The sequence below is a fragment of the Rhipicephalus sanguineus genome, chromosome 4, assembly GCF_013339695.2.
Source record: "Rhipicephalus sanguineus isolate Rsan-2018 chromosome 4, BIME_Rsan_1.4, whole genome shotgun sequence".
Lineage (NCBI taxonomy): Eukaryota > Metazoa > Arthropoda > Arachnida > Ixodida > Ixodidae > Rhipicephalus > Rhipicephalus sanguineus.
Window position 1 is genome coordinate 42588635 of NC_051179.1, and position 72089 is coordinate 42660723.

At 47.2% G+C, this 72089-nt stretch overlaps 1 pseudogene; it reads right to left on the reverse strand.

Moving 5' to 3' along the window:
- Positions 1-5974: 5974 nt before the first annotated feature.
- Positions 5975-32642, reverse strand: LOC119389830 (uncharacterized; annotated as a pseudogene).
- Between the last annotated feature and the right edge of the window lie 39447 nt (positions 32643-72089).

Below are 72089 nucleotides of genomic sequence, written 5' to 3' on the forward strand. Positions count from 1 at the left end.
ATAACTTCTGTTAAAGCTACGCAATTTTTCGTGAGTGGCAGAGAAGTTACGTCCGCCTCTTTCTACATTAGTCTTGAAATTCTCGAACGGAATCCGATCGCTTTCCAGCCAATATAATTCTACACAGCTGCACGAGCGTGCATGTGAACCTTAATTGGAGTGCTAAGGTTCTTTTCGTTTTGTTATTTGTGGGCTGTTTTAGAAACAGCAACGTTGGAGTGAATGCCGGTGATACAATTTCTGCAGCTAAGCAGACGTGACTTTTTTGCTAATGCCTGGCGTTGACCTAGCGCCTTGTCAACGTAGACCGTACCGCGTATAATTAGATGCCTAACCAGTAAATAGCCTTTTAACAACCACTCGAACATTGAGATTTTTCATGATCGCGATGTCAACCCTTTTATTATTAAGAACAATGCCCGTACTCTTCTTTCGCAGATTTACCAAAACCTAATCTATTATTGTTGTTCTTCCGAGCGCTTATTTGTTTGTTCCGAGCGCTTATTATTTGTTCTTCCGAGTGCTTTTCTACTGCCGATGAAGGCTGATTCACCTTGATTGCATTTTTCTCTCTCTTTATGTGACGATATTCACAGTGTTACACAACAAGAACATGAACTGAGCCATATTTAACATAGGCTATAGTCGTGTACAACTTTAGAAGTGTGCGGCATATCCACCTGAAAGGCGAATGCACACAACCCTGAACCAATGGGCGCGCATTCTAGACATGGCGTCACGAGCCGTACGGCCGCTGATCCTGCCGACGGAGAACGTGCCTGGGTATGCATACATGAGCAGGACTATTTCTTTCGTCACGAAGGCAATCGGCTGTCGCGCTTCGGTCATCTGGGCGGGGCCTCTCCTGACTCCTAAAGTTTATTCGATATAGGAACAATCAGGGTGTGTCGATGGACACAGCGAATCCCGTCACATAGAGAAAAAGTGAGAGAGAGAGAGAGATAAAATGCAATCAAGCTACCTCTTTCTGCGTGTGAGAACACATAAAAATGTGTTCTCGTTCTGAGATTTAATACTGATGCTATTAGGTAGGGAACACTCACCAGGACAAGGCCGGGAAATTTTGTAAACAATTTTCTCGGTAGGCCCCGACCGTAAGTCTGGGCAAAATTGATGAACACTCACGGCGCCATGATTGTTGTTGTTCAACCATTACCTGTGGCTCACACCCACTGTGGGGGATTGGCCAAGAATTGAGAGGTTTCCTCAAATGTTTATTAAACTAATAAATAGGGTAGCTTATAAAATAGAAACGTTACAAAATTATGCAGCACATTTTGGTAATAATTGTTGGGGTTTAACGTCCCAAAACCACGATATGATTATGAGGGACGTTGTAGTAGAGGGCTCCGAAAATTTCTACCACTTGCGGTACTTTAACGTGCACCTAAATCTAAGTACGCGGGCCTCAAAGCATTTCTCCTCCATTGAAAATGCGGCCGCCGCGGCCGGCATTCAATACCGCGACCGTCGGGTCAGCAGTCGAGCAGCATAACCGCAAGACCACCGTGGCTGGTAAGAAAATTTTGGTGCTCGATGAAATCTATTAAAAAAAACCTTTTCCCCCGACAAATTAGTAATAAATAATACAATAAGTAAACCAATACCCTAATATTTTTTAGATATGTGAATGCACAGAAATATAAGAATGACTTTTAGCTAGTAAGTCGATTGGTTTCATTAAGATAATTCCGCTCAGACATTCCGCATTGGAGAAACCAGAAATTGAGGCTCTAAAAGACAAAATCACAAGCACAGATAAATCGATCCCAATAGCACGTAAAGGTGTTTCTAACGGGGTTTTTCGTGCTACAATTTCGTTTTCTTCTCTCTCGTCTTTTCAATCTCTGGGAGCCCCACTTCGCTTCAAGAGAAATATAGTTCATCGCGCCCGCTTCCATAAATTCTTATTCGGTTCCTCCTCTTCGGTTTCTTTACGCGGCTTACATTAATATTCTTCCATCTTTCTTTCTATTTTATCGTTCAGGTTTTTTATTCCGTCCCTTTTATCCCCATTTTTCTTTTTCGTGTTTGTTTCGCTTCGCACTCTTTAGGAAAGAAAATCGCTGCCGTGACTTTTACTGTTCTGAGCCTTTGAGAATAATAGTTCGGCGCAGGAACCATTACCAGAAGGCATCCGCCGTGCACTCACGGAGAATAATGACGTAATTTCGTGATCGAATATTCTTTCCCTATAGGAGGAATTGCGAGCAAACCTAGTTCTATATACATTCTTTTATTTATATATGCTGCATCCACTCGGCACGCGCAACACGATATTGCGGCTGGTTTTCCAGAGTACAACAGGCCTTAACAAAGCACTATAAATAACTCTTCTGTGTGTTTGTGTATGTGTGTCATGCAGACACACGTGTGCGTACCATGCACAAACACGTTTGCGAGACCACGCCTGTGTCTGTGCGTGTGTGTATGTGTGCATGTGCGTGCGTGCGTGCGTGTGTGTGTGTGTGTGTGTGTGTGTGTGTGTGTGTGTGTGTGTGTGTGTGTGTGTGTGTGTGTGTGTGTGTTGTGTGTGTGTGTGTGTGTGTGTGTCATGTTCCAAAGAAGAACTGCGCAGCACCATTCCTGATCGTAGCCACACTTCAACTCCACGCATGACGCAAAATTCACACGTGACAAACCACATAAACATAAATTGGCTGAGAGAAAGGAAGAGGGATTGGGAAGGATTGCCTCGATGCCTTGGAAGCGCCTCGGAAACGGAATCATCTGCAAAGCCTAGTAAGATTAAATGCGCGAAAAAATAAACATTAGAATGACAAGAGCGTTCCGAAGCACTGACAATGCAGTTTTACTTTCTACAACAAGGAAATAACAATGGCATTCTGCTGCTCGAAACGGGGTCGCGGGTGCAATTTCCGACAACTTTTGGAGCGTTCCGGTGACAGAGGAGTTCAAAAATGCTCGTAATTTTATAAATTTGGGTATGCACCTGGCACAACAAATAAAACAATAGCTAACGCCGATCCTTCCCGTAGCGATTACCCTATTAAAGCTCTATGCACTTCGGGTCTTTAAACGAAATCATTAATAACTTCAGTTAAGCTGTGACTAATTAATGGACGAACAAACGCATAGAATAAGAGGAAAGGGAGAGATAAATTAAGAGCAATGGCAAAGAGGTTAATCAGATACGAATTTCCAGTTTGCGATAACATTGCGATAATATGAGTGGGATAGAACAAAGGACAAACTTAAAGAAACATAGAAACGAGGAAGAGGGGAATGTACCTACACGGCCCCCTGCCAGCCATGATATAACTTGAACGCTAACGAGCGATATCTATCGGCTTTGTAATGAGCCATACAGTGCATCCAAGGCACGCCAACCCGATTAGTCCACATAATACCCTCCGCAGGAGAAACAAAAGGCAATTGAGCCGTGTTCCTGATAACAATGACGGAAGCTGTACATACGACCCTTCACCTCGATGATACATAACTCATTCCTGCCGACAAGGCCGAAAGAGCGTCACATGCTTCTGAAATACGTTGTGTATCTGCACATGTATAATCAAACCATAACGTCCTTTTTTTATATATTTTTGCGTTCTTGCTTACTCGCATTTGCTTTTAATTTTTTTTCTATTTCTTATGAACGAACGAGAAATAATTGTATATCGCTTGTACCGTGTTTGTCTTATACCGCTCTCATACGGATAGACGCATCCGGACCAGGGGCCGAATTCACAAAACGTCTCTTTCGTAAGTGCGTTTTCCTATTGGTCAGCCGGCTTCGCTAATGATATGTCTCGAATCGTGATTGGCTGAAATATTCTCTTACGAAAAATTTTAGCGTAAGATGTTTTTGTGAATACGGGCCCAGACCGGTATAACATCCAGATCAGGCATATGGACCAGACCTATTCCGATCGGGATCGGGTCTGATCCGGATCGAACTTCTGGATCATGATTGGCTCCTTTACTCAAGGCACAGAAGGCAGGCAATCGCTGTTGAGAATTTGATCCCGATCGAGCTTAATCGCGATTAGCAGTGCACCGTGCGGCATCGGTAATACCCGGTACGATCGAGACAAAACGGAGTACGAAGCACCAAACATAGGCAGCTTTATTTTATTTATTTTTTTTTTCGTCAGCTTTATCTGATGCCTTGAAATCACAACCCATGCAGAGTGAAAACACATTGACCCTGAAAGTTAGTCTAGCGCTCTCTTATTTCGGCGTTCCTGCCTGAAGCAGACACAACAAATGTCACGTGCTTGCCACACTATGGAAAAGAGAAATAATGTCTCGAATAACAACAGTTCTTTGTTCAGCATTTTCATTTTGCATAAAGCAATACTCTCAATGCGTGCAGAAACAAGCAGCATTGTTTTATGCGATTCAGACCTCAGTCGACAAGTGAATATATACATTGGAAGGGTGCGATAAACTTGGGCCTGATATCCTGCATATCACCTTTCTCGTTTCTTTCTTTTTTTTCTGTTTTAAACTGAGTAAGCATTGTATTGGATATAACCTCGGTTGGGTACCTGTTTTATCTTTGTCCACAACGAGCCCGATCATCAACCTAAATGGCACAAAAATACATTTCTCCAAGCAAGAGCGTCACATGCTCCGGAAATAGTACGTGGTGTCTATGCAGAGTACGTAACCATAACGCTGTTTTTAAAAATTTCTTTATTTAGGAAAGATGCGCGCGTTGTACGTTTAATCTCATTAATTAATTTTTTTTTATGTTTACTCAATCGCCCAAAAGCACACCTTTTTGAAGTTGAAAGAGGTAAATGAACTTGCTACTATTACAAAATTGATTCATTTTTTATGTTTTTCATTACCATTTGCGACCGTGGAAATGTAGACGGAGGCAGACAGAATGTAAGAACGTTCACGTAAGAACCAATCCTGGCTTTCCTGAGACAGCAGCAGTCCTGCGGTATATACTGCAGCGTAAAAAAAAAAAAGTAGGCTGACGGACCCGCGCGTGTGAGAAGAAAAGAAAAAAAGTGTTACAACACTCGCATCGCGCACCTTTACAAGACTACATCACCAGACGTGCTCAACAGCGGATGAACAAGGGAATACCTCAAAGGCCGAAATCACAAAGCGTTTTGTCAGTGTATTTTTACCCCAGACACTGGCCTACATGTCTTGGCTGATATGTCCAGCAGCCGGACAGGCTGATTTCTTTTCTTACGAAAAATTACCACGTCGTAAAAAGTCGTTTGTGACCTTGACAAAGGCTTCCGCAGTGGTGGTACTCGGTGTTGGACCAGTTGGTGCATGTTTTGTATCACTGGTGAACTTGGCGCCAAAAGCACGACCCCGCACGAACACAAAGCCATGTCCGTGTGTTCCTTTGTTTTCTTACGTGGTCATGTCTTTGGCGCCTAGTTTACTGTCGATACAAAACTACTTGTTTCGCTAGGGGCCTAAATTATAAACTCATCGTTGAAGCGCTGGCTCAAGAGGCATCCCTTGCGTTACCGCTGTCGACCGTTTCATGCCTCCGTGTCCCTTTTAAATAGGTATATTTGGGTGTACTGTTAGACAATAAGAGAGAAAAAGTATCCATTTATGAGCTAAAAGAGTTGCAGCACCTTGAAACCCAGCACAACCGGTAAATCAGTGTGTCATTATCAGGCAAACACAGTCATCAGTTCAACAACACATTCCTTGCAGCGCGACAATATATACTCAGCCTCTGATTAATGTATAGCGTCCATAATCCACCACAGTTCCGCAATTGCAGCGGCACCGACGCCGTCACAACGCACCGCGCAGTAAAGCCCGTATTTATACAGATTGCTCACTTTGTGACATGACAAAAAATTTTCAGCATCCTTGGCAGAAATATCATCGAGTTGTAAACCTATCGTCGTCCATATATGCGTGACTAGTTGTCATCATCGTGTCCTTAAAAAAACAAAACTATCCCCCCCCCCCCCACCCACAAACCCCCCTGCCCGCTCCCCCTATTTCATCATCTAGAAGCAACACTACAAGTTTTTTCTGCACGCGAAAGCTGGGCTGAAAGAGGCGTTCAGCATTACCTTGGCTTCCAATCTCGAGTCCATTGGCAGGCTGTTTTGATTTCGCATGAACGTAGCCTTCTTGCAGTATAACCAGCCTTGAAACTGTTTCTTCTCAGTACATAGTTCAGGCTGACTGACGACTACTCTTGGGCGGAAGGTATCACAGAAAATGCTTCGGCTAAAACGTCGAGCGAGCCTGGCTCGTTGAACGTATAAGCTTCGTGTAGTTAGAGCCAGCAGCTCGTAGTTACATTCCTTACTTCGCAAAAAAAAAGCAAGTGAATACGCAATAATACCTACAGGGTGACTTATGCACTCGCCTAAGGTGACTCGAAGGCGAGAGTTATCCTTTGTAATATGTGGGCAGCTTTGAACCACCAGCTCGTTACGAAACTTACATGGCGTGTCACCTGGCGCGGTTCTACGCTTCTGCCCCGCAATATTACATATTTAACGTGACTCCTCAACCGACATGACGCCTGTATACGGTCCTTGTCCGAATAAGTTTCAAGCGTTAGCGTGGCTCTGTGGTAGAATGTTTGACTGCCACGCAGAGTGCCCGGGTTCGATTCCGGCTCTAACCATGGTTTTTATTTCTCATCGTGTGCGAGGTCACGTGACTTTTCCTTACCACACGCCGCGCTTTTCAAGGCCAGCATCTCATGAGGCACTTCAGGCTATCGCCTTAATAAGCACCTAATCCCGCAGCCGTTGCAGTTTGCTCTAAGAACTCCATTAGATATATGCGAGGCTGTCAATCTTTGGTATCACTGAGTAGCGTAGAGCCCGATCAGGCCGTGAAACCAAGCAACATTGATTTTACTCCTTTACTCCCATCTACTCGGCGTTTGACCGATAAGAAAGACGCGTGCTGCTAAGACTTCGCGAAGGACGAAATGTGGTCTGAAGTGGCATGCGCTTAATATAAATAAAGAACGCGGCAGCAACGCATGCGCGTGCTTCTGCGCGGCTGCAGTGTTAAGAACAAGAGCTTATATAATGTGTGCGTTTGGTCAGCCCCGTCATAAAAGTGTAAAAAATCGAGCTCAGGCCAAGTTCGCAAAGCTCTTCGCTAGCAAGAGCTATCGGTCATTGGTCATCCGCTCTAGCTAATAATATATGCGCTTATCACTATCGACTACCACTTGCTCGTACAAACCATTTGAATATTACAACCCGCCCTGTAAATAAGAGCCTATGATCTGGTCATCTCAGCAATCATCTTCGAGTTAATTAGAACGAAACGTATTTAAATATCAGTCTTGACTAGGTCTTAGCAAACAAAACTGTGCCGCACTATGGAATGCAATCCACAGGTTCGCACTGCGCGTAACTTTAGCTAAAAACTCAACTAAGTAAACAAGTCTTATCTGGCATAAAGAAAACAGAGCCCGTTATCCTGCCATTCTGTACAAAAGCGTTCTCCAAAAGGCCCATCACGACTTACCGATGTATAGAAATGGTGCATCGAGAGGTTGCGAACGCTCGACCCCGTAATCACCGGCAAACATTGGGGACGTCCCGTACACACACGCGAGAAGCTCGCGCACTATTGGTGCTTGCAAAAGCAGTAAAGTTCGAGTAGGTGGTTCTTGACACACGACGATTGGCCGCCGTGCCAGTTGAGGCGACTCACGCGCTCCGTGGCAAGAGCTCCCGTTCCGTTCACGGCCTACGGTGGCTTCGAGAAGTCCCTCACCCGGAAACACTTTAGTGTCACCCAGAAGTAGCGCGTGTCACTGTTGGCGTCGACCGTCACCTCGTACACGTCCACGACACTGCGCAGCTGGAGGCGCACGCATTTTCCCGGCGCACCCTGGTGAAGCCAGCCGTTGACGGTCTCCAGGACGAAGTTGGCCATCTTCTTGGACAGCGGGTCGGTCACGGGGAACTGTCCGCTAGTCGTGGCAGCAGCACCAGTGAGGCGCGATGTAGGCGTCCCTGCAAGTCCGGTTTTCGGGAACTTCTCTTAACAGGCTGGTACCGTGCTCGGTCTTGAAGGACGGCAAGTCGTTGGGAAAGTCGGCGAGTTCCAGAAGCGTGGCGTGCAGGTCGTAATGAGTGGTGAGACGTCGCTGATTCGTCTTGAGGTTCTTGACGACGTGGGGATACTTGCGGACGAAACTCCCGGGGCAGCATCAGGAACACGAAGGGCATCCTGTCCTCGTACTTGCCGATGAGCGTCTGCCGGATGGGTCCGTATCGCATGCCGTGGTCGCTGAGGAACACCACGACGGACTTGTCATGACGCCGCTGGCGTTGAGTCGCTGGAAGGCCCGCAGGAACGGCTCGTCCGCGAACCCGGCGGAGTTGAAGTTGTCGTGCGTGACATCCGATATCCAGGTGTAAGTGAAGTAGCTGCGGTTGCCGAGAAAAGAGACGAGAGACGTGGTGTAGTCGAGGTACATGCTCGTCTGGACGTTCGATCCCACGCATCCCTTGCCGCCACCGATAAACTTCTTGAACTTGGAGTTGTCGATCGCGAATATCATGGGACGGCAGTAGTAGTCGGTCGGAATGTCTTTAAACCCTTTGAGGAGGTAATTGAATAGCCCGTACTTGGGACTTTCCTCGAGAAACAGCGTCCTGTAGCCGAGGCTGGCGTACTTATCCCAGACAAACTCTAGATTGTCGAAAAACTTCTCGGGGCACAGTGACATGGCTTCTTCGCCCGACCTTCCTGTCAGCAGAGGAACTTGATTAGGAAATGAATTGTCGCCTACCTTGTTGTAGCCGTAAAGTTCGATCGCTTCCATTTGTTCCAGCAAGAACTCTCGAGTCCTTTTCAGATGGCGAAGCGAGTTTAGGCGAGAGACGGAATCGAGGCCGACGATCACAACGTTTAGACGTTCTTTCGTGCGGTTGAAGCTGCGGGCTCGCAGCGTCCTCGGCGAGCTTTGCAGCGCTGCTCAACCTGTTCTTTCAGCACGGGCACCATGAGAAACTCTTCGTGGAACTTGGCGCCGTAACTGGAACACGTCACGAACACGAAATCACTGGACAGCGGATTGCCGAAGATGAGCCTAGAGCTGGGATGGTAGACCACCGCCGAATCCGGCTCGGTGCGGTTCTCGTCGCGAGTGATCTTCTGGTAGGTGCACAGCACGTCCCGAGGCTTGTACTTGTGGTGCTCCCAGAGAACCCTGGCGTCTATAGAAGGCACGTTAGCCGCGAGGCGTATGAAGCTGGGCTTTCCGGGGCACACGTACAGGGTCTGCTTGCGGTACAGGCCAGGCCACGGTCCAGTGGAACGGGTCGAAGGCGGGTATCTTGCAGCCGCTGGTGTAGATGGCGTATCCGGGCTGCGCCATTCGCACCAGCTCCTTGGCAACCACGACGGGCTTGAGCCAGAAAGATTCGTCTTGGCGGGAGTAGAAAAAGAAGAGCGACGCCACGCCGACTGTGCCGATGATCACGAGTAGCGTGTTTTTCTTGCGCACGGTCTTCGTAGGCACCTGTAACAGTGGAGAGACATAATACACGTTTTTATTTACAAGGTAGCTCGGCAGAGGCGCTCTTAGTGCAGGATACCTTGAGCTCGGGCAACGTCCCGGGCTCTCACGACCAGCCTCAGCTGATCGCCGACGTAGGAGCTGCCCAAGACTCTCTCCCATAGCTCTTCACTCAAAACCCCCAACCCTTACCACACCTGTAACAGTGGAAGCAAATCTGGGGCCTTACGGAAAATACAGCAGGTGTGATGTAAAGATCAAAACCAAGGCGGAAAGTTGGGCTAGTTGGTATCGAGAATAATAGGTCATGATTACTAGCGAAAAAGGAAACGGGGACGAGAAGAACACGGCACTCAGGCTCATGATGAAATGCGAAATGATTTAACACTGCGAGAGATTCGTTACATTATCTAGAAACAGAAAAAAATGTACACTGTCACAGAAACTGTCACTGGCACAGAAAAAAATGTACACTTCGAAACCAAGGCGTCTGTTTGTAATGACTCATTTTGTCATGCTCACTGTACCATGCCAAGTTGAACAGATAATTGAGTATTTAGTCTTCTTATCCAAAGACCTAACGAAAACAGGGACGCCTAGGGGCACGTTTCTTATATTGTTTATGTAAATTTGTATACGTGTTCTTTTCTTTCAATCGGCAACACTTAAGTTAATCAGTCGACATCACACGATTTTTGATATATGGTCTCAATCCTTCATCTACGGGCCACCTCTGTCGTATTTCGTAGTCTTCAACAATAGTCTCATAACAAAGCAATTTCTTATATTTACGTTTTTTTGTGAGAAAAGTGCATGAGAACATTCTCGCTTAGAAAGTGTGACAGCAGATTCAGCCTCTCCGGTTTACGAGACAGACCGCGTGAGAAAAGTTTCTTGGCTTACATTTTAGTAAATTGCTTTAGTCGCCATGCACCTATTGTACTCGAGAAATCTCCGTGCACGTCTCGCCTCGTATAAGTAGGGGATGAAAAGTATTTCGGGATATATCAGCACCGAAATAACGCGCAGGTTTCCGTTGCTAAAAGAAGTTATAGGCCTGCAGACGCGGACTCGGGAGACCGAGACGACACAAACGCCGAGAGAAGAAAGAGATCAAGACAACCCGTCTTCCAGGGCGTCGTTCGCAGTACAGCCAAGCCGGGGACGGGGGCCAGCGAATAGGCGAGAGTGAAAACCTAGCATAGCAGAGTTGGGAAATGGAAGCGAGGGCGAGGAGGAACGGAGAGAGTAAAGCACAGTAAAGCAATGAAGGGTCAATGCAAGTAATGAGTGAGGCGAGGGGGAAGGAGGAGGAGGGAGGTGAATGGGAAAGAGAAGTGAGTGGGAGGGTGAGAGGATAAGCGCACAGGACTTTTGTCGCTGAGGCTTTCCCTCAGCTCCGCTGTCCACTGGTGCTTGCGACAGTAAAGCCACGCCTAGAATTTTGGTTGTCTTGACCTCTTCTCTTGTGTCCGTGCCCGCACACCTACCTTCTTTTATCGTGAATCCGTGCCAACTGGCTCAACTTACTGCCGTTTTAAGTTTCCGTTGCTCTTCGCTGATGCGTGTTTCCGGTCGTCCAACCCGGATACCGGTGACATTGCGTTTTGCGGCAACTTTTACGTAAGTATAGGGTGCAGAAAGTGCTTACTGTACAAACAAGACCGTTGAATACGAGACCGGACGCTAGCATAAAGTTGCGCACGTGTGTACAGGTATACTCCTGCGTTACGTCGGAAAGACTGCCGCAGAATGGTTCTGGTCTGCTGACCCGTTCAAGCGCCTCATTCGATGAGGTCTCAGGACTGCGACCTTGTGTCGCACTCCTGAGACCTCATCGAAGACCTCATCCTAAGACCTCATCGACCTGAGTCAATCGACTTTTCGAGACGTTTTGTCGCGAAGACAGGAAATCGAAAGAAAGAAAAAGGAAATAAAAAAATGCCGTGCATCTCACCGTTGTCGATCGAGCCGCCTTTTGTAGTGGTGCGGAACCCATGTTGATTTCGTTATGCGAGGCACTTTGGGAAAGGACGTTTGCAGGCAACCACGTCGACCGTAATGCCGGTATCCCAGCATCTTCGCCATATAACTGTCCACGGTTCTGAAAGAAGTAAGAGTAAACGCTATTATCGATAACCTGTTCTAAATACACATCCCCCGAGAGTGTATCGGCAACTCCTTGTGGGGTGTTCAGCGAAGTTACGTTGTTGGCAGCAAAACTGGCAGCGCGAAGTGTCGGCCTCCGAGTCTAATCAAATCGATAAGGTTTCGGTTTTGTCCATGAAGTAATGTATATATGTTTGTTCGCAAAGCGGCCGTAACAAGGCGCGGACAGGGAACTTGGCAGCCAGGCGCGGATGTGTATCCGGTACAACCCCGCCGTCTCGAGTGAATACGTCGAAGAGAAGAAACGATAATTTCGAAACTGCGGAAACCGTTTTTCCAGAGTGACGGTGGCCAATTATAATTGAGTTTCACGTTGAAAGTGTCCCTGTATTCGTTGCTTTTAGAAAAAAAAAACAAAAAAAAAAAAACATTGGCGCTTACTGTCGAGCGCGGGAACGACAAACGTCAGCGATTTCTCAACGCCCGTTCCGAACGAGGACGTGTAGACATGCACGACGGGTGCTTGCGTATAGCCCGTGAGATCCGCAGAAGCCTCATAAGGTATCATCGCTAGCAGACGTGGGCGAGAAAGGTGCAACGGGACGAGCGCTAACTTTCAACTCAGTTTAAAGTTTGCGCTCGTCCCGTTGTGTCTTTCTCGTCCACGTCTGCTAGCGCTATATATACCTATATATATATGATACCTTTTGATGCATTCAACCAACTATAGCCCAAAAAGCCACTTTGCCACAGAAGCCATTTCTCAAAGCCTCACTTAAGTGCGCTTGCTGGCTACGTAGACTCCCTAAGGTCAGAATCAATATCGAGAAGATTATGGGTGCGGTGCCAGTGCGAAGCGTCGCTATTCACGCGTCGCATCTTTTTTAACGGGACATTACAGATAACATCGATTTCTCTTATGTTAGTAAATTACAATTTCACAATACGAAAGCACCACTCTTGTACCGCGAGAAGACGCTTGGTAAGCGAGAAAACGCGCGCAAAGAAAATGCAGGGGGCGAAGCCTTCTTGAAGTTCTCGCACCAGCCGTCCGTGACGTCATAAATCATGGCAGTATCTGCTAAGGTCTACCTAATAGTTCGTCGCTGAAAAAAAAAAAGATTTACATTGTGTTCTAAGTGGGGCAGAGTCTTAACACAGCAAGTTTCTCAAAAATTTAGTCGAACCGACGTGGCCGAAATACGCACAAAGACTTTGAAATTCATGACGTCACACTGACGTTCTCGTGCCTAGCAAAGTTTGGGGCGCGAAATTCAAACGCGCAACTTTGACCTTCGTTTCCTCTTTTAATAATCAATTTATGATGGCTAAATCAACGACAACGGAGTTCTGAAAGAATAATTTATCTTTATCAACTGATTTATTGTTTCATTTCAGTGTCCCTTTGATAGAAGATTTGCAACCGTGAAAGTCAAGACACACATCAGTATACTTCACGTGGACAACGCACAGGCTTTAAGCCGGGCCTGCGGTTTATAGGAGCCGAGGATAACCTAAATATTGCGCCCAATGTCATCGATCCTTCGACAGAACTTCTACTGCCGAAACACCACGAGCAGAGTCGCGTGGAGGTGGCGCGCCGGGCAGGAGTTGAGTTTGCCTGCCATTTCCAGAAACTTTATACAAAGGCCGAGACAATTACAGAAGGCCGGCCAAACGGTGTCGACTTCAATTGAGCCCGAGCGCGCATCTGACAACATATACGCTTCTTTTGGCAATGGCTGTAACGCTAAAGAAGAATGAGCGAAAGGAAAACGAGCGTCAATCAATCGATCGATCGAGTAATTAATCAAACAATCAAAAGTTTTCTCTGGGGGACACCTCAGGCGAAATGTTTCCATGAATACGCACCCACAGCACACACCGAAAAAAAAAAATAGCCGTTACACTTATAAGTGGGCCCTCACTTGTCACATATGTAACTCTCTCTAAGTATGCGTGTTGCCTCCCTTTCACAGGCGTGCGCAATGGGGGGGCAGGGGGGGGGGGCGCAAAATCTGCCCAGCACATTGATCCTTCTAGTCTCCTAGGATGGGGAGGGCGCAAAATCTGCCCCATACATTCACTTAGTGGGGGGGGGGGGGGCGAAGCGATGAACCTTTGCCCCCCCCCCCCCTGATGGGGAACCCTGCTCACGCCTATGCTCCCTTTGGAGATCTTTACACTCAATTCGGAGTGTCATCGGAGGGGAAACTCCCCGAAAGAGAGTTAACGCGTGTCTTTTAAGAGATTTATATACGTGGCTAGACAGGAATAATCAAAATGAGTAACAGGTAAGCTTTTTCTTTTTTTTTTCTTAGAGTGCATCAGTCTCGTATTCACGGAAACAGCCCGTCGCTCAAACGCTCACGACATCAACACAGGCGATCGGTACGTCGGGCATGCTGTTAGCGAAGGCGACCGGTCAACGTCGAACAGCCTTTAAGAACCAAAACATTCGTAAATTCGGTCTCCGGGCGGGCGCGCAACGTAAGAGGGGTCTTGTAAAGACTACGGACCTTGGCGAGTGTCATCTCTTACGAAATAGCCATTCAGGCCCCGTATACACGAAAACGTCTTACGCTAAAAATTTTCTTAAGAGAATACTTCAGCCAATGACGACGCCGGTCATATCGTTAGTAAAGCCGGCTGACCAATGCGGAAAGCGCACTCGCGAAAGAGGCATTTCGTGTAATTCGGCACGCGATTTGCTTCTTCCGGAATGACTCGTCGCGGTGGTCTAGCGGTCGCGGTGCTGGATTGCTGACCCGAAGTTCGCGGGATCGAATCCCGGCTGCGGCGGTCGCATTTCGATGGAGGCAAACCTGCTAGAGACCCGTGTACTTAGATTTAGGTGCACGTTAAGGAACCCCAGGTGGTCGAAATTTCGGGAGCCCTCCACTACGGCGTCCCTCATGATCATTACCGTGGTCTTGGGACGTAAAACCCCAACAATTATCATTATAATGCTTCTTCCGGAAAGACTGCAGTGCTCACCTTTCGTCGCACTTCAGCCGGCGCTCTCCAAGTGCACTGTCCTCAGGCCACAGCCGGACATCCCGTCTCCGAGCGTAAAGCTGGTCCGAGCTCTCGACCGCGCGGAAGCCATGTGGGACCGAGGCGAAAGTGAGGGTGTTGTTCTCGACGTCGAGGACGGCGCTCGCCGCGAACACCGTCCGCCGCTTAAGGCTGCAGCCGCAATCGCTCCAAGCCCGGGGGCCCGCACGGGAGGAAAGGAGACAATCAAATTGTCACGCCCTGTATAAATAACGAGCGAAGGGGGCAGCCCCTGTAGTAGCAGCCCCGACGGACAGACAGCTGTTGACTCGCCTCGGGCACTGCAACTGTCAAAGTAAAGACAGAAGCCGGTGGCGGCGGCGTACACCGACAAAAGAAACACTTGTATAGTAGTACACACGTCCAGACAGACAGGCAGTTATCCACCAAGCCGAGCCGCTAATGCAACGGCGACACAGCGCCTCTTAACGAGCGTGCCCGCGAGCGCGCTCCCACCCCTCGCTAATTCTGTACAGCGCCGTCGACGTTAGGGCTTGATTCGGCAACGGGAAGGGTGCGAATGGGATTAATGCACGCAACAGAACCTTCAATCCAGTCTATGTAGTCGAAAAATTTTGATCTGAAAGCCTCTACACCCGCACTTATCAAGCGTTCTTGCGATAGAAGAGTTCGCGAGTGAAAGGTGGCAAGTCGTCGAACAAGGAATGTTCAAGGAGGTGGCAAGTCGACGTTCTGACATGTAGACTTGCCCTACGTAAAAAAAGAAATGAGAAAGAAAGAAAGAAAGAAAGAAAGAAAGAAAGAAAGAAAGAAAGAAAGAAAGAAAGAAAGAAAGAAAGAAAGAAAGAAAGAAAGAAAGAAAGAAAGAAAGAAAGAAAGAAAGAAAGAAAGAAAGAAAGAAAGAAAGAAAGAAAGAAAGAAAGAAAGAAAGAAAGAAAGAAAGCATCGCTATTCTTACTGTGCGATTGGCCGACAAAAATCCAACAAAAAGAGATATCCGGCAGGTCCCACGCACTGTGGAAATAGATGTATAACGCAAAGCACTCAACGAGGAGCTGCAACGAGGAGCTGCATTTGCTTGTCTTCGAGACAAATTAGGGAATTCATGTCGTTGCACGACATTCACTATCGCATGTTGCCGAAGCATGCATCTACAATCTGGTATATATGCCATGCTAATGAAACGACCGCAACGGCTTCGCGACGTTTGTGTCATTCATTCTATGGTACAGACGGCATGAATTTCACGTCGTCACCTCTTGAGCATATCCGTCATACACGAACGTCAATAGCGACGTCACTAGCGATATCTGACATTGCGGAATATAATCAGAAACACTCAAGGCTAATGCTACAGCGGTTTACACGAATGAATCAATTTCCCGGATGACCCAGCGCTTCAGCAACACAGAAGCGCAGAGCCTCCTTCGTTACAGACGGTACGAACAAAAGCTAGCAAAATTAAAACGCTCTGGCATCGTTTTAGCTTCACGAAACATACCAAATATCATTCATTTTGTTTTTTGCATAATGTCAGCGAATGCCAACCATGACACTAAACGCTTAGACAAAGACTCAGGCTGTATCGGCGACCTTTCTCCACAAGACGTTTACCTGTCATCATAGTCATTCTTTTCACCACTCTCCTCTCCTTTCTATCTATCTTTTTTTTCTGTTTTGGCAAATCAGTTCTGTCGAAACCAGCAGTGATGGTGTGAGGTGTATGAGAGGAAAAATTGCCATCCATCCATCCGTACGTAGCACGAAGCTACAAAGTGAAATCCGTACGGATTTTTCAGAAAGTTTCAAAATTAGGGGTGTGCGAATATTCGAAAGTTTCGAATATTCGTCGAATATTACATTCGAAATATTCGTATTCGATTCGAAAATCGTGTATTCGAAAAGTTTCGAATATTCGATAACCGCGAATATTCGAAAAATTCGGATATGCGATTCGATTACCATGCATAAAATAACTCGTCTTCCACATTACTGCTGCGTTCGTGTAGCTAAAAACGTTGCCGAGAGGAGCGATAAGCATCGTAAGTACACGGAATCACGATATCTGCCTGCGACGAGCGCCCCAATACGTATGATTTATTTTCTTCGTTCAGCGAACTGGGAGCGCGGAAAAAACACAAAGGACGAAGCGAGGAACCACATAAGACCACATAAGTCTTATGTGGTTCCTCGCTTCGTCCTTTGTGTTTTTTCCGCGCTCCCAGTTCGCTGAACGAAGAAAATGAATGACCAACTGGCCCACCTTTCGATCCTCCAGTATGATTTATTGCTGGTGCATCTCCGACGTGCAGCGCTGTTGGCGATCATGTAACCATACATTTTCAATAGTATGCGGCCGTAACGTGCCACACTACCACTCGTTCACTATGCGGGACCACTTCTGAAGAAAGACAGTGACCCATGTGACTGGTGGCGGACTGTAAGCACCTTCAGATACCCCAGTCTGGCAAAGCTTTGCCCCATGTACCTCCCTATACCAGCCACTTCTGTTCCAAGCGAACGTGCCTCTTCAGTGGCAGGGGGGGGGGTGTCTCTGTTAGAAGGGAGCGCCTGCTGCCTGATCATGTGGAGCAACTCATATTTCTTCATGATAACGTCTAGTCATTACTTTCATCGTGCTGTGATATTTGCTTGTGTTGTGATGTGCATTGTGCTAGCCTGGACATTGTGTTCTGGAGGTAGCAGTGTATGTTGTGTTGCCAGTCAGGCTGTTAATGTTTTTTTTTTCAAATAGCTACATGTTAAATAAAATATTGTTACTGTGGCGGCATTTTTCCTTTGATATTCGATATTCGATTCGATATTCGAAGGTGGATATTCGTATTCGATTCGTATTCGAAAAATTTGATATTCGCACACCCCTATTCAAAATTCTTCCCAATCTCGGGTTCGAACCCGGAATCAGCCACTGTACACGGTGGTCGCTATAGCATTGGGGCTAACCAGGAGACTAGCAGATCACAGTGCGCTGGCGAACCAACTCGAAGCAGAGGGATGCTAAATACGAATGAACCTTACGAAACTAACCCCGCCTTGTGGGCTTCTGTTGAACTAACTTGGCATACCCAATGTGCCCGTGGCATATTCATCCTCCCGGTAAGCACAAAAGGTATAGCGACCACCTCGTAAAGGTGTTGATCACTGGCTCAAGTCTAAGACCAGGACATATTTTTCGTGAACCATGCAAGCTTTTTTTTTTTCTGAGAAATGCCCGTAGACTTCTTTTGTATATTCGTGATACAAACAGGTGGATTACAAATATCCTGTTCTGGCTGTTTCTTGTTGCCGCGTTCGGATGCCCATCTGCCCATTATTTTAGAACAACAGAGAGCTGAGCTAGTTGGTAAGTTTTCATTCTAAAAAGACAGGGCGTGCGAACACGGACACAAGAAAGCAGGCACGTAGGCAAGGGGGGGGGGGGTTTCCCCCCCCGAAATTCGTCCGGCCTTCTATATTCCCGGGCAACTTTTGTTTTATTTGTGCCATGGAAATACTTTCTTTCGAACAATTAGGCCTTGCCCCCCCCCCCCCCCCGAAAAAAAAATCCTGGCTACGTGCCTGCAAGAAAGAAGTCGGCGTTTGTGGTGTCCCGACTTCTTTCTTGAGTCCGTGTTTGCACGCCCTGTCTCTTTAGAATGCCCATTATTATTGTATTTGTCGACCCAGGAAAATTGAATCTTTCCCGAAATAGCACAGAAGACGCCACGAAGATTCACAGAGACCCTGAATTGTATTGCGTCCTCTTTTTCGTCCGGTCAGCTGTGCGCTATAGCTGTTCCGAGAGGCAATTGGCAGTTTCATTCAGCGAATGTTAAAGGGACACTAAAGGGAAAAAACAATTTTTCTCGTATTAGTAAATTCCTCTTTCACGATACGAAAAACACCATGCTTGCTGCGAGAAGACGCTCGGTAAGCGAGAAAACACGCAATATGAAAATGCTGGTGGCGACACCACTCTGAAGTTCCCGCGCCAGTCGCCGTGACGTCATAGTGTTTGACGGCGTCTACAAGGGCCTACGTAGTTCCTAATCGAAAAAAAAAATGGAGTACATTGTCTTCTGAGGGAGCCAGATATTAAACATAGAAAATTTCAGGCGGGAAATTTAAAAGGGAAACTATCGACATTGATTTTCTCATCTATTAGTAAACTTATGGCAGTGAAATTAACGACACAAGAATTTTCAAAGTATAGTTTATCAGGTTAAACTAATTTGTTGTTTCACTTTAGAGTCGCTTTAAGGCTTTATTCACCCTTCTCTTTCCTCATAACTGTTTCACTCACTCATTTTTCACCCTCACTCACCCTATAACAAACTTCCTAATTCACTTATTCACCCGCTCATTCACTTCACTGAAGCGCTGATTCACTTCCTCGCCCTATACACAATTACCCGACTCTCTCTCTCTCCCGTGCACTAGTGCACACTGCTGTGGACTTAGCCTTCCTTAGCTTAGCCCTCCTCCGCACTTCTTGGCGTTTGCAGATTATGCACTTGGTTACAGCAGTAGTAGTTTTGTGTTTTCCTAGTTGATCTCTGCGCCCCCAGCTGACGCATAGATCGACTAGGCAAGCACTGAACTACTACTGCAGTAACTAAGCGCATTCTACTTCACTGCTGGTGTGACTCCTTGGCAGCGCCTTAATTGCTTATGCGTTGCCTTCTAAAATATTTGATGGACGAGAACACTCACGAAACACGAAGACGAGTCGTCAAGGAAATGTGATTAGAAGAAGCGTCTCAAGATGTCTCTACCGTCGTCTGGTGGCCCGGTACTACGATGTTACGGAAAAGTAATTGCGTATACCTCAGTACCATGCACGCCAAAATTCTCTGCTCTCTGTTCGCAGCGCTGCATGGTACTAGCGAGGGTTTGCATGGCGCAAGGCCAAATGGAGTCGCACGCGTGTCTAGCTCCCAGCAGCGTGGACGGCTTTCACCTGCCGCTTTAGTATATAGCGTTGGGCTTGCGTGAGCCTATAGCTGCGCGCCCTGGGACCCCGCGGTGCATATGGCACGCGAGCGCAGCGGCACGGAACGTCGTGCGAAGGGACGTGTCGGGACCCCTTTTGTTCCTAGTCTCTTAATTGTGACGCTGTCGCAAATGCCTTTGGGATATTCCTCTTCCCATCTCTCTATCTCCCTCTTCGTCTAGGCATCTCATTTATGTGTATGTTATTCAATACCGTTTTCTTTGTTGTTCTGTCGTGGACCAGCTAGCTAGTGTACTGTAGTACGGACCCTATAGTACGGACCCTGTTAATCATTCGAATTCACTACCCGATACTATTCGGTCACTGTCCTTATCAGAATTTTGGAAATCACTAGCACAACGCAGCTGTTGTACAAATTTGGCATTTTATTAGGCACTGAAGGTGTTTTTCTGGCGTTCGATGTGTTTCTTTACTATTCTCATGCTCTACGCAGTTTGTATCCCCTCCTGTTATCCTCCGAATGGCCGCCGTATGTATAAATAAACAAAATAAAATTGTCACACGGTCCCACGTGCATTCACCTAAGACGACTCGAAGGCGATCGAAAGCCATCTTTTTCTTCTTAGTCGATTGCATTGCTCGGCACCGTCTTCTTAGCCGCTAGGCTAAGACGGAGGGAACACACGAAGAGGAAGATGTATACAGAGATAGAGATGATGATGATCGTGAAAGTCTGCATCGTCGTCATCATCATCTGCATGACAGTGAACAGCTGGTGCGATAAGGGGTGAGGTGGATGGAAGGCCTTAGAAGGGAGGATAGGGCTGTCTGTAGACCTGAATACCGTCATCACTTGCGTTCACAGTAAACCCTGCCTATCGCGACACCGATCCAAAATCGCGTGTATATCGCGACGCCGACGCGGCGGCGGCGTCGCTGAACAAAAAGCCTCGCGACAAACACAGCCCCGGAAGTAGATGCGTTCGCCGATACAGCTAGGCGGTGAAAGCGCCTCCGCGACGAAAATAACGTGCCACAGGAACTCAGCGCTTCGGGGCTCCGCTGCGTTGCAGCGCTGTTACGAGTGCTATGTATATATACTAACGTCCTACAGGCGTGTTATTATAGGAAGAGGCACGTGGCAGCGGCAACAACAGCGCTAACATCCCTTCAAGTATATCGCTCTTCTAAGCACCTCCGGTGGAGCACTTACTTCCGCTTCCCCGAATATTCAGAAAAAAGTCTTTTAACAGCACAGCTGTTTAAGCTTGTCAAAACTCCGGATGGCGTAGGCACAATCTCGGACGGGCATGCGCCACTGAAAGCGGGTATGTGCCAAACAGCTTCTAGCATTGCAGAGCCATGCATATAGTATAGCAAGGAGGTTGGAAAGTGAGGTAAGGGTGAGCAATGTTGTGAGGGTGATGAAAATAGAAATGATTAGGGGAGAGGGTAAAGCATAGCACAGACTTGTGTAGTATAGTATAGCAAGGGGCGTGAAAGGAAGTGCGGTTGAGGATGAAGGATAGGAGGAGGGGAAGGCCACCAGGCCCGCTGTTTTCTCAGTGTTCCCACCATTAGTGCGTGGCTACCCCAATTTTAGATGTGAAGCATCTTATAGCGGAGTTCAATCCGGTGGTGGTGGTGGTGTGCGGCGTGACCACCCTTACTGCGCATGCGCAGACCTTCTCCACTTCCCCTCTCCCCCTCCCACTACCCCCTCTCCACATCACCTCTCCCCTTCCCGTTCCAACTCCCCTTTCCATTTCCCTTCCCCCTCTCCTTTCCCCTCTCCACTTCCCTTACCAACTCCTCCTCTCTCCTCCCCTCCCTTTCCCACTCCCTCCTCCTCTCCACACCACCTCACCCCTTCCCTTTCCCCTCCCCTTTCCCCTCCCTTATCCTCCTCCTCTCAATTCCCTCTCTCCGCTTCCCCTCTCCCCTTTCCCCTCACCACTACACCTCTGAAACGCGGGCTCTACATGCCGAAACACTGCTTCGCATCACCTCATGGTCCCCTTTAGCGGGAGATGGTGTGATTTTTTAAATAATAAGATCGGTACGAAATCGATTGTTGCTGGTTCAAGTTAAGGGCTGTATTGAATACATATGATATCGAAGCATAAGTTTATTTAAGGGCCGATTGACTGCCACGATAATTAATGAAAATTAATTGAGTGAGTTAGTTAATTGAAAGAGCAGACGGTTTTCTTTTGAGCAGCTGGGATCGTTGAGGCACCTGGCGGAGCAGGTCTCAACCACGCGCTTCTTTCTACGTGGCCTCCGGGATCAGCTTCGGTGGCGCGACAACACACAATGTTGACACGAACGCCGACAGGCGAGTGCCACTACCAGACACCTAAGTAAAGGATTAGGGTCACCTCCAATCATTAATGTGCAAGCATTGTTAGACTACTTCCCCCAGATAACCTGTCCGTATGCCCATCAGTCTGTGACGTAACGCTTTTCACATAGGAATACATAGGGCGCCATTATAGGCATCTGCATGGGAAGCATAGTGGCATGCTATAGTGATTAACAACTGGAGCCACTGACTTACCATGTGTGTCGGGGCTCCAACCCTGGACCATCTGAGCATGTAGAGCTATTCTGTGCTAACACATGACAAACCCAACCGCCAAACACACCCTGCCAGTGTGTTGCGACGATTCTTCGTTGTCACATGAGAGAGAGAGAGAAATAACTTTATTTATCCCATCTTAAGGGAAAGGGGCTGCGAGATGAATGCGAGGGATCCTACTCGCGGTAGGCCTCCTCTACCACCTCAGCCCACCTCAGGATAGCCTCCTGAAGTGCTCGAATTCGCACATCGCTAATGTTATACAAGTGTCACACGGGCGCTATTGATCGCGACCGGGGCCGCTCCGGATTACACTCAATCCGGATCGGGTACTGCTATCCCGCCACTTTTGATCGCGATCAGGCCTGACAGTGATCAGGACGATCGCGATCTGCGCAACGCTATCGGGCTCCCAGATCGCGATTTGGCTGACGTCAGCGCCAATCTCGATCCGGATTAGTTTGGACCGTGTAGCAGCGACCACTATTGATCGCGATAAGAAATCTGATCCGGATCGACCCTGATTGCTCTCAACAGTGGACGCGCGACATCAGTATCACACTCACCTTAACGAACTGACTTGGGAAGGAATTCACGAGTGTAGAGTACGTAGCTCGCTCTGTGCCACAAGGCTTCTGCGCTAATGTGTATGTACATTTCAGCGGTTGAAAGTTCGCCTAGTAAAAGAGCGCTTTAGAAGGCATGAGTTACACTCTCTCCCGCGCTCTATACCATCCCGCAAATGACGACGCCGTGAGCTCCTCGTTAAAATGTCACGTTGCCACACATTTAGGTCCTGTCCAGCTGCCTAAAAAAAAAAAGAACGTTCCAGCGCGTCAGCATCATCAAGAAGCGAAGTTATAAACGTCAGTATCAGCTCTCGTAGACTCGCCAAGTTAAAGAGTGAGCGGAAATGTGGCCCTAGTTAGGGTTTTACAACCGACGCAAGATTTCTCGGAGACTTGCATACGGCTCAGCACAACTAGCAGCGACATCAACTTTGACAACTCCTGGTGGTGCGAGTAGTTACGTGCAACGCGTGCACATTCTTCTCGTGTCTTATTGTTTCGTTACTGCGTCCAAATCCTTTGTCACGAGTTCTGTATGCGTCTTTCTCTCTCTCGTTCTTTCTATTTCACTGCGCTAGAGAATGTTGCCTGACGTCATTGCTTTCGCGCGTCAATAGCGAAGGCTTTTTTTTTTATTCTGTTTTGTCTGGTCGCCTTTTGTTCGCGAGCAAACCGCCGTCGCGCACCACCTTTCGTGACTGTGGAACCGGTCGTCTGACTAAACTGGGTTAAGAAGAAAGCAAGATCAAAAAGAACTACGTACAAAGCACCTAAACCGTACTGTAGCCTCTACGTTTTGTCCAGCTCTTTTCTTCTTTTTTTTCTTTTTTGTTGCGTTCTGAAGGACTGGGCCTGCATAGTGACACAGCAAGGGGTGCAACACGTGTACAACGAATGCGAGCATGGTGTCCAATGAAATTATTTCCTTATGGCAAAGTTAGAACGAGCATAAGGAGAAAGCGAGACGTGTCACCCGAAATGCACCTAAAAGCACGCGTAGATATAAAAAGTCACGTGGTCTCTTATGCAATTGCCTAAGACGACTCGAAGACAAAAGCCATCTTCTTTTTCTTATCAATCGATTGTACTGGTCCTCCCCCCCTCCCTGAAGATTTCTGCACCCTGAGTGGTTTTCCATTGCCTCCGGGATCGCAGACATTGTAAGCTTTTCACCCCTCCCGTGGTTTTGCAGTGCCTCCGGGATCAGCCCACCTTTGACCAAGCGACGACGTCTTATGATCGCGTTATCATGTGTCGTCACTTTATGTGACATCATAGTTAAATCAGGATGACGTCATAATGACGTCAGAGATTTTGGAACCACTTACGTCATGATTACGTCACAGGGCGACCTCATCACGTGATATTTTTCGTCACTCGTGTTGACAACAACTCCGGCGGTCACTTTTCGCGTCTGACAAGGCAACTAAGGCTTTCGTCTTAATAAATGAGTCGTTCGACGACTTATGGTGGAGGATATCTGTGCCTTGAGTAGCCTTGCGAGTCTTGCATCGAATGTTAAGCAATTTTCTTTACGCCAATTTAGTGCACCGACAGCAAGTGATCTTTAAGTGTCGGGAACGAAGTGACAATAGAATAGTATTGCCTAGCTTGATCGTTCCGCCATCACCGACACAAGCTGTCAGTAATTGCACGTGCGTGCAATTTATAATGAAGCAAACATCATAGCGCAAAATATGAGTACAAAGACACGATTCATAGAAGAAGCACTAACCATGTTATTATTCATCTTTCAAAAATTAGGTTGAAGCGCACCGAAAAACGTGGACAGTAGAAGTGGACAGGTAAGCGCTGTCCTGGCCACTTCTACTGTCCACGTTTTTCGGTGCGCTTCAACCTAATTTTTGAAAGATGAACGTAAACCAACTAGCCCAACTCGCCCATCTTGCTGCATGTTATTATTATTTCTTTGTTGTTTTGAATTGCTTGTTTTTTTTTTCGCTGATCCTTACTTCTCTAGCTTCTCCCTTTAGCTGTTTCCTTTAAATACGCTGCTGGCTTATTTGAAAGCGCGACAGACCTAAGGTTTGAAGGCGACTCATGTGGTATGCACTGGACGTTTCGTTGTCAGTTCATTTTCCTTTAACGTTAACGTTTTCCCTGCCCCCATACAAAGTACAGTAATCCAGATAGTCGTCCTAGGGGACCGTCCCATATTTCATCTCACGTAATTACGTCTCTTCGCTAGAGGCCACAATTAAGGATAACGTCGCAAGGTCCTCCGTTTTCCTTTTACGAAGCCGGTTTTGAAGAGTTTAATGCCTTACGTTCTACCATCAAGGCGCAACGCCTCGCCCCGCTTTAGATATGTGCAGCCTAGATACGTCAAGACGGGGGAGCGTGGGGGAAATGCAAATTATCGCGAAAAGAAAAAAAAACTCATAGCTTTATCAAAGCCTCGTCATCGCGTATCATGTTGGCAAACGGAAAGTGTGGCTTCTATTCGCCGCGTCACTTTAAGAGCTCTTCCCGTCGCGAAGAGCTTGTTTACGGCTTAGAACCGTCTTCTCGCTCCTTTTCTATCCTGGCACTGTCTCACATTTCGTATACACATATCTTTTTTTTTCTTCGTTTTAATCAAGCGTACACTCTCGAGGGCTTACGAATTTCGAAGAAAAAGTGACGCGAAGGAAGAAAAGAAAAACGCCCTCGTTCGACCGTCGACGCCGCCAGCATGCCAACCAACCTCGGCAGGCCGTCTCATCTCCTCCCAGTCATAGAGAAAAAAAGAAAAAGTGGACCGCTGACCCAGTATAACGTATGTGCACGAGGTACGTCGCCTCCTAACGTCGCTGGCTCGCACAAACCGGTGCTTCGTCGATAAGACGGTGCGCGCAGGATATATAATATGAGACCACGCCCTCTTCTGCGTATAATGCCGCCACCGCCGCCCCGTCTAATGGGTGCGTGCATGAAAGGCGAACCTTCCTTCGCGTAGAAAAAGCAAGAATGAAGATAGCTTTCTTGTGTTTGGTGGTGGTGTTGTTGTGTTGTTGATGGATATATGAGGCCGTACTCATGGGCGTAGCCAGAAATTTTTTTCGGGGGGGGGGGGGTTCAACCACACTTTATGTATGTTCGTGCGTGCGTTTGTATGTGTGCGTGTATATATACGCCAGCAAAACTGAAAAATTTCGGAGGGGGTTTGAACCCCCAACCCCCCCCCCCCCCTTGGCTACGCCCCTGGCCATACTCGAGGATAAACCAGCCGGCCACTGCGGCACGGACATAGAATGAGGTTGTGTTGCCACTCCATACCACGAAGAGGAGGATGAACAGGTCGCGGGCTCGATTGCCGGCCGGCCACGATACGACAGAATGCCCTTTAAAGTAGGAATGATCTTAACAAGATAGCTGCGCAGCCTTGCGTTCTGCGTAACGTCCAAGCGCACCCTTCTTTCTGTATACCGCTCAGGGGCGTAGCCAGAAATGTTGCTATGTGTATATATACACGATCCCCCCCCCCCCCCCGCCCCAACCACTACCTCTTGGCTACGCCAATGATCAAACTTGACGGATAGTGAAAGACGGCACAGAAGCATGTAGCGGAAGCTAGAGAGGGCCCATGGCACGCGTGATTTGAGCAGCTGTTCTCGTTTGCAGCAGCTGCTTTTTAGGCCACTTGGAAGGTTTCTTTTCTATTTTATTTTGTGTTCTTTTTTTTTCGACAACCGCTGCCGAGTGGAATGAGGAGTAGGTAGGGAGGAGAGGGGGGTGGGGGGACCTGTCGACTATCGTGAAGAGGGCTCATTAACTTCACAGAAGATGTGAGCTCATTTACGCCCAAGTGTGGCCTATATGATATATAGCTCAGCTTCTTGGCCGCGGCAACGGCCATATAAATGCTTACGAAACGAGAAGGAAAGAATAAACCGCATTTTTAAGGGCATCAATGTAACGTGGAGATAGGCACTCGGCATTCCGCGCCGGATGGTGAGAGTGATACGCGAAACGGCTCGTCCATTCACAGCGCGTTCGCACACGACGTACACAGACACGCACCATGGTGACTGTTTAAGAGGAAAACTTAAAAGAAACACCTTCTTAGCATACAAAGTACTACCAAGCTCCAAAGTACATGTATGCTGAAGCACGCTCGCGGGAAGTGCTATATTAACCGGACTTCTGAAAGAAAATTTCTCGAGACCGCGAAGTGCTTACGAATGGTTAGTCCCCGTGGTTAATCATTTACAATTGTACAACGCTACGTAGACACAAAACGAAAAGGAGGAACTGCAACCTTGGATTTTTATTTGTATTCAAGCACGTAAGTTCAAAGCGCCTAGTTAAGAATTTTTTGATGCTTTTCGTCCTGCAGCAGTTAAGATTTCGAAAAGAACCGTTGTTCAATCAACGATTCCCATGAGTTACCTCCCGGTAATGTTCAGTTGTTGTCAATCAACGATGAGGACAATTGCGGAATCACTGAGATTACTCTTCCATTCTTTTGGGGATTTTCCTTTCGTTCCTTTCTCTTCTTTTTCATTCATTTATTCATTCTTTTCTTTCCTCCAAGCAATTAAACAAAGCTGGCGTGGAATCGGTTGCTTCTTCGGGAGATTGCTATCCATAAAAAGTCCCATGCCGCCTCTCGTCTGCGTTTCACAGTCTTCCTCTGATGCGGGGTTAAAGAGGCGGTGAATCCAAACATTGCACGCCGGCTTTAGATCGAAAGCGCACGCGACCACAAGGCACACTTTCGCAATGTTGACGGTACCGTTAGAGTTGGCCGAAGCGTAAACCACTTCGCTTGTACAGTCCGGTCCATTATAAAAGGGAACGCACTGCTTTGTGTCTGCTGTCGGTTATCCCTAAGGTATAGCGCAACAACCTGAAGACAAATTCTTTTTCTGTAAACGTTTGTCGAATTCATTGTATCAGTAGCATTCTTGCAGATAGATACACACAAGTTGTTTCATTTGTTCTTTGTTTATTAATAATTGACTGTTCGTTTTAACAGTGGGCCCTACTGAGTTTACAGTCAACGAGTGTTGAAGAAAGGCTGTTTGGTAGTATTGCATTTTCAAACTCCTTCCGGTACGGTAAAGGATAGGAACAAATAGATCAAATGAGCAACAATCTTGCTTTTAACGGCGAAGCTCTTGTAGTGTCATCACGAAACATCCAGACACAGCGGAAGAGGTTGCGATTGCGCTTGCGCTTACCGATCCCTTCTGTGAGGCAGTTCTTGGCGACTTACAATCCGCAGTTCGTAACTATACGCGCGAGGGCGCATTTCCCCCGAAGCTCTCCAGAAACTAAGGAAGGCTGGTCGACAGCAGCTCAATAGCGCCGCGATCCTGTAGTTCCCAGCACACGTCGCAACCCCCACCGACTAGGGTCCCCCCCAAATAAAACGAAGTGGCACACCGCTATGCGCGAGAAATGACCCGCCGCGCAGAGTCGGGGACCGCCTTGTCGAGTTCGGACCTCCCGGTTCAAAACTTGCGAGAACGCTTAATCAGGTACAACGACATCACCAGGCACTACCAGTTAGACAGACCGATATTGCCCCCTACTCATCCCAAGCTAAAACGGCGCCAGGCAGTCGTCTGGCGACGGCTGCAGACACATACCTTCCCCAGTCCGGTGCGATTGCGGCACATTTTCCCCGCGCAATACCCGAGTGCTATTTGCAAATTATGTCAGGCAACCCGACGCTCTCGCACTTGTCGTGGGAGTGCCCTGTTACAGTAGCTAAAGTGACAGTAGCTCTGGAGGGTCTTGCGCCGAAGTGGGCAGCCGCTCTGCGCAGCTACAACTTCAAGACACGAGAGTGGGCAGTCCAGCGGGCCCGAGAGGCGGCCACGAGGCAAGGCCTTGACGTTCCGTCATGGGAGGCCTGAGCCCGGGTTGTTAAACATCGCCGGACTTTCAATAAAGTTGTTTCCATCCATCCTTGTAGCTCGCCGTAGTTTGTTCGTCATTGTCGTCTTCATCTTCTGCTTCGCTCCCGAAACACAAGCGCCGATTTCTCCGGCGCGGGATGCAATAACTCTGATGGGGGAGAGAGAGAGTACAGAAAGAGAGAAATAAAGAAAGTGAATGAGAGAGAAAAAGAAAGCGAAATAAAGAAACTGTATGCGAAAGAATTTCTTCGTGAGGCGATATTCTACCCCGCGTACACACCATCCAAAGGCGAGCGTCTTAACCACCCGGCTATCCAGGCACGCCAGCAGAGCACAGCATAACCTTGTATAGTACAGCATAGCAAGGGGGTGGGAAAGGAAAGTGAGGGAGAGGAGGACAGATGTGGAGGGAAATGAGGAGGAGCGAGAGTAAAACATACCACAGAAAGAAAGAAAAAGGAACAGAGAGAACGAAAGGCAAGGAGAAAACGATGGAGAGAAAGAGCGAGAATCAAAGAAAGAGGAGAAAGAGATAGAAAGAGGAAGCGAGAAATACAGAGATAGAGAGAAAGAAATGGAAGATAGAGAAAGAAAGAAAGACCGAAAAAGAGAAAGAAATTGAAAGATAGAGAGAGAGAGAGAAAAAAAGAAATAGGGAGGTGAGGGTGAGGAGCAGGGGAATGCCACCAGCTCCGCTACTGCCGCAGCCTTCACACCACTGGTGCGGAGCTTCCCTAATTTCTTTCTTTTTTTTATTTTTTTGTTGGGGGGGGGGGAGGGTTTCCTTGACTGTTTTTGCCTATTCTTCACAGTACCGTAACAAGCTTGAAAGCGCTCCCAGCCGTTCTTACGGTCAAGTCGGCAATCTCTACGTTACGGGCGAGTGTGTGTAGCGCCGAAACAAACTTAGACGTAACAAATATCAGCCTTTCAGAGCAAATCATTACACTATCGCAATGAAACAACGTAAATCGCAGCCCGCCGCCGGCATGCCCCACTACGGAAACCTCTTCATATACAACTTCGACCGGGTGATCAATCTTGTGCCTGGGCAAGAATGATCGAAATAGCTCTCTCGTGCCCCTTACATGAGCAAGATGAAACCGAATGCCGTTCTGACATTTCGTCAGAGACGATGCCTCATATTACATTGTTCTTTCTTTCTTTCTTTCTTTCTTTCTTTCTTTCTTTCTTTCTTTCTTTCTTTCTTTCTTTCTTTCTTTCTTTCTTTCTTTCTTTCTTTCTTTCTTCTTTCTTTCTTTCTTTCTTTCTTTCTTTCTTTCTTTCTTTCTTTCTTTCTTTCTTTCTTTCTTTCTTTCTTTTTGGACGTAACTAAAGACAGGGCCCATTGCATTGCATCTGTCAGTGCAGATGCCTGACGACGAGGGATCAAAGAGTCTAGGACAGTCACCCCCAAGGCATGGAAATTGCACGTCTTCGCGCCTTTCGGACCGAAATGCCGCATGGGATGTCACGTGTGTTCGCAGGGCAATGTCTGCCGCCGCTGGCCGTGACAGTTATTGGTCCCCTGAAGGTGGCCACTTGGCAAAATTTATTCGCCCATACATCACCTTCCTCGGACGCACCTACATTCACGAACGCTTGCGACGGAATAGACACTGAATGCTTCTTTGTGTTCGTGCGTTAGTGCCAAGCAAGAACTTCCCTCCTCCTCCTCCTTTTTCTCCTCCTCATCATCATCATAACCACCACAATCATCACCTTGCAGTCCTGTCTTGTTTTTCTCCAGTGCAGGGTAGCCAACCGGGCCAAACTCCTATTGAAATATTCCGTATGCCACTGCAATGATTCCATATACTATATGTTTCCGTAAAATTCTTACGGAAATATATGGCAAAGATATGGCACGTATATGGATTCCGTAAGGAAACATGTGGAATTATTGGAATTGTATACAGAACATTTCAGTGGGGATCTGGTTAACCTTCACGTCTCTCCCTTAGCTCCTTCTCTCCCCCCATCGACCCATCCGTCCACTAACTGGTGTGCGCATTGATGGATTAGCAGGCAGATTAATGCTGTTCCGATTGCACTGAGAGAAGAAAAAAAATGTGTTCGTGATGAAAACGTTAAGAGAAAGAGCAATTATGGTTAATTAGGAATATGCTTCCGCGAACCGACTACTGAAAAGAAATATGCACCTAGAGTGGACACGTTCTGTTCTATACTCTTCTTTGTTGTGCTTGTTTGGCTCAGCCAAGAATAATCTGTCAAACATATAGACTAGCAACATATGCTCTTCAAACTCTACAAGCTGTTCTCATAGTTAAGAAGGCGACAGCTGTACAGTTCTGCGTTTCCTGAGCTTCAATAAAAAAAAGTTCTTGATGGTGCTATGTAGGACTATGTATCACGCCGTACTGTTATATGCAGTCGCCTGTTGCATCGCGATTTTTTTTTATTCTTCTTCTTTCCATGTGTTTCTTGTGCACGTTTCAGGAGCCTTGCAGCAAGGTACAGCGCATGTCCTTTATTTCGAAATAAATTTTAATTGTCAGTAATCTAACTTTGTTTCATTGCGTTCTTTTCCGCTTTGCGCCACGCTACCACTACTCCTTTTAATTACGCATGTGCCAACTGAGCAAGCTCATTACGTTGCTACTGTCCCGTTAACGCATTCTCGAAGTTACGAAGACATTGCAGTTTCCTCTGCGTTTAACGACCAGTTAGGAGATTCCTAAAGCAACTAAGTTAAGGCGCAGATGTGATAACCAGGTTACTTAGTTTGGCGTTATCAAAAATAGGCTTGTAATTGGTATTGCCTAGTTATTTATTAAGCAAAGACTACACTTTCTTCTTTCACAAGAAAGAATACTTAAATTAATAAAAGAAATGCTTTCCGCCGAAACTTCCGTATTCATATCACTGTCATTATCGCAGTCTGTTAAAGCGTTCCAGCGGTTCGTCAAGCATCGCCTAATATGTGTCGGTGTACGGCACGCAATACTAAAAAAAGCACTTCACTCAGGAGAATATATTAGAACACACACGCACACACATAAGTGATTCCGTTATATGATCCTGACAAAAGTTCATTGACGTTTCGGCTCAACGCTGTTAAACCTGTTAGGTCGAGTGTTCGGTCGGGCAGAACTCTTGCCTTCAAATGCCTGACGTAGAAGTTTTAAATATGCGCTGATTGAAACAATTACAACGAAGAAGATACACAGACGGACTGTCATTCTTTCAGTCAACGTATACTCAAAACTTCGACACGAACCAACTATAGCCCCGGTCATCGCTTTACTGGCCTGAAATACACGAACTGAGAACTATGCATGAGAAGGGTGAGCCTTAAGCTTGCCGAAAGTGTAACAACTACATTTCACTCACAAGCGTTATCTTTGGACTCACTCACTCACTCACTCACTCACTCACTCACTCACTCACTCACTCACTCACTCACTCACTCACTCACTCACTCACTCACTCACTCACTCACTCACTCACTCACTCACTCACTCACTCACTCACTCACTCACTCACTCACTCACTCACTCACTCACTCACTCACTCTTTCTACCTCTTTCTCTCCATTCACAGATTCCAGCCCGAAGCGAAAACACGTGCGACGCTCGTCACTTAGTAGTCCGAACTCACCTCTTTCCTGCTGTAACGCAGCTTGACCGGGAACGGGGAAAAGGCCAACTCTCCAATCGACGTAGAAAATTTGTCTCCAGAGCCAATCTCACACATCACGGACTTTTCTCTTTCTTCCTACGCGTCGGACCTGACGACGGTATCAAAGACAACACCCCCCGTCCACGACAACGTCTTCATCTATCCAGCCTCTCCTCCTCCTTGTCCAACTTCCGTATATGTATAAACAGTCTGCTGTAAAGATATCCACCGGCAGCGGCGACGGCGTATCCGATACACGTGAAGCGCCGGCTGGGAGGGTGGACCGGGACCGCAGAGGAGAAACAGCGACGCGTATACGCAAACCACGCGGACGACTCCGATACCGGCGCGCGAAACAGCAGCGGCGCGCTACCGCGCCGACCACGACTCGGGGCGTCTATGAGAAGCGCGCGAGAGCGCGCCGCGTTTGTGTTGGCGCTCACCCGCGCCCGAGAGAGGCCGACCGAATCGGCGGCGCGCAACGTTGTAGAATAGAAAGAAGGTTATAGAAGACGGCGGCGGGAGGGTTGGAAGTTTGCGTGTGTTTGTGGTGCGTGTTGGAGGAAGGAAGGGGGGGGGGGCGAGGGGGTAGCAACTGGATTGTCTCAGCTCCCTCCCCTCGTCCCTCTCGCCTCCGCCAAACGCGCGCAACGTTGTCGGCGGGTCGACCGAACCGGCCCAGCGCCTCCGACGCCGACGACGGCGTAGTAGGATCGATCTCACCCGCCGCAAAAGAAAGATGGGGCACGAGAAAGAGCGAGAGAGGAAAGAGTGAAAGGGAAAGCCGCCGGCTAGGGCACGAGGCGTGGATGAGGGGCGACGGGTGTTGTCCTCGGGAGAGGGGAAATATCGTGGAGAGAATAACAAACCGAAACACAAAAGGAGTTGACCAGCGTTACGCCGCGCCAAGGACCCCAGCCAAGCGTGTCTCTTCATCCCAGTTCAGCCAGACATCAAGAAAACAGTATACAGGATGCATGCTATCTAGTAGTATAGTCACTCATCCGCTCGTGTTTTGAAACATGAGGCGCGTGCGAGGTGCGTCGTTGGCGGGGAGCACTTGCTTGTAAGCTCCCCCGGCCGTAATGAAGGCCACGCTCGTTCAATCTGCGTGAGTGCTCGATCTGCGAAACGCTTCTGGGGTGATGCTCGCGATTTCTCCCTTACTTGACGCTGAGAAGTGTCGGGGAAGTGTCTCTCGGGGAACAAGTGTTGCCAGATGAGACGACGCTGCGTGAGGATTTACGAGGCCTGGCTTCTCGCAAGTACGGTATATAAAAGATGGGTGGAAGGGGTGTGAGGAAAAAAACTCGAAGAATCTTAATTTCTGATTAACCATGCGGGGCTTGTAGGCGTATTGTTCCTTCCAGTTTCGTCTGTCGGGGCGTCAGATTAAGAAAGTTGTGAGACACCGAATGCATCCGCATAAGTTTTGTAGATAGAAGTCGATTGTATATATCTTGCGTTTAATTGAACGAAAGAGGGGAATTGATCAAATGCTCATTTTCTTTGTTAGGCAGAACCTAATGAAACTAACAAACAACGAAGCCAAGGAAGCTATAGAGAACATTATATATGTAGTCTTTAGCTGTATAGTGTAGTAATTCTGACATACATGTAAAGAAATTGAAGAGCGAGAAAAGACAACTTGCCGCCGGTAGGGATCGAACCTACAACCTTCGGATAACGCGTCCGATGCAGTACCATGTGAGCTACTGCGGCGGTCGTCCTCCCGTCCACTTGATTGGGTGTTTCTGCGCGTGTAAACCTTGGAATGTTAGCGCTAGCTGTCTAACACTCCCAGGTTGTAAAGTACAAATAGTGGCACCTTTAACGCAATAACACGGGAAGGTTTAGTTAGTGCTTCGCAGCGTTTTTTGATGAATCGCACAGATACAGACCCTAAATCTCTGTGATTCATGACGCCAGCGTGTAAAGAAATTCACCAGCCAAGACTAGTTACGTAAGTTTTCATTCAAAAGCTTACCGTTGTAACGCAACGGTAAGAATGTTTGCAGATGACTGTATTATCTACAAGGAAATAACCTGCCGTGAAGATCAGATAATCCTAAACAGAGCCCTTGAACATATAACACAATGGTGTCAAACGTGGCAGATGGTGACTAACGCAGAAAAAACGGTTTGCATGACAGTAACGAATAAAAAAACGCCCATGAACTTCCCATATTATTTAGAAGGACAGATGTTAAAGAAAGTGAAAGAGTACAAATATCTAGGCCTCATAATTTCATCAGATCTTAAATGGGACAAGCAGGTAACTTATGTTGTTAACAAAGCACTGGCAGTTCTGTACTCGTTAAAACGCTCGCTTAGGTGCGCATCCGTAGATACTAAACGCCTAGCATACGTGACACTCATTCGATCTATACTTGAATATGCAATAATATGTTGGTTTCCCTTTCGTAAGCAGTACATAGCAAAATTGGAGAGCGTACAAAGAAAAGCACTTAGGTTTATCTTTAATAGGTATCGCCGACGTGACTCCCCTACAGAACTATTAAAGCAAGCCGATCTTCCCACTATACAAAATCGAGCCAGACTACTTCGTCTTAAGTTGCTTTTCCTTCTTCTCAATGGCAGCATGAAGATCAATGTGAGCAACTATTTACTTCCCTCAAATACAACCAGTTCCCGAACTAAACACACCAAGCACTTAGCTGAATACAGATTTCACAACGACATTTTCAGGTACTCTTTTTTTCCGCAAGCAATCCGAGATTGGAATAGTTTGCCTAACGATGCTGTCGAGTGCACAACACTCGAAGCTTTTATTGCTAAGATTTCAAATAATGCTGCTTAGTTACTATCGGCATGCAGGCTCGCTGCGTTGGGCAATGACAATCTGTTTCCCTTCACAGTATGTCTTTTTTTTCTTGCCTTGATTTTATACTGTTCATGATTTCGTCAGCATTTGCCGAGCCTTGTCTCTAGTGCAATAAAATGTCTAATTTATCTATAGTTTCTTTTGAATATTTTTTTCGTGCGCTAAGCTTGTAACACGCTGTTCATCGCTGTTTTTCTCATTCTTGTAGATTTGTAAATTAATGCAATGTATGTACCGACAGTTCAATTCGACTGATGTGCGCCCCTACTTGAACGGTGTTCTTTTGCATATGTGTATTACCTTGTAACATTCCGTTTATTATTGTTCTCATTTTGTAGCGTTGTACAATTAAGGCGGAGAGCATATGTACTGTCCAGTTTAATTCAAAATATGTATGCGCCTACCCTAAATTGCTTCTTTTGATTATGTATTTTACCCCCTTTCCTGCAACAGCCTCAAATGTGAGGCTAGCAGTATGTTCAAATAAATAAATAAAATAAAATAAACGCACGCCTTCGCGTCGGGAATTTTACAGAGCGCGTTGGTTAACTTAATGCTTCGAAACGTGCGCGCGTTACGAATTTCAGACAGCGTGCTTAGCTGTGTAAGCATTTGTCAGCAATTACGAAACCCGAGATTTGGTTAATTTCGAAACCTCGCAATGTGAACGGTAATAAGAATTACCGGGAAACCAGATCAAGGTTGCGCTAGGAAAAGATGTAAAAGAACGTACCATCGATTTTCCTTTCTGAAGACGTTATACTCTTTATAAACTCTCATTTGTTTTACTTTCAGTATCATCATTCTCAAAGTACCGTCTCCGCATCCATCGAACCCCAACGTGACGAGATTCCGTTAACGAGTTAGAACTAACGTGCCACGGATGTCAAGGGTGAGGCTCTGGCAAACGGTAGGTGCAGCTACCGAAACGTTGGCCAGAATGCACAAGGGACATATTACTTAGTCCTGATGGGACATGCCAGCGCACATTGAAACGTGGACAGCACTCAAAGAATAGACAAACAGAAGCATTGTATTTACTTGTATTTTTTGCTTAATTGGTCCATCCCCCAGTCCGGGGGCCTCAAACTCATATCAGCTAGCAGTGAAAAAGATTGCAGCGTGGGGGGGGGGGGGGGGGGGGGGGGGAGTGAACAAAATATTAGCTAACGTTTCCATTTGAAGGAGGCCTTTCCCATACATACATAGGTCATTTCTGAAGGGGAATTAACGCGAGACACATATCGACACAGATCTTCCGAATGATAGAAATCTGAACGCCGATTCTGAAATATAGAGTTTCTGTTCCACGGTTATGTTTAAACAAATGGTAACCGCATAGGGCCCTTAACAAAAAAGATACGCTTGAGACCAGTCCCGTCTGTGTAGGTATGGTGTAGGTCGCAATTAAACTTACGAAGAAAATTTCTTGAGATATATAGGAAAAAGACAGCGATGTGCTGACCGGGCCGCTAGTGGAATGTCCGTGGGCCACGTGTTTGATGAGATCCCTGCCCTAATCAGTCTCAGTTTGCTTATGTCCCGATCCACACTGGGAACGTCTTGTGTGACCTTCTCAGGCCAACGAACATGACGGTTTTGCCATGTTCTTTATATCGAGAGAGAAAGAAAGATGAAAAAAAGAAAGCATGCAAAGGCAAAGAAGGCGTAAGGAACGTCCCGTCGGTCAGCTGCGGGACTTGTGTGAAGCAGTTCCTAAAGTGATTACCGAGAAAGGCTTGACCATGGGCTGAAATATATTGAAAGAAATGTACGAAACCCGCTAAGGAAAAACACGGAAATAAAATTGTCTTAAGCCGATAATGTGCCCGTACGGCAACCATATACATAGAATCGCTGAATTCTTCATGAGATCGCAGGACACACGTGGACCTTCCGTTTCTCGCTGAAATCCAATTTCCCCGTCCTTTGCTGCCGCAGCTCGAGCCCGCTTTAAACAAAATCGAGTCGACGACTGAAGGGCTCAGATATAAATTGCGTTGAATTCGGTCGAGATCCCAACAGCTGGCCTCTAAAAAAAAATAGAACAAACAAAGTCACCAAGTGAGGCTGTGATACAATATTCAAGCTATTCGAATCGTTATACACGCCTTCATTTGGCCCTTCACTGGTCACGTTTTGTTAGACAAGTTTTATTGTTGTTTGTTTTAGAACAGGGATTCAGCTGCTCTCCTTTGAAACGCGGGTGAACGGCGAACTTCAGAACGATGAACTGCCACATTTATAGAGCATACTTGAGTGACATAACGTTTGAGGCAAGTCCTAATAACCCGAGCCATGAATACAGATTCGGGGGCTTCTTTTATCACTCTTGTGAGGAGTGTCGTGACGTAACGAACCATTGACGTAGCCAGTGGGCGGGGCTTCAAAGCCAATCCCTCTCCTCCCCTCCCCGAAAGGTTTAGATTTTGCATGTGTATATGTATATACACAGGCATAGAAACACACGCAAGAACACGCATAGTGGGTGGTTCGACCGCCCCCTCCCCCCAAAATAAAAATAAAAAAACTTCTGGGTACGCCCTTGTAACGAACACTATAGTCGAGCGAGGGGGTAAAATGCATACGCCAGAGCAAAAACATCGTTGTTGACCTATCTGACGAAATCCTTCGTTCTTTTGCTCGACGTCACTGTTGCCCTAACGAATAGATGTCTTATGATTCAAACCTTGGTTCCAGTGGCGTTATTTGACAGATTGGCGAAATGATTACATCGAACCTTGGTCTTCCTGTGAACCCTTCGACTTGTTTGGATGTAGAGATAGTTACGGGGCTTCATAGGTAAAATTTCGATAATGCCTTCCAGACGAAGTTGGTCAATAAATAGGTAGCCGGGCGTGCTGTAATGAATAATATGCAACTTGCATATGGAGGCTGGCACCTGTCTCGTGTCGGCGTCAAAAGTGTCTATTTGATCCACTCGTTGTATGACTTTTGTGGCTGATGGAAACATACGGTAGCAAAGTAGCCGAGTGGAATGAGTTAAGAAATCAACATAAGCATCGGAGGTAAACGTTTGCTTGCAAGCAGATTGTAGAACTCCCCTGGTAAAATGAGAGAACAGCGTCTTCTCTGGACCAAAATAAAGTTTATTCATCAATATCATCATAATCATCATACAGCGTAATACGACTTGATATTCTCCGAACGGATTTCCTTGGAACAATGACACACACTGCGCACTCTTAAATACTTATCATCACCAACCTCCACAAATGAAGCCGTGCTCCTCCGTAATTACTTAACTGCAATATATGCGACGTTCTTGTTTGACAATTGGTTCATACTTTGAGAAAGGTTAAAACTGCGCGAAAAAATGAGGACTGGTGGGAGGAAAGGCACCCGTTCCTTCCCCCTGTCCGCGTTTTTTCGCGCAAGTCTAACCTAATAATAATAATAATATAATAATAATAATAATAATAATAATAATAATAATAATAATAATAATAATAATAATAATAATAATAATAGGGGCTCAACGTCCCAAAACCACGATGCGATTATGAGGGACGCCAGTTTTAACTTCACTCATTCATTATCATATCGAGGTTTTCGGCACGTAATACACTATAATTTTTAGTATTCTGCTCATCGCGTTTGTTAGCACGAACAATAGCCAGCATCTTTCCTCCACGACTTTAGTTTAGGTAAGGCCAGGTTAAGTTACGTCGGGTTTATGTTATGTTAGGTTAGGTTAGGTTAGGTTAGGTTAAATTAGGTTAGGTTAGGTTGAGCAGCATTGATGACATACCTGTGTCTAGCACTTTGCTCCCATCAATGGTGTTCCTCGTAGTTAAAAGCGCTGACTAACACTCCCAGGTCTGCATGCGCATAAATACCCGATAAGTGGACGAGGGGACGACCGCCGCCGTAACTGAATGGGTAAGACCGAAGGTTGCAGGTTCGGTCCCTGCCGGCAGGAAGTTGTCTTTTCGTCCACTTTACTTTCTTCACATCTACATCCCAATTACTACAATACCCTTAAAATAGTGCGATTAACGGCCCCTATACATTCCTTCGCTTGATTATCTGCCGGTTTTCATTAAGGTTGTGTGCCCCGTAGTCCTATCTTACGCCAAAGTCAGGCCCATCTTGTATTACAGCCAACGTTCCGAAGAGCGTACACGCAATGCCTGCTTTCATCTTGACAATGCACCCCGGCTGGTCACGCCATGCGTCGTACACGTACGGCCCACCCTCGTATGTGTAGCGTTTATGTAGGAACGTGTTTTGCAACCAGATTTCCTCTCGAAGCGAGAAGCGTCGAGGCGGAAAGTCCGAGCCCGCAGCCTATACACACTATATACGTACGTCGCATGGCAAACCGGCCACCGCGGCGGTTATACGACGGTCACCGCGTGTACGAAGCCACGAATGAAGAAGGAAAAAAAAAAAAGGGGGGGGGGGTGGAACAGCGACGGGATGGAACGCTTCTCGGTAATGATCGAACGACGAAACCCCGCATTATCTACCTGTCCGGCTGCTCGGACGCCCGACCGCCGAACAACGCCATCAGCCATATAGTAAACCAATGGCGTCTCGTGCTCTCCAATTTCGTGATAGTTACGCCATTTAAGCAGGGTTGTTCAGGTAATATATACTGCAACATACGAAGTAATATCAGGTTTAATGAGCCGTCCACAGGCCTTGACTGTAACGAACAGGCTATAGGATAACTAATTCTAACGAACAGCTCTGTAGGATGGATACCTGACTATGACGAACAGGCCATAGGATACTTGACTATTGAACAGGCTATAGGATAGCTCATTCTAACGAGCAGGCTATAGGATGCATGTCTGTGACGAACAGGATAAAGGCGAGCACTGGTGGCCACCCCGTTTCAAGGAGGATGTGATTATCATCATCATTATTATCATTATCATCACCATTATCATCATCTCCACCATAAGTATATGCACACAAGCCCCGTGAAAGGCTTCGATCTTTCATAGGTTCTGGGATTGAACGTGGACGCAAGTGTTGTCAACGGTTTGTTCAAGTCAAGGAGTACGGTTAACTGGGCTAGTTGGTTCTGGTTCATTATGTTGCAGCGCGAAAAGAACGAGGGAAAAAAAAAAGCTAAGGCACACATACGACAGGACACAGCGCTGACTATCAACTGCATTTTTTTTTATTCAAGAAACGTGTTTATATACGGTGTTTATTCAAGCAAAAAGAGACGTTTAGAGAGAGAATAAACGTCATTATTCGAGAAGAATACTGGTGGAGAAAAAGCACAGGCTTGGTTTATGACAGAATCCCAGTCCTTGTAGGCGTAGGCGTAGTCCTCCCTAAAGAAAGGAAGGATAAGAAGAAAGAGATATTCATGAAGTGCTGCATTTCCATAGGCGCAATAAAAGCACGATTGTAACGAACAGGCTAAGGGGCTATTGGTTGCCCTCACATATCCATTACAAAGTGGATCTCAATAAGGATTATCGCTGGCAGCAGCCATGACCATTAACTAAGCGGTCCCACAGCTTCTTGCCGAAATTACTAAAGGAAAAAGTGACGCTGCGATTGTACATCTAAATTTCATTCATTCCAACATTCCATCATTCGAGACGCTATCACAAGACGGACAGTGCATGGATTTCTGTAAGCGCCATTTCTGTGGGGCTTCCGGGCGTTATTGTGTTGTTATTTCAGTTTCGGTTTCTTTTTCTTTTTTCTTAATTTCAAAGTGTTGATATGAATGATTGAAAACGACTTTGGCATTAGACTGATGTATCGCCTAAGCAGTAACAAACAAAACAAGCTTCATTTCGAAGCTGTGTCGGAACAAGAGAGGCAAGTCTGCAGTTCGCCCTGCATGTGTCGTCACCATGACGGCAAGTTCCATAGAGCCATTCGCACGGCGCGGACGTAATGTATACCCTTCGGGCTACATTTGCAATCTAGCGATGCAGCGACGGCGCGGTCCACTTCTCTTTCGCTCTCTTTATTTTTTTTGTTTCTTGAAACCTTATACATACGCTTCTCGATTCATAGCTGTTTTGCAATCGGCTTGTGTTGAAAGCGCTAGCACCGAGTCGGGCCCAGAGTTGACTGCATCTGTGTTTACGGCTTGGGACCTCTGAGCCGCCGCTTTGCGCGTATACGTGTACTACATCAATGGAAATTGACTTCGTTCGTTGGGACGCTGGGAAGCCGTTAGATGCGGACAGAATTATGCACAGTCTTGTGAAGCCGTTAGAATTTGCCCCCACAGTCTGCGCTCGATGCACTACTGGTAGTGGCAGTCTCGGCCTGTCGCTTCAAGGACGTCCACGGGTTTGTAGGCGATGGCGGCGCCGCTTGACGCGACACGTTCAGTGGAGGGTGGAGGGGGAGAGGGGGGCAGTCGCCTGTGTCGCGTGCCGTCCTAATCGACCGACAGATCTGTTCGCTTTACGTGTATATAGGAATGTTTTGTTGTTGCACGAGCGAAGGACGAAAGGGTAAAAAAACAAAAAAATGAAGTCAGCCTTTATGCATGAGCGCTTGGCCGAGCAGGAACGTAGTTGCATGGATGACGCCTTGATTCTGTCTTATTTTAGTATGCACCCTTATGCGTTTGTGTATACAGCTGTTACTGAAATGATTGCTTGCTTGATTTCTTTTTCATGCGATACTCGTTATGAATTACAGATTTCGGCGGCGTTGTCGTACGCGAAAACCCCGGAGTTAGCGAGCGTACAGAAGCGCGGTACAGAAATGCGTGTTTTTATTCGCAATTTTCCAATAACTTATGCTCTCTCGATCGCTGACTTGTCGGCGATCAGCCGTTACCGATAAGGCAATATGATCTTTTATCGAGATTGCTTGTCATTTCACGTCGCCGTATTTCATTGTTGCCTGGATATGTACGCATGACCACACGTTCCGGCGCCGGCGCCGGAACGTGAGGTTACTTCGTTTGCCCTGCCGTTAAAAACGTAGGTGATGCGAGTCACTTCCCTACCTCATTTTTTTTTTCGTATGCCTACGCGGTGCTTTGCTTACACATTCTGCGTAATCAATCGATGAAATGTAGTTTAAATGACTATATCCTGTTCACCCGCTTTCGGCTCAAAGGGTCATATGGTGTAGAATTAGCAGCGTGATGCGAATTAAAGAGTCGAATTTAGCATTTCAAAGCGACCATTCCAGCTATGACAATCGTTTTGATGTAAGGCTGTTGATTAATTTTGGCAACTTGTTCTTTACAGTTATATGCCACGAAAAATCATGCATGGGCTGAGAATTCTTGAGCTATTATCTTTGTTTTTTTTTTAATTAGTTCGAACATGAGGTTGCTCCTTCTCCTTTACTTCCCTCATTCTTTTCGGAATCCCACTGGCCTCCTTGCTGGTTGTGAAGAGGTGAACCAAGGGACAGAAGGTGTGCGCGAATATGCATCAACGCTAACACTCCCAAGCAGTCTAGCCAATTCCACACCGTGAAAGCCGCCGAACAACGAAGTTGTTGCCCCTTTCAGCTGGTCCCTTCAAGTCTCTTCTTTCGTTTTGCCCAGCTACTTGCAAGTCATTTGCTTGCTGTGTCTTTATCTAAGCTAAATCAGTTCTTTAGTTCCAGTCGACGGCTCCCGTCGGCGTGGGTTACCCTAGACTCTTCTCGCTTTCTGCTAACTCTTTTCCTGTCACCCCCAGTTTACCATCTGCCATTTCAGGGGCTACAGCTCCCTTCTCAATCCACTGTTTGAATCACCCGCCTTACACTTGCTTCATCGCGTGACCCCCCTTTCAGTCCACTACGAATCGGCCGCCTTACGTAGCGTCATCACGTGATCCCATTTCCCTCTCCTCCGCTCATCAGACCCCTCCTCTCCACCCTGGTCACGTGTCCTTCTGTTGGCGGGGCCACACCAACGATGCCGACGACACAGGGTTCACACAAACAGCTTCGCTGTAATAAGCATTCGTGAACAGCGTCACGCTATAACAAAGGCGCACTCGCACCAACGGGACACAAAGATTCGGTAGCATGGCGCAGAAGTGCGAAGAGCTGCGGTGGGATCAATGTTCCGAGCGAGTTCGAGCACTTCCCCAGCCGAACAATGGTCGTACGGACGGAGGGAGGATCTTTACAGAAAGAGAAACGGCTATGCCGCTGTGGGACAGAAGAACCATGGAGTTTAGCGCAAATAACCTCCATCTGCACAAAGCCCGCTCGATGCTCCTATTCTAAGCTCCCACATACACGGGCTTGTCCCGTTCATTCAGGCCTACTGTTTTCTTGTTTTCAGTCCCTAAAGACACAAAGGGAGCTGGGGAAGCGTGGTGCACCGATCGCGAACGAGAAATGAATGGGTGAGGAAACAACGAAGCAACGACAACCACAACAGCGACATCTACTGCTACCGTCACGACGACAGCAACAGCAGCAATGAGGTCAGCGGTGTCCAGAGGGAAATAGGGAAGCAACATGGCGGGTAAAGCGTGCAGTTAATCAGCAGAACGCGAAAACCTATTCGTCTCGTCGTGATTTCGCTGCTGTAGGTCGGTGGCTGCGTTTCGTATGTAGCGCTGCACTTAATGAGCCTGGTGCGGAGCCAAGGACGGGAAAACAAGAATGGGAAAAATGGGAAAGGCGTCGAAAAAAAAAAGAGAAGAGAGGAATGAGGCCGGGAGGAAAAAACAACGGGCATTGCGCGTCGTGGCCAAATGCCGCTGCTCCGTTTCGGCCGAGCGAACTGTGCACGGCGTCGGCAATGGCCGAGACGGCCAACGCCCGCTGTGGCTGATGAGGGTCCCTATTTTTCCCTCGGGACTCCCCAACCCCCCGCATTCCTCTTTCTTTCTTTCTTTCTTTCTTTCTTTCTTTCTTTCTTTCTTTCTTTCTTTCTTTCTTTCTTTCTTTCTTTCTTTCTTTCTTTCTTTCTTTCTTTCTTTCTTTCTTTCTTTCTTTCTTATGTTCCGTTTCTCCCTTATTTTTCTCGTTGCCGCACGACGTACTGCATAGGCCGAAGCTCTCCCTCGGGTCCGCCTCGTTGGCTCCTTGAATGTTTTCCAAGACGATCCCAGACTCGCTCTGTACGTAAGCAATGTCATCGAAAGCCGACAGAACCGTGGCGAAATTGTAATTACGTTGTTTTTCACCGTTCCCGATAGTGACTAACAGTCGCTGTTCTGCATCTTATACGCAAAGCTAATGTCTGAATGAATGAATGAATGAATGAATGAATGAATGAATGAATGAATGAATGAATGAATGAATGAATGAATGAATGAATGAATCATTTTCACACTTTAAGTGAGGAGTGAGACGTCCCAAGGCACCAGAACACCTACGAATGTATAAAAGTGAGTTATGCCCAGCTCTTTTGGCTAATATTCGATACCCGCGCTTATAATAAAGCAATAAGGCGATAGATGCGCACTACTGTGCCACTGTCTAAATCCACGAAGTGCATTGCATTCCTCGAGAGTTCCACTTACGAAAATATGCTGCAACATCCCTCTCTCTCTGTTTTCATTCTACGTGCTGAAATTACTTTTTATGGGTACCCTTAAATTCACGCGCTCCTACTCTTAACGCGATGTCATGCGGTGTTATGGGCATTGCTGAACATTACTCCATCATGAATGACCTCCCCAATCCTCTTCGAGGACTACGGGATATCTTCTTTTTTAAGGCGAAAGCCTTAGGTGCATCATCAAACGCAGAAAGGGACCGCCGGCGTTGGCGGCTTCAACACGAGTGATGCAAAAATCATCGTCATATAATCGTCATACCTCACCGTATGACGTCGCACAACATGACGTCACATGATGACGTCATCACATGAAATCGTCGCTTGGTCAAGCGAGGGCCCGATACCGCGTTGGGTGGAAAAAGCTTTCGGAGGGGATGGGGGAGGGTGGGGGGGAATCAGTACAATCAACTGCAAAGAAAAAGAAGATGGCTTTCACCTACGAGTCGTCTTGGGCACGTGCATAAGGGACCATGGCGTCTTTTTTATTATTACTGGCGTCGTGACATCGTGGAGTATATACGCGTCCGGAACCACCGCTATTTGTTTACGAGTCATGCGATTCACTGGCAGCAACGGGTAAAATTTGAACTCGAATAAAGTATAAGGTTTTTGGCGAATCGGCCTTGATGTGTCAAGGACACCAGTAAAGGTTTAATGTTGTGTTTTCGTGGTACAGCGATGACTTGCAGCTTGGGGCGAGTTCCTGTCGAAATGATGTTTACACATAACTTTAGTGCTGACGCCCCCGCCCCCCCTTTTATATTCCTGAGGAGCGCCATAAAGATGTTTGTCCCGGCTGCGAGCCATAAACAATGCTCGGCCCGGAAATCAGGTTCTTATCTCTAAGCAATTTTAACATTGTGGATAATAAATGACGTCGAGCAATCGCAAGGAAGTGTGTAAAGGAGATCAGCGCGTGTTTTCTTTCTGCAGCAAAATGTATTGATGTTGTCGAGCTTCCGCGATGTATTTATTGTGCACGTAAAGTTTATCACCGTGTTTTCATGGCTTGAAAAGACGTTAGAATATAGAAAAAAAAGTCATGCGACCACAAAATATATATATATATATATATATATATATATATATATATATATATATATATATATATATATATATATATATATATATAATATATATATATATATATATATATATACATGGTTAGAGTGTAACGTGGTTAAATACGTGTGCGAAGAGGAGGTTTCATGAATCGGTTAATGTCGTCTAACTTCTTTCTTGCCCAACTGTCGTACCAAGTCTCGGGGAAGAAAGCACAGAAAGGTTCGCTTCAGCAAAACTTGCTTTTAAAGTATGTGGTTTCACCTAGAACATGTAATTCAAGACGATTACCTCCTGAGCACGTGCGTCGATGCCGAGTACTTCGTCTCCGTTCCGTGGTGTTTTGTATATTTCCTGCTTTTTATCTGTTCTTTACTGATAATTTATACCATGACATGTTTCTCGGCATACGTATTTTTTGCAATCGCTTGTATGTTTAGTTCGCTTCAATAAATGTTCAGTTGTGAGTAGGCACTCGTCCTGTCTTAGATAGATAGATAGATAGATAGATAGATAGATAGATAGATAGATAGATAGATAGATAGATAGATAGATAGATAGATAGATAGATAGATAGATAGATAGATAGATAGATAGATAGATAGATAGATAGATAGATAGATAGATAGATAGATAGATAGATAGAATAGATAGATAGAGTAGATAGATAGATAGATAGATAGATAGATAGATAGATAGATAGATAGATAGATAGATAGATAGAATAGATAGATTAGATAGATAGATAGATAGATAGATAGATAGATAGATAGATAGATAGATAGATAGATAGATAGATAGATAGATAGACGGATGGATGGATGGATGGATGGATGGATGGATGGATGGATGGATGGATGGATCCTGTCACCCTCCTCGCACTAATTCAAATCTCCCAGCATAACTGCGATGTTGAGCTCCCGGTCCGCTCGATATACCGCGCTCGATTGTCCACTTCGTGGGTTCTGTGCAGACGCACGGCATGCGAGCATTACGTCCATACAGTTCAGCGGAGACTGCAAACTGCCGTGGCAGCTATAGCAGGCGTATTGACGTCCTGACCCCGCGTACCAAACCATATAACATAAAGCCATAGCTCCTTCGTTTAGGTATTTTTCTATGTATGTGAGTAAATTACGCACTTCGAACATGTCGATGACTCTTATCGCCGCGTCCAACCAGATTGCCGCATGCACATAGTACGTGAATACGCTGCAGCTTGAACACCACGCACTCCGGCGTGTGCGGACTGAAGTATGACGGCCAAATCCCGTTAGACGAAAACGAGCTGGGGAGTTGTCGAACGTGGGGGAGCTGTCGATATTCTCTCTGCACCGTTTACAAGCCGGGCGGCCGTCCGTTTTATACGAATCTATGATATATAAAACTCCTCGCCTCGACAGACATCGACGGTCCGGTCGCTATGATGAACCCGTTTAAGTTGTTTGTCTCATTAAACGCCAGGCACTAAACCTGTGTTTGGCGCTCTTTGGCCGAAGTTACTCTTGAGCTATAAAAATCGACTATCATCTTCATCATCAACGCCATGCATACGATTTATTTATTTATTTATTTATTTATTTATTTATTTATTTATTTATTTATTTATTTATTTATTTATTTATTTATTTATTTATTTATTTATTTATTTATTTAATGTGCACCCGAAACAATAAAGCGAATGTATATAACATGGAAAGGAAGGGGACGCCTTCAATCAGGTGGTGCGACAAGTTCATAGGTAACGTATTACATACTCAGATGGTAACTATACTTTTTTTTTAATGTTTGCATCCGTGTTAATGATGCGTGTTGTAGTTATGCCGACGCAGTATATGCGTTTTATATACGCGAAACGAGTATTTATATATTTCATGCGTGAGATGGGGCGTGAGTGTACAAGTTGGACCCGAAGGGGTTATCTGGCGTCGCACGAAAATTTCTTGACCGACTCGCCAAATAGTGCAATCAATATAAAAAAAGTGCAGGTCTACCACTATAAAATAAAGGGCGGGAGATAGCAAGTAACGCCTGCACATTCATTAAGTATAAAGCATTTCAACGAAAGTCGTTCAACTTTTTTTTCTGAAGCGCTGAGCACACCAGCTTTTTTTTTTTTTTTGCTTCCCTCTTTTTCTCACTGTTCAACCAAATTACTTCTGGGCAATCTGAAAAACAAAAAAAAAGATTCAAGGAGTGACGAAACAACTTTCGTATCATCACACTATCTCCGTTCATTTCGTTGAAAAAACAAGGGTAGTTCATGTGAACGATCTTAAGAATATTACTTGCCTTAAATAGTTGGTTGCACACAGTGAGGAGGATTCACAGTCAACAGAAAGAAAGACGACATACTGTGTCTGCGTCCTCGTCAGCGAGATTGTCTGGAAAACCCTCCTCACTATGTCATTAATCTTCCCAGTCACAGCAGTGTTATGCCTTTCAATAGCAAGCCAGCATCGACAGCCGGAGAAGCTGCGGCAGCAGTCAATGACAGAATGACGGTGGCTCCAAACTGAAAGCTGAACTTTCCACGAAGTTAGTTTTCATTGCGCGAAACTTGCTCTACGAAACTTTCAGCAGACTCTCCTTAAGACTATAGCAGTGGCCAAACACACCACCCCAAAAATTTTGCATCTGTATATATGCGAGCACACATGCAAACGAATGCACGAACATATATATAAAGGGTAAATGGACCCCCCCTCCCCCGCGAAAAAGATTTCTGGCTACGCCCCTGCATGCAAGTGACACGCACACACATACACACACGCACGCAGCCAGCACTAAGCACACAAATAGCAAAGATGGCCGGAGGGGCCCAGCATTACAGTGCAGTTTTTTCGACACGCCGATTCATCACTGCACTGTCAAAAAATCAAACAATAAAGCACGATTCTTCTGGAGATATTCTTTCATTGTTACGAAGGGCTGCTCCGAGGCCAGCACTTCCAAACGGCCGATCCTCCACCGCCCCCTTTTTCGTCTTTAGTGCGCGGCTGGTGCTAGGTTTCTTCCGGTCCACCCCTTGGCGCGGGTCGGCGTTCTTCCGCACTGCCAACCAAAGCGTCCAGCAGCAGCTCTGTGAAAAGGGGGCGGACGCGATGGCGAGTGTCAAATGCCTCCGCGACGAGACGCAAGGCGCCGCTTAGGCGCCACGAGTACGTAGACGCGATCGATGTTGTTGCTATAGGACCCTGTACCCCGGCGACAGTTGCCTGTGTAGTCAACCACCCCCCTCCCTCCCTCCCTCGCTACCATCCCTTCCCCCACACACAGATACACGTACACTCGATATTTATGACAGTTCTTTTCATTTTCCCCTCCATAAGCCGGCTCGGTCTCCAGCAGAACGCTTTCGCAAGAAGCAGAAAAGAAAGACTTAAACTGCCGCTCTTTTTTTTTTCCTTCTAAAGTCGACCATGCCATACGATCACAGAAGCCATAGAGCCTGGCACTCTCAATCTCACTCTTCTTCTTCCTGGTTTTTTGCTTTTTCTTTCTCTTGTTGAGTTTTCTAGAAATATTTGTTTCGGCTGCTGCTTTATATGAAATCCGTGAGCAACAGAGGAAACCTAAGACGGTAGGGGGAAAAAAAGGGGGGGGGGGGAGGTTTCTATGGGCTTTCCTGACAATCTAGAAGTTGGCGCACCCATCTGGTTGAGGAGAGAAGAAATTTAATTATTGCTGGAAGACGCGAAGCAAGATGACGAGGAGACGTGCGAGCGCTGGGTTTGCGAGCGTAATATAAACATACAAGTTAATATAATCGTGGTCGATTCGAGGCCAATGAAATGGTCGACTCTTACGGGGATGTGCTCCCACGTTTGGCCTCGAAACCCTTTATTTAAGAGACTTGTTGACGCATTTAGCTGGCGTAGTTGCTACTGACTCGATGAATCCATTACTATGGCGAACGCACACTACAGACTACACAGAACGACACGGGAAGACCATATCAACTCTTTAGAGACGTTCGGCGAGGGAAGGGGGGGGGGGGAGTGATACGGGTCGAGATGATTAATTTATCCTAGCATCGTACACATCTGCGCATAAATTACAAAGCCGCTGAATGCGTCACTTCACATGTTGATATACACGCATGACTGAAATACACGACTTGCACATGGACCTACGCGGCTCTCTGTGCATATCATTCAAATGTGATGAATGCGTTACATTACGTGATAAGAACAAAGGAAAGACTGTAAAGCACGATTTACAGTAGAAAGTACAGTTCGCTGTGTGCTTATTCAATGTACTACATCCAAGTGGCGAAGATTGTGAAATCAACGCACTGTTTATTGCAGCGATGGTGGAATAAGCATCGCACCTGCAATTGCAATGCCGAAGTACCGCGGAAATTGCAGCATTTCGTTTCATTTATTGTACCCTCATGGCCGAAGCATTGCAGAGGGGAATGTTATCAAACACTAATAAAATATAGGTAAACATATTAAAACAAAACACAAGAACGAAAAATACATAAGGTAAACTAATTAGTTACTGCTGGTTAAAGTGGTCCGGAAACGTTGATGATCGGCAATGTCTGCAATGAAAGCAGCAAGGTGGTTTCAATCCTCACAAGTTCTAGGAATAAAGTGTTATGAAAAGTAGCTAGATGTCCTACTAAAAAGGAACGGCAACCTTATGTCGGGGATCAATGATGCGTGACGATGCATACTGGGAATGAGAGATGAAGTCATCCTGTAATAAGCGTACTTCGCTCTTTTCTTTCTTTATTTTTTTTTGGGGGGGGGAGGGGGGCAATAAAAGGTGCAAGAGGTATTCCATGCCGGCAATTTTGTTACTTTACTTATTGCAGTTATTGCAGTTATCAACCAAGCTAGGAATGTTCAGACACAAGCTCGGAAACTTCAGACCATCCATCTTCGAAACTGCCGAAGTCTCACACACCCACCCATGCGCATAGGCATGCGCACGGGAGGGAGGAGAGGTGGGGGAGGCATGAGGCGCCCCGCCCCTTGTCATCTAAAGGGGGGAGCGAATTCGGCCCCCTACCTTGTGCGGCTCTGGCGACGGCCAGAGAAAGAAGTCAATGAAGAGGCGCTCGGGCTTGGAGCGTTTGGTGGAGCACTGGGCAGTCAGGGCCAGGGTCTTGGCCATTAAGGATAGTTTCTTCTTTGGCTCCTTGCTGCCCCTTCCACAACCTTCATTCACTCGGACCTTTCACTTCATCTTTTATTCCGCAGGGTTATGGCTATACGCAAGCTTTTTGACGATAATGGCGACCGAGGACCCCTGATTCGAAGAACTGTTTACCTCGCACCTTTACCCCGGAAAGCCGGGGACCAATGGCAGGCCGTTGTGAGAACAAGTACGTCATCGCTTCATTTTCATTTCTGCATCCAATGCGGAGCTTGTTTTCTTTCGGACTAGACCAACGAGAGCGGGGAAGGCGCTGGGGTAAAACTTACCCCCCCCCCCTTTCTCCCTTACGAAGAATCATGCACAAGCCTATGCCCGTACGCCTTTCGCGCCACGGTGCCAGCTGGCGCGTTGTTTTCTCCGAGCAGCGATGTTCGGGGCTTTCACTCGCGCGTAGACCACTCGCACAGACCTCGTACGCTTTCACTCGCGCACAGACCATGCGACCCGCGGGACGATGTTGTCGATTTGGGCTTTATGCGGTATCCTATATATACAGCGACGCCGACGGTGATGCCGAAAATGCGCCTTGGGTCTCCGTATAATTGTTATCGCAATAAAAGAAAATGCACGTAGTGAGATTCGCCGAACTTGTTGCAGCGGGGACAAATGACTTTACTTCCTAGAACTGTTTACGCCGCAAAAAGAAGGGAAAAGAGAAGGCTCGAGAGTGGGGATCGCGCAAAGTAGGGTCGCACGTGCCGGTAGTCTGAGGACAGAAGTCTATGCAGCGAAACCGATTTAGTGGAGGGAGGGTCTTTTTTTTTTCCCCATCATCCTTGAAGGGGCGAGGTCGCATTCGGACGTGACCGCCCTCGGAAAGTGATAAAGCAGCACGCTGGCAACTGCCTGAGTATAGATCATCAGTCCGAATGGAAAAAAGTTCAAGCGCCTCGACCTCTCCCAGGCGAAGTGAAACGAACGCTCAAAGCATACGCATTTCATTCATTTATTTCAATGCCTTTAAGGCGTTGCAAGAGGCAGTGATGAGCGCTAAACTGTCATGAACGCCTAGTATACATGCAGTAATATTCGACGACGGTACATTTAAAATAGGGATGGTATAGTATCGATGAATGATTAATCGATCAAAAGTGTCCCGTAAAACGATTACTTGTTATCGGTATCCGCCTTTCATTTAACCGACCTAATCGATTAAACCATTTCGATTAATCTATTTACAGACACTGACAGGAGCGACACAGACACTGAAATCGCACTAGAATGCCGAGGAAGAGATGCGACGGTGACGCTGCGGTGAGTGCGGGGTGGGCATGCTCGAGTCCCAAGTAATGACGCAGCCGTCGAACTCAAGTGCTTTCCCCCACTTCCAGCCGCAGACTTCGCATTCATTACTTCTCGCAGTCAGCCTTGGCGAGCGAACTCTCCGTGAAAACATTTCCTGCGTATGTTCCCTCGTTGCGTCTTCCCAAACCAAGTGAGTAAATAAAAATTGACAGGGTTTCTTGTGCATTCGCCTAAGGCGACTCCAGGCGAAAGCCATGTTCTTTTTCTTTTTCTTCTCAGTCGTTGTTTTGATCCTTCCCCGCCTCTCTCAGAAAGCTTTCTGCATCTAACGCGCTTTTGCACTTCCTCCAGGATCGGAGGCATCGCAAGCTTTCTGCCCCTCACCTGGTTTTCCACTGCCTCCGTGATCGGCGCAAATAAACGATGTCACGTAATAACGTCATAATGACGTCATGTGGTGACGTCATTACGTGATGATGATTTTTGCACCCCTCGTGTGTACGCCACCGACGCGAGACGCCGACGGTCAACTTTCGCGTTTGCCGAGGCAAGTAAAGGCCTGAACACACGTACGCGTTGCAGCGTGTCAGCGCGTGATTTTTTGACGCGGCGCCGCGCCCTTTCCCTATGGGGAGAGAGGGCGCGCAGCTTCGCGTAGCCGCGCGCCCTCCCTCCCCATTGGGAGAGGGCGCGGCGCCGCGTCAAAAGGTCACGCGCTGACACGCTGCAACGCGTACGTGTGTTCAGGCCTTAAGGCTTTCACCTTGGAGATATTTGGCTTCGGGTAGTCATTAATTGATGCACGCTTGGGCGTACGCTGTGCCGACATTTTTTTGCCTGTCTGTGCTCCCGTGATGCCTCACGTCGCTTCTCGATCGCCTCCCGGATTTCTTTGTTCCACCAACTTTTTGGCTTTCTCTTTCCTTTTCCAACAAATAGTTTTCTTCTCTTTTTCCATTTCCTTCGTGATTACATGTAGCAGCTCACTATACTTCCAGTCTTTGCCTGGTAGTTCGTCTACTTTTTCCTCGACTCTTTTTCTCTTCGATCGTGCTGCGCAGTGCCCTCTCCAATAGTTACTTCACCCTCATTGCGCTGTTGTATAATGGATCTAGGGCCGGCAAGTCTTGGATTTCTCCGCAGTTGCAGGCGTATGGTTGAGTCGTTGAATGTCATGCCTGTCCCGGCTAAATGGGAACTTTGCATGTTTGAAGAAATTCTTTCACATGGCAACGTACGCGTGTGCATAGGGCCCGCATTTGATTACCTGTTAGTTACTGTACTGGGGCCACTAGTTACTGAAGTTGCAAAGCTATATACAGTGAAATCTTGGTGATACGATCACAGGTCATACGAATTTCGGGGTGATACGAATTTTTCGATGGTCCCGGCCAAGGCCATTGGCCCGCAGTGTAATCGAGTACGGTTGTTGCGAACCGATTTTCACCCAGCGACGTTTGATACGAACATACGCTACCGCCCAGGTGCGAAGAGGTGCTGTACGCGCTGTCGCGGAATACGCGCCAAGCCCGTGCGAGCGCGGCAACGCAAGCGTGGGCATGCGCGCCGCACCGCCAAATCGTCAGAATCACTGTTTAAGGAAAACACTTTTCTTACGGTCAGAATAAAATTTCAGAGACGCGTCACGGCCTCAGAGATTGTGTGCGCGAATCTTTGAGGCTCTTACGTGCCTCCGTGTGCCTTCGCGCTTAGATTACAGAGGACATTAGCGCCATGCTTTTTTTTTTCTAACGCGTCGACGCGGGCTGGTGTCGTTGTACTGCGTTTACACGTGCCTGCCTCGTGCATCGGACATCTTATGAAAGGTGGACGAGGACCGAAAGAAGGCGAGGACGGTCTTGGCGAAGGAGTCAGGCCTCACAACGTCTACATGCGCGACCGTTGAGGTCACACTTGTGCGGGCACGGCCCGTAAATCTCCCAAAAAATATCCCCAACACCTCCGCGATAACAAAATCATAACACAGGACCGTGGTTCTGTAATCTTGTGGCCTTGATCCATCGCATCAAAGCGCTTCTTTCATTAATTTCGATTCAGTACTCCGGTGTCATGCAAAAAAGTATGCTAAAATTTGGAAGGGGCTACTGCTCTCGCGGGTGACACCGCACCTGGTTCATTAATTAAATACGCGTGCACGGGCCGTATTTGTACGAGTTCTGGTATGATTGCCGACATCTAAAAACTTAACTGACAATCATTCAGGGTTCTTCCTGATGTTGTTGCGGCCCTGAAAGACAAGAAATGAAAATGTACGCCAGCTTTCTTTTGTCGCGTGCTAATTTTCCATGCTCTCTGGTGATACGAACTTTGGATGCTACGAATATTTTTAGTGGTCCCGTGAGATTCGTATCACCGAGGTTTCACTGTATACAGGAACTGCGGATAAGCGGTTTACAAACCTGATATCTGACGCAGTTGTACACATGTCCAAACAATTTTTTTAAAAAGCAACCAAGATTACGTTTTGCGCTTGCGATGTATCACTTATGCATGTTTTATTTTTTCTTTGTGATCCTACGCGATTCGTTTCAGGAAAGCGCCAAATGCAGCTATTGGCGATCCGAAACATTGGGCGGATCATTACTTTCAATTGTGTACGTGAGGGAAACATGAATTTCAGTGCCATAGAGGGCTGATGATTCTAAGAAAGGAACAGTGAGTCTGTAGTTGTACGCAAAGCGATTTGGGGACTCTATGCGATAATTTCTACTGAGATATGTGAGCTTTCGTGTACTTCTTGCAAAATATTAAAATTTACAAGTAAAAAAATGAATTCGCGCCTCTCTTTAGCCCTTCACCAGTGTCCACACCTAAATATATGAACAACAATGTAGTCGTCGATCGCAGCAACATCTGCAGCGTCCGAGCGGCTGTTCCCATAGAGTTTCCTAAAGTTAACTAGAGGGGACTCTGGCGCTGCTATCGTCCAGCCACCATGGGAATGATGGGTAGTACACGGATTTGCCTAATCTTCGCGCTTACGGCTTCGAACGCACTTGTGGCTTTGTTTATTGCTGCATTTTGGCGTTCGTTTAGGATAAAAGGTAGACCGCTGGGAACTTCGTGACAAGATTTGAATTGGTGAGCCTAAAAATGTTAAAGTGGTGAAGTGGAACTGCTGACTTTTGCCAAACTTCGTTTTGCAACAACGCAGATGCAGGCGACGCGGAGCCAAACGGAGCCGAAAGAACGAAGTTTAGACAAATCCATGTACTACCCATCATTCCCGTGCTGGCTAAAGCGCCATGCGTTGCAGCTCCCATAATACTAGCGCCAGAGTTCCCTCTAGTAAGTATTGTAGGAAACTCTATGGCCATTCCCACGAGCTGACGACTCAACAGGGGCGGCGCCAGCGGGGTGCACGGGTGAGCAACTGGCCCCCTAAAATTTCCGCCTGCTCCCCCCCCCCCCTCTTGCCCCCCTAAGAGTAAGCATGTTCAAAACACAACTCATAAATTCCCTGCCTCCATGACCCCTAAAAGAACTCATTTGTTGAAAGTGCCCCCGCCCCCTCGCCTTCCCATTAAAAGTTCTAGCGCCGCCCCTGCCACTTAAGTTACCGGTGTCTTGTACAGCATACTTATTCTTCTTTGAGCACGATCAACACAATTCGCTTTTGGCATCCACTTTTTTTTTTTGCTTCTTTATTGCCGGTCTTTGACATATTATGCACAACTGCAAACACTGCAATAAGTACAAACGACCACGGCTAACATTTGCTTATAACTATTTCGTCATAAACAACGTTCATCCGTCACGCTGGCGTGACGGTTCATTCAAAACTCCTTAATTACAGCTTGAAGAAATCAACCCTTTCAATCCGTCCAGGAACCAATTCTTGTGCATTAAATTCCTCAATATACCATGCCATACACTGGTGAAAGTACAGGGGGGATGGAAAGAAACGCGAACAGCGCGGCACGCTGCCTTCATCATGCTCTGACCTTGGTGGCGATAAAAACATGCTAGAATGGTTCTTGATTGTATCATGGATGACTCTAGTGGCTTTTAAGTGCGTAGCACTTTAGGGGCCTGGGCTGCAGTATGCTCTCGTATGCTGTCGTCCCTTTGCGTAACCAGGCAAAAGCACGAATAAAAATAGAAAAAAAAAGAGGAAGCAAGTGGGAAATAGAAAGAGAGAAAAAGAAAGGGAAAAATAACATGGCTGATCCCTCCGTCATAGGAGTCAGTAAAACACGAAAGTAAAACGTGTCCTTAGAGAAGTAGGTGAATATTTACTGTGCATTGATATGAGAGAGCTTGCACAACGTCCATTGGTGTTTGGCAGCTATAGCACCGTTTAACGTGGATGCACCCACGTTGACGCCGTCCATGATCAATGATTAAACAAACCCTTGTGGTAGCTGTAGTAGTTAACGGTGAGAGCGTAATCAGAAAAAGCGGCGTGACGGCCAGAAGAGCGTCGCTGATTGAACGCAGAACATGTTACTAAGGTTGCCATCCTGCGGCATGTTAAATAGTTATTGAACACCACGGCCGGACTAGAGGGACGCGCGTCGCGTCTCCCCTGTAGCCCGGCCGCAATTTTAGGGGCGAAGCTCCTTAAGGCGGCACCTGTTCGTCCCTCGTAGTCGTCGTGGTCGTAGTAGTGAGTAACAAGTCTTACGCTTTGACCTCCAAGGTGGTGCCGGTGGGAGATTTCTCCTGTGCGTTGTTGAACAATAAAAAATTCGCAGCGTGCGCGTTAACTAAAAGCCGAATTCTTCTGTCTCTCATTCCCAATTAGCAGCCATTGGCATGTTCCAGTAGGAAACGTTAGTAGAAGTAGAAGTGTAAGTGTTAGCTAAAAGCCGACTTCTTCTGTCTCTCATTGCCATTAGCAGCCATTGTTTACCTCCAAGGTAGTGCCTGGTGAGATTTCTCCTGTGCGTGATTAAACAATAAAAATTTTGTTCAAAACGCCGTTGATTGATGAAATAACCAACGAAAGACGCCAGATGTTTTGTAAAAGCAGAACGAAAGAACGCCAGATGTTTTTCTTAAAGTGTAGTAGTAGTAGTTGCATGTAGCCACCTCGCCCGATCGTCAACGGGCGAGGTGGACCGGCAACGGCGCGAGGACCCTGCCGTACGAGAGTTAAATCACACTAAAAGACATACTTTGCGTGCGATACACTCTAGTGAGCTTTCAACTTTTCGTCTTAATGTACATGATAAAGAAATTATTTCTACGAAAAACGCAACGCACACCTTGAGCAATATGTTTGGTTTTGGGACGCTAAATGGAACCATGAGGCGATGCGAAGCCGGAGCACTTGCACGATCGCGTTCCGTTGGCTTTCGTTGGGCATGCTACCGACCTCGCGTCGTGGAACGCGCGTCCTGTCTTCCCTCTAGCCTTGCCTTTAATTCGCACAGGGCGAGCGGGGAATGCGGTCGCTCTTGGCGCTCTTTCGCTCGGGAGCGGACTTCTTCCTTGCATTTCACCGATCACAAGTGATAATGAAGGGACCACGTAAACCAACAGTACAATAAAAGTTTGATGTTTAATATATACACGATGTTTCACACTCTTTATGTTATGTACTGGGCGCATTTCACGGAAGAGTTTCACGGTTTACAGATGATTCCCTCCGTAGCTTCGCCCCACTCATCATCATTCACCCCGTGGATATGCTGTGATTTTTTCTCGGGGCGAGTGTAAGCATGGAACGCGGTGTTACAGCCAGGCGAGGCAGGCACGCGTCGCAGAGCTATTTTTGGTATGGATGGATGCTATGAGCGAGGCCGACCCTTGGGCTAAGGTCGCGACCCGCGGGGTGTTCATGCACTGACAAAATTGCACTTCTATTATTGGAAACGCGCCGAATGGTACGGACGCTCAGCTACGACGTGTGGCAGGAGCTAAGCACGGAGGCCACGGCCATGATGCATTACTTCATCTTATCGTTTCCAGAGGGCGACACCACTCCGCCGACCAAGAGTACTTTGAGAGGAAACTGTGAGATATAAAAAAAAAATCACAGCATATCCACGGAGTGAATGATGATGAGTGGGCGAAGCTGCGGAGGTTCATCGGTAAACCGTGAATCTTCCGTGAATTCTGCCCAGTACATCATCACCGACGTGAGATCGGGCGCGTTTATACTAAAGGTTCGATGAGTTATGACGACTTGCAGCTCACTTTAATTTTACACGTACGCTGTGAATTTTCATTGTTTAGAAAACCATTCCTTTAGAAAACATCTGGCGTCTTTCGTTAAGCAGCTGGCATCTTTTCGTTTTGCTTTAGAAACATCTGGCGTTCTTTCGTTTTGCTTTTACAAAACATCTGGCGTCTTTCGTTGGTTTATTTCATCAATCAACGGCGTTTTGAACAAAATTTTTATTGTTTAATCACGCACAGGAGAAATCTCACCAGGCACTACCTTGGAGGTAAACAATGGCTGCTAATGGGAATGAGAGACAGAAGAAGTCGGCTTTTAGCTAACACTTACACTTCTACTTCTACTAACGTTTCCTACTGGAACATGCCAATGGCTGCTAATGGGGAATGAGAGACAGAATAATTCGGCTTTTAGTTAACGCGCACGCTGCGAATTTTTTTTTATTGTTCAACAACGCACAGGAGAAATCTCCCACCGGCACCACCTTGCAGGTCAAAGCGTAAGACTGGTTACATACTACGCTACGAGGGACGAACGGGTGCCGCCTTAAGGAGCTTCGCCCCTAAAAGTCACAGTTTCGCCTCAACGGTGAAGCAATGAATGCGATAGCAACAAATTGGAATGTAACGCGAAGAACGGAAAGCAGCTCGAAATTTCCAGCGCGTCGCTCAAGCGCAAAGGCCGCACGAGAAGAACACACACAGGGCGAACGCGAACTGTCAAGTGACACAGTTGTTACTTATTCCTGTTTCAACAGCGTGCTCGTTTCGCAAGCGCGGCCGCTGCAGCGAGCGAAGGGACCTTTGTACGCTCTGTAACTTTAGGGCGGACATCGCGGTGAAAGCACAAGACATACAACCCCCTGCTCCCTCCACGAGGCGCACGCAGGCGACCACGCCCCGTAGGGCGAAGTGCGCCTCGCCCCTCGCGCACTGCGCGCCATCTCGCTGGTGAGTAACAAAGCACACTGAAGTAAATGGTGTATACAAGTAGCTCGCCGTTAGCATGCTGAAAGACGGCACTCTTCGTGGCCTAGCCGTCTAACGCCGCGCGCTGCGAAGGGAGAGGTCGGCCGTTCGATTCCGTGCGTGGGAAAGTATTTCTGAATTATTTTTCTTTGTGGCTTATATATATATATATATATATATATATATGACGGCAAAAAGCAGTCGAGACTGTCCTTATAATTGGTATCGCAATAAAAGGCAGTTTCACCGCAAGGGCGAAGCAATGAATGCGATAGCAACAAATTGCAGTGTTTCGCGAAGTGAAGATGGCAGCTAACTGTTTTGCATCCGATCTCGCGTAACTACTAAACGCTGGTGTAAGAGAATACGGCCGCTCCAGGGAGGGATGCTCTCCGCATAGTCACTTCGCGTTGAGAGCGCAGCACGTAGAAGGGTATACAAGCCGCCCGCTGTGATGGTCGTGGAGATAGCGCGCGCGCCAGCGATGCCGACCGCGCCCTTAGATTCAAAGTTCAAAGTTGCGCTGCTCGCGTAACACCCCCCCCCTCCCCCCTCCGAGCGACGGAGTGTGCATGCGTCTTTTCATGCTCGTAAAGAAGGGCGTGGCGTTTCCTGTCTGCTCGACGGCAGGCCTCCCGAGCGGGGTGATGTTATCGCATGCACTCTCCGAGCGACCGAAATGGGCCGGCTCATTTGATCTCTTCTTCGGCCGCGTTCGTCGCCCCCGCTCGCGCGCTTTTATCCGCGGTAGAACATACGATGCGCGGGGGATCTTATCAATTCGGACTTCATACGGGAGAGACATGACGGAGACAGTGACGGTGACGGTAAAAACCCGTGGAGACTGTCCATATAATTGCTTTCGCAATAAAAGGCGCGTTTGTAAGGCCTCCCGAGTGTGTGACCATGGCGCAGTCCCCCCGCATCCCTTTTCGCGAAACGACAGGTCGCGGGTTCGACTCCCGATGACGGAACTTTTCTTCTTTGCTATCTGATCGTGTATATTTTTTCGACGTCATTTCCGTGACGGAAATACGTCACGGAAGTCTTGGTGCGACCCCAGCATAAAACACTGTCGTGTTAAAGTGGGAGCGAAAGTAGAAATAAAGAGAGAAAAACTGGAAAAGATAAAAAGAAAGAAAGAGAGAACGAAAGAAAGAGAAAACCGAAGGGAAACAAAGAAGGCTGCCCAAATGTGCACTTCATTCAGGCTTGGCACGCCTAGTGCGAAGCTGCCTTGATTTTTTGTCACCATCCAGGCTACAACCGCTTCAATATAGATGTGAAACGGCAGAGAATGTAGACGCCGCATGACCGTGTTTCTTTCCATCCCCACTGTACATGCGTGCATCCTTGCAGGAAGTTTTATTGAGCGCTGTTAACAACGGTTCAGGTGACCGCAACCGTATCGAGCTACAAACACATCCTACTAACGGCATATCACAGCTATACGGCATATCACAGTTATCGTCTGCTCTATTCGCCCGGTGAATCACTACAGCAGGCTTCGGAACGTTTGTACGAAAAAACTTGGAGAACGCTTGAGCTTCGCCTTCAAGAGCAGAACGCGATAGCGTAATCGGGTCCCGCCGCATCGTCTTCCCAATTGCTAGCCTGGCTTCGGTTTTCGGTGCATGCCTCAACAGTGCCGTAAGGAAACGAACGACTGTGCGCGTAACATTCGTTTCAAACTATCCTAGAATGCCTTCTGCAAGCACAGGTGTTAAGTGCCCACAACGCCATAATTCTTCCTTTTGCGAATCAGCGAAGGGCCCACTACGCGTCCGTAAGGCAACACGTGAACCTATGCAGCCGATCACTTTGTTGATGATTTTGCAGCTCATGATGATTAAATATGTCTGAGCGCTTTGTAATGGTTGGGCCTTTAAGACATCCAATCGTTGCGCAATTCACATGTTTTGACATCTGATTATACGCTTCGGCCACGCAATATTACATCCGTTGAGACTCCTTTCACTACATGACATTCATATAGCGCTTTTTTTTTTTTTCGAAGCAGTTTCAAGCAATAGCGAGGCTCTGTGGTAGAACACCTGGTTCCCACGCAGACGGTCTGTGTTCGATTCTCGCACGAACGGAAGTTTTATATAGCTTATTTTGTTTGCATCTTTCGCAATTTTTCGGTCACGGACAAGATGATGATTTTTCGCTCGCTCCGGCGCCGGCATTTCTGCGATGCGAGCTCTTTAACGCTATCGCGTTAAAGCAGACTCACTCAACTTGCACACTCACATCAGTTGGCAGCTGCTGTTACCCGCGTATTCGTGCATGTGGCGAACACGTGTGGCGCAGCTCCAAGTTGGTACATATACCATAGAATTTACTATGTTACTCTATGCACATACGGCCTCAAATTAACTCACGATTATTTCACAGCACAGGGTTTCGTTGAAATGAGTTCAGTACAAATAGTGCACGATTTAGGGCGTTTTACCATGAATTCTGAACCGTTCCTGGGAGGTGTTGTGGGCACACTGTCGATGGAGCCAGACTTTTAGGGCACAGCTAACGTAAGTCATTCTGAAAAGCCCCCGTGCTTGATCTGGTTGCATTTCAAAGTTTGACTGCCTATCCAGATACCTCTACTTGTAACCTACAAAATAAAAAGAATTTCAAGAAAAGGAAATACGTTTCCACTTTATCCTTTTAGCAAACAAGATGCTTGAAATAGTGCCGTTTAAATGTCCTGTACGAATTAATCACCAAGCAAGGGACAGATTCAGGCGAAAAGAGCACTGATCGCCATAACAATGAATGAATGATTTCACGCAGAATCTCCTTGGTGATGGAGTCAGTTTGCTCTCGCATTATCACAAAGGAGATTCCGCATGAATTCATTCATTCATTGTGATCGCTATCAGTACTTTTTTAGGGGCGAAGCTCCTTAAAGCGGCACCCGTTCGTCCCTCGTAGTCTTAGTGCGTAACCAGTCGTAACGCTAGAACCAGATCTTGACCTCCAAGGTGGTGCCGGTGGGAGATTTTTCCTGTGCGTTGTTGAACAATAAAAAATTCGCAGCGTGCGCGTTAACTAAAAGCCGAATTCTTCTTTCTCTCATTCCCCATTAGCAGCCATTGGCATGTTCCAGTAGGAAACGTTAGTAGAAGTAGAAGTGTAAGTGTTAGCTAAAAGCCGACTTCTTCTGTCTCTCATTCCCATTAGCAGCCATTGTTTACCTCCAAGGTAGTGCCTGGTGAGATTTCTCCTGTGCGTGATTAAACAATAAAAATTTTGTTCAAAACGCCGTTGATTGATGAAATAAACCAACGAAAGACGCCAGATGTTTTCTAAAAGCAAAACGAAAGAACGCCAGATGTTTCTAAAGCAAAACGAAAAGACGCCAGCTGCTTAATGAAAGATGCCAGATGTTTTCTAAAGCAATGGTTTTCTAAAGAATAAAAATTCACAGCGTACATGTAAAATTAAAGTGAGCTGCAAGTCGTCATAACTCTCATCGAACCTTTAGTATAAACGCGCCCGATCTCACGTCGGTGATGATGTACTGGGCAGAATTCACGGAAGATTCACGGTTTGCCGATGAACCTCCGCAGCTTCGCCCACTCATCATCATTCACTCCGTGGATATGCTGTGATTTTTTTTTTCGCTTGAATCTGTGCCTTGCTTGCTGATCAATTCGTCGAGCACTATTTCAGCATCTTGTTTAACGTCTACAGTCGTTTGCTAAAAGGACAAAGTAGAAACTTATAGTTCGGGTCAGCTTCTAACGTCGCGTACGTCGATGCGGCCAGTTACGATTGGCAGAGACATCTAATTACGGTCTTCGACAACAACATGACACTGCTGACGAGTTCCTCTTTGCGGCTAAGTGTCGTAGCCTTAGCCGCAAGGTTTCAGGAACGCAGAGGAGAGCCGTCAATTATTCTATCCGACCCCCAGGAGGCATATCGGCTCTTTTTAACCGGCCGCCTTCCCGCCATGGCGCTGAGGCTTCTGGGACCCAAACTCACTCGCCACCATCGGTTGATCTGGTGCCCGGGACACGCAGGGCTCGAGGGCAACGAAAGGGTGGACGCTCTAGCTCGCGCATTTTGTAACCGAGCGGACAATCCCTCTAATTCGTTGACCGTACTAACTTTACCTAGGGTGATTCTTGCTTACCAGCGCTTCACGCGACAAAAAAGTGGTACGCCTCACAGATCCCTCAATGGGGAGGAGGCCGCTGACCTTCGAAAAATACAGACGGACGTTTTCCCGCATCTATTGAAATTACACGCGATACATCCAACGCTTTACCATGGCCGTGTGTCCGTGGTGCGGCGGCAGACCGACTCTCTACCACATCTCGTGGGGGTGTGATCGTAAACCAAGCAACTTAGCTAATTTTCTCAGCAAACCTCTAATAGCTAGTACGGAGCATTGGGAGGCACAACTCGCCAGCTCTGATCCGGGGGTGCAGCTGGCGCTCCTGGATCGATTCCGGCGGGCAGCTAAGGCCAGTGGAGCCCTGGACGTAGGGCGCGAGCCATAGAAGCTCCAAGATCCCCCTTTCCCCTTTTTTTTTAAATGAAGTTTCACTCTCCTTTGTGATGTTCCTAACTGTTCATCGTCTTTCAACTTGTTCCTAGCTTTCGTCAGCGTCTGGAACGGCCCCACAGTGTGGCCACATCCCGCTACCACCGAAACTTGAGTGTGGCATTAAATTTTTCGCCAAGTTCATAACCGCCATGTATACTTGTAGAGGCAGTTATCCACACACGCTATTCCCAAATAGTTCCGTCTACGGTAATTCTTGTTGGAAACTTCAAGCCTACGAGCATCATCTGTGCCGTCTTGTGTTGTGTTGCACCGCGTTCTACTTGCGTTGCGCCGTTGCACGGCATTGTTCTGCCACTTAAAGGGACACTAGAGATAAATACGATCGTTCTCGTATTTGTAAATTGCTCCTTCACAATACCAAAATCACCACGTATGCTGTGAGAAGACGCTTGGTAAGCGAGAAAACGCGCAAAAAGAAATGCGGGCGGCGACGCCACTTTGAAATGCCCGCACCAATCGCCGTGACGTCATAGAATTTTATGGCGTTACAAGGCCCTGCGTGGTTCCTAATCGATGAAAATTGAGTACACTGCCCTCTGAGGGGGCCAGAGACTTGCCGTACCAAGCTTCCAGTGCTTTCATTGAGCGAATGTCGCCAAACTACAAAAAGTTCCCTTTGAAATTCGTGACGTCACACGTGGAGATTCCGACGCGAAATTTAAAAATGAAGCTTTCACTTTCATTTTCTACTCTAATAATGAGCCTACGATGGTGAAATTAATGACATTAGTGTTTTCAGAGTACAATTTATCAATCTAAGCAGATTCATTGTTTCATTTTAGTGTCCCTTTAAGGACACACGGACAGGGAATAGTGAAAGGGTTGGCCGAGTGCTAGAAAGGACTATATTTTAACTAGGTTCACTGCGCACTCGTTTTTACAGCACTAGCTGTGTATGGCTAGGATTCTGGCGGATCACGTACGCGCACAAAAGACTCGTAGAACAACAATTTTCGGCTAACCGATGAACTCTAATAATTCAGCGTTTTTCGCGTCGAAAAAATGGACATGGCGTAAAAGTAAACATAAAGGTGTATGATTTCGCCGACGTGGCAGAATTACGCGGACCATTTTAACTCAAAGACAAGACCACTTCCATAAGAAACGAAGGTCATGCCATTTTGGTACTTTCGAAACAACGGGGTTTCTTATGTACTACAGGATATCATTTTAAGACCACCGTTGGCCCCCCGTTGATGAGTTCGTACACTAAAACGTCCCAGTGTTTCTCGTGCGCGTCATGAGCTATAGAGCAACGCTGGGATATTTGAATGTATGTCTCTTTATTCGCTCAATACGCTCAATGATGTTAATACATAAGTTCACTGTAGCAATAATAAGTGCACTAGACCCAGCATAGTAACAGCTTCGCTGGATTCCGTCCTCACAGTAGGGGAGCGGCTCTGAATTTTTCCTTTCATGTTTAAACCTCGTTTATCCTCGCCTCCTCCCCCCCCCCCCTTTTCATTCCCTTTATCGACTTTTCGCACGAGATAGCCAGCTGTTGTTGCTGGCTGCTTCTGTTCAATACAACTGACTTCCGGGTATACGCACTTCCGGTCTCACTACCCCTAGCGGGTGTCACTTTGTCTCTTTACTGAATTCCGGGTCTCTTATTTTCACCTCCGCTGAGATAAAACGAAGCATGCGCAGCAGCTTCGGTGTATGTAGATTAAGCACACTGTATATGCCACTGCCCATGCTACCAGACTCGACGACGTGTTCTAGAAGCCAAACTCCATCGTCTATATGCAGGACCACTATCAGAATCAGTGGCGTAGGCAGAAATTTTTTTCGGGCGGGGGGGGGGGGGGGGCTCACCTCCTTGATCCGACATTGGGTCCGGGCAGATAAGTGGGGTCGAGTGTCATTTCGTGCTCTGTATCCCATGAGGAAAAAAATTTCGGGGGAGGGGGCACGGGCCCAGTGTCCACCCCCCCCCCCCCCCTTCTGGCTACGCTCCTGATGCAAGACCTGAAACCTTGGCCCACGGTTTCATGCATCTACAAGGCCACGAAAGCCCAGTTTTGCTAGTTGAAGACGACTGAACTTCACGAGCGCTTCTGAACTACCAGTGGGATTTCGTGTTTTAACAGTGGAGCCGTAAGCTTGGCAAAACTTCGGGTAGCCTTGGTACACAATCTCGGGCGTGTATGCGCCACTGAAAGGCGGCATGTGCCAAGCAGCTCCCAGCATAGCATAGCCGTGCGTAGCAAAGTATCTCAAGGGGTGGGAAAGGAAATTGAGAAAGGGGGTGTGTGAGAGTGAGGGGGAGTGAATGGAGGAGGGGAGAGGGTAAAGCATGGCATAGCCGTGTATAGTATGGCATAGCAAGGGGTTGGGAAAGAGGTCAGGGTGAGGAGGTAGAGAAGGGGAAAGAGTAAAGCATAGCGTAGCCTTGTATACTATAGCATATCAAGGGGATGGGAAAGGGAAGTGAGGGCGAGGAGCGATGTGAGTGTGAGGATGAGGGAAAGGAGGACGGTGAAGCATAGGAGAGCCATGTATGGTAGGTACGTCAAGGAGTGGGAAAGGAAAGTGAGAGTGAGGAGTGATGTGAGGGTGATGAGGAGGGAAAGGAGGGGGGATACGGTAAAGCATAGCAGCCTTGTACAGTATAGTATAGAAATGGTTGGGAAAGGGAAGTGAGGCAGAGGAGGAAGGAAAGGAGGAGGGGAAGGCCACCTTCTCCGCTGTTTCCTCAGTTTTCGCACCACTGATGCGTAGCTGCCCCACTTTCTTTCTTACTATTGTTCTTACTTCTCTATCTTATCTATCATTTCCCTTTCCCCCGCCCCACACGTAGGGTAGCCAACCGAGCCGAAGCTTGGTTAGCTTCCCTGCCTTTCCTCTCTCTCTTCCTCTAACGCTAATATTGCCGCTTTATCTTCTCCTCTTTCTCTTTTTATTCCTCCACAGGCTTTAGCACTCCGCCCCTTTCGGTAACCGGGGCTGTCGGAGCGTCATCACATGCATGTATGCAGCGGCTGCTGCATGAAACGCGATGCGGCAGCGCCCTTCGTTGCTGCGAGGCGCCTGCGCCCGTAAACAATGTGATGGTCAGCCAGACTCCGCGTACACGGAGCCCTTGCTTCTGGCCTACGAAACTTCGCGCATTCTGGGCGGCCGCAGGCGATCGTTCGGAGCCCCGACACATACACGAGGCTTTGGCTCTTTTACCTCCATTGATCGCCACGTGACCCGGCGCTGTTTGAAGCGGAGCGTGGCAGCGCAAGACTTGATTGTTATCGACTCGTACGGAACGCCAAGGCCCGCGTGGCAGTCGTACACGCTGCCAACGAATCCAACGGGGGCACAAAGCGCGTCGCTGCGTATTGATTCGGCAGAAAAAGCCAGTGGGGTAAAGCCAGGACGTAAAGCTCTAGAGGCGCACTTCCCACGCTCTGTGCCGTTGAGTACATACATAGGATTCGATGGAAAGCCGGACATTTAACGATGGCGGCTTTCCCAGTAAGGTACTTCAGTTTCAGTGTTTGGTGGAAAGGGTCGATCGAGCCATCAGATCGTTCCTACAAAGTAAAGGAAAAAGAAACTTGACAGGATCCCTTATGCGCTCAGTCTAAAACGACTAAAGCCGTCAGACGACTTTAGACGACTAAAGTCGTCTAAAGTCGTCTAACGCCATCCGGCGCGGCTATTACTGTGAACTTCATATCACGCGAACGCCGTTTTCGTAGTTTTTTTAAAGACTGAAATGCTTTTAGTTCCCGTTGCAAGCGGCCTTCAAGTGCCCTTGAGCGAAATGCCCGCGCCGTTATCTGGGCACTTCAAAGGAGGTATCCGGGGTTCTCGATGAGAACGTACGGACATTTAGACGAGGTCATCCGGGCGTCGTCAGCAAGACACCCCGGCAATCAGCCCAAAAGTGTGTAAAAGTGCGGTCTTGGGCAGTCACCCCTTCATGCAAGACCGCATTACATACCCTGGAAGCGGTCAAAACAAATTACGAAATATACTGCTTCAGAGTTCTTTTTTAATGTATTTTTTTTAGTCGCGCGAAAGGTGCAATGTAGGAGTGAGCACGCAGCTCGCGCTCCGAGGCGCGCGGGTGGTCATGTGTCATTTTAAACGTCATGATGACGTCGTAGCGAGACGTCATCACATGATGATTTTTTTTTTTTTGCATCACTCGTATTCCCGCCGCTGACGCCGACGGCTCCTTTTTGCGCCTGACAAGGAATCTAATGCGTTCGCCTTAATAAAAATGGGAGGGGGGGGGGGGGGAGGAGATTAAAGACTGGGATAGGCGCTAGAATACTCAAATAACGTGGCTGCCGTTATAAGAGTTTAACTCTATTTTGAAGAACTGATGTTCTTTATCAACTCAATATTCTAGTCCCGGTCGCACCCATGATTATGTCGCGCACTTTCCCTACCTTCCCTACCACCTCCCCCCCCCCCCCCAAAAAAAAAAAAACGGAAAAGTTCCGCTTGTAGTTGGGACTTTCAACCTGCGCAGAGCCACAAACAACCATTCTAAATGAAAACCAACAGCTAAATGAAAAACGGCATCTGCTTGTTTTTATTAAGGTTGTGTCAAACAATGAAATGAGTCCTCAAAATTCTCTCCCTTTATTCAAGCAATCATTCTAGGCGTTTAGAACTTACGAGCGGTCGTGCGTGCACGTGCGGAACGCGTATTTTGCTAGATTAAGCCTGTCTGTACAAACAAAAACAAAGCAGAACACCGGCAGGCAAAAATGTAAATCCTTCAACCGCATTGCGAGACACGATCCCGTCTCTCATGACCACGAAAAACGAGGAGAAAGCGAACGAATTAGCTCATTTTCTTTGCGGCGGCCTCCTGACTTGCGTAATTGTATAGAGTAGCTCGCGGGGGATGACGGGGAAAGCTTTTAACTTTTAGAGCGTTCGCCAACTCTGCAAAAAACAAAAAAAAGAAGAAAAGAGTGAGATCGCGACTCGCGAATAACGAGAAGTATGGAAACGCGCATGACGTCAGCAGGCAGAGATGTAGACTCATTTTCCCGAGACACAGGAAAGGCAGTCCCGTACAGGGGCCTATATATATACGCGCCGCCAGCTTGAGTCTGATACCTCATAAAGTCGGGGCGAGGTTTAATTTCCAGTCGTGCCCCGCTAACGTTATTATGCGAAGACGGAGACCACTAAAGAACAGTCACGGAGACGACGCGCGACGCAAAGTAGAACGAAAGAGTGTACCAAAGTGCCCTCGCGAACCCCTGTGAATGCTCTAGACTTGCTGCTATCCGCGGACACGGTACACAGAGGCACAAGAGACGGGGAAAACGAGCTGTCGTTTAATCGACAAAGAAAGGCTAGCGTCGCACCAACGAGCTTTGGTCCCACAATCAAACTATGCGAAGGAAAACACCCCGGTCGACTTTGAACGACAAGAGGCGTATTGTTTCATTTTAGTTTGGTCCGTTCGCTCGAAATTACGTTTTTCGCACTGATTGTATGTAGGCGTCGCTTCCTTTTTCTTCTTTCTCCCAGTGTTTCTATAACAAGCGTTATCATATTGCCTGTCCGCTATACTGCGCGCGCACGCATGCACGCACGAACACACACACGCGCACACGCACACATACACTCCTCTTAATGACATCTCATTCCTCAAATGACACCCATCGCTGCCGTCGTGTCCTTTCTATTGACTCCTTCTCGTCTACTTTGTCTGAGCCTGTGGGGTGTCCATGGACGAACGTAAAGAGAATGGAGGCTCCACGAATTCCTTCGTTGTTTTAACTGCCGGCATTTGTCGTGATCGATAAACGAGCCGTTGCCAAATGAAAGGACCGCGGGAAATTGAGAGGTCCAACGACGACGGGTCAATCAATCGTATACGGTGGCCTCTCGACTAGTCGTTTGCGCTTGCACTGTGTGAGGTAGAACGAAAGAACGGGTAACTTTAAGGGAAATGTTATTGCCCCGCCACTTTTTGATTGGGCGGGAGTGCCGAGGATGACTCGTATTAACTCAAATCTTGTGGCTATACTTTCCACATCAGTGGTTACGTTCGTAATCCATGGTTACGAAAATGCCGGAGGAACAAAACCCTCTAAGAAAAAAAGGAGTCATTTGACTCTCTTTTTTTTTTGGAATCCTTACTTGACATGTATATGACTCTCTTTAAAGAGACACGCGAACTCTCTTTGGAGATAGTCGTGAGACCAAAAAGGGAGTAAACGTGTCTCCTTAAAGAGAGTCGTATACGTGAAAAGTCAGGACTAGTCGAAAAGAGTAGCAATGCTCTTTTGTTGTTTTTTTTCTTGGAGTGCATAATACTCGTTGAGCCGGAAGAGTCACTGATAGTTCCACCATGCAGGACTGTTTATCACACTTACCGAAAATATGTGCTCATAAATTACGTCGATTCGTCGTGAAACAGGCGGGCGCTGCAGGGTCGACATACAGGGGGCGGTCCCGCGCAACTTATGCAAGAACATTAATAGTATGCAGTGCCACGTAGCTCGACAGAACAAGGGTAAACATGCGTCTCGTAGCTTGGAGCATTAATAATAATAATAATATCTGGGGTTTAACGTCCCAAAACCACGATATGATTATGAGAGACGCCGTAGTGGAGGGCTCCGGAAATTTCGACCACCTGGGGTTCTTTAACGTGCACCTAAATCAAGTACACGGGCCTCAAACATTTTCGCCTCCATCGAAAATGCAGCCGCCGCGGCCGGGATTCGATCCCGCGACCCTCGGGTCAGCAGTCGAGCGCCATAACCACTAGACCACCGTGGCGGGGCCTAGCTTGGAGCAAGTGAAACTATGATTTATTTCATATCATTGCATAATCAGCTATCATAACTTGACCAACTCCGACTAGCCTCGGCTGCTGTACAGGGCGCAACGAGTGGCGAGGCACCACGTTCTTTTTTTTTTTTTTTACCGCGTCTGAAAGCAAGCGTGCAGTGCCCGCAAAAACTTGCCGGCATCTATATAGCCTCGCCGCACATTCTACAGCGGCAGGCCTGGTACTCGTATACAAACACTTAAACTTCTCTTTAAGTTAACGTTGCACACCGCGTATATGTCGGGCGTGCGATCGCCGACGCATCTGCGAATGTAATGCACGCAACTTTATATACGATAGGCGACGCGATCGGGCTGTAGAGCATACGGGAGTCGGCGGTCGAGACACACTGTCACGCGAAGCAAGAGCAAACGAAATCCATCGAGACGCGCTTTTAGACCAACGACGGGTAAGTCATGCGCATCCATTAAAGCAGGGAAAACGTCTCGGTTCATTGCATATGCAAGTACTCTTTGTACGACGCAAAGAAAACAAACGCAAAGACGGATATCACTCGGTTGATATTCACTTTCCTATGCGCGGTTTCTTTAGCAGGACGTATTCGGTGCCGCAGCAGAAGCCCCGCGCTAACAAAGGAATCGCTCGTGATTTATTTTTATCTTCCGTAGCGCTGAACCGTCGTATGCGGTCTCGTTAAGGACGTTGGAGAAATTTGCATATCTCGGTGTGGATGCCACGGAAAACAAAAGAAGGCAGTGAAGTCATCTCGCCTGCAGTCATTACCGTCAATGATTGCGGCAACGCGCAATAAGTTCGCGAGCGCTTAGAATGGTTTGCTTATCAACGCTTTCAAATGAAGCTTTCTTGCATAATGCGCATGCGTTGCTTAACTAAGCGTGATTCGTGCTGTCGTCACTGCTTCTGTTTAATGCACGCATGTGTCTCGAAGGAAGAGGGGCAGAAACATCCCTGACCTACAAGGAAAACTGGAGGACGGGGAACTGAAATAACGTCATCGTGCTGACTACACTACAGTACCCGGTTTACTACCCTACACGTATGGGGAATTTGGCTGGCGTTGCTGAGGGCGAGGGAATCGCCTGTCATGAACACCGTGCTGTATATATAGCAAATAATCTATAGTATCGATGTCACGCGGTCACCTTTGGCTTTAGGTGCACGTTAAAGAACACCGGATGGTCTAAATTTCCGGAGTCCTCCAATACGCCGTCTCTCATAACCATATCGTGGTTTTGGGACGTTAAACCCCAGCAGTCATTATTATTCTAACTAGGTCACCTTTTCATTGGGATCAGGCCTGATCCGGATCGAATTTTTCGATCTTGATTGGCTCCTTTACGCAAGCTGCAGAGGTGAGCTAATCACTGTTCAGAAATTTGATCTCAATTGAGCTTAATCGCAATCAGCAGCGCACTGCGGAACACCGGTATCAACTTTACAGAGGAGGAGGAGAAGAAAAACGGAAAGACAGGGAGGTTAGCCAGTTCTCAGACCGGCTGGCTACCCTGTGCTGGGGAAAGGGGAAGGGGGAGTGAAAGATGATAGAAAAGGGATGTTACAAAA